General features: G+C 38.2%; 5 protein-coding genes and 1 pseudogene across 14 annotated transcripts; 1 reads left to right on the top strand and 5 right to left on the bottom strand.

Moving 5' to 3' along the window:
* Nucleotides 1–16,687: 16,687 nt before the first annotated feature.
* Nucleotides 16,688–17,928, bottom strand: LOC133716564 (uncharacterized). Its single transcript, XM_062143262.1, has 3 exons — nt 17,638–17,928; nt 17,382–17,536; nt 16,688–17,348 (listed from the first exon to the last, which is right to left on the bottom strand). The coding sequence occupies exons 1-3, from the start codon at nt 17,926–17,928 to the stop codon at nt 16,688–16,690; spliced, it is 1,107 nt and encodes a 368-aa protein (XP_061999246.1).
* Nucleotides 17,929–18,332: 404 nt separating this feature from the next.
* LOC133713592 (uncharacterized) lies at nt 18,333–19,716 on the bottom strand (annotated as a pseudogene).
* Nucleotides 19,717–29,231: 9,515 nt separating this feature from the next.
* On the top strand, nt 29,232–32,679 carry LOC133718840 (disease resistance protein RPM1-like). The gene is made up of 2 exons (XM_062145715.1): nt 29,232–32,243; nt 32,357–32,679. The coding sequence occupies exon 1, from the start codon at nt 29,459–29,461 to the stop codon at nt 32,240–32,242; it is 2,784 nt and encodes a 927-aa protein (XP_062001699.1). The 5' UTR covers nt 29,232–29,458; the 3' UTR covers nt 32,243; nt 32,357–32,679.
* A 293-nt stretch (nt 32,680–32,972) lies between these two features.
* On the bottom strand, nt 32,973–36,589 carry LOC133714843 (RGG repeats nuclear RNA binding protein A-like). The gene is made up of 7 exons (XM_062141102.1): nt 36,158–36,589; nt 35,184–35,571; nt 35,020–35,085; nt 34,760–34,892; nt 34,141–34,296; nt 33,980–34,036; nt 32,973–33,546 (listed from the first exon to the last, which is right to left on the bottom strand). The coding sequence occupies exons 1-7, from the start codon at nt 36,342–36,344 to the stop codon at nt 33,367–33,369; spliced, it is 1,167 nt and encodes a 388-aa protein (XP_061997086.1). The 5' UTR covers nt 36,345–36,589; the 3' UTR covers nt 32,973–33,366.
* A 2,365-nt stretch (nt 36,590–38,954) lies between these two features.
* Nucleotides 38,955–57,352, bottom strand: LOC133714598 (glycine--tRNA ligase, chloroplastic/mitochondrial 2). 2 transcript variants are annotated; one of them, XM_062140744.1, is made up of 36 exons: nt 56,986–57,352; nt 56,835–56,885; nt 56,619–56,686; nt 56,338–56,419; nt 56,156–56,219; nt 55,135–55,190; nt 54,819–54,896; nt 54,660–54,734; nt 54,503–54,573; nt 53,958–54,074; nt 53,735–53,836; nt 52,875–53,001; nt 51,799–51,882; nt 50,866–50,952; nt 49,866–49,967; nt 49,667–49,730; nt 49,480–49,535; nt 48,893–48,964; nt 48,331–48,413; nt 47,387–47,435; nt 46,562–46,624; nt 46,357–46,446; nt 46,201–46,287; nt 44,832–44,903; nt 44,664–44,722; nt 43,793–43,886; nt 43,241–43,459; nt 43,001–43,095; nt 42,527–42,617; nt 42,341–42,445; nt 41,852–41,890; nt 41,288–41,377; nt 41,091–41,192; nt 40,296–40,377; nt 40,107–40,192; nt 38,955–39,662 (listed from the first exon to the last, which is right to left on the bottom strand). In XM_062140744.1, the coding sequence occupies exons 1-36, from the start codon at nt 57,238–57,240 to the stop codon at nt 39,564–39,566; spliced, it is 3,216 nt and encodes a 1,071-aa protein (XP_061996728.1). In that variant the 5' UTR covers nt 57,241–57,352; the 3' UTR covers nt 38,955–39,563. The 2 variants fall into 2 exon arrangements, with proteins under 2 accessions (XP_061996728.1, XP_061996730.1); XM_062140746.1 differs by lacking the exon at nt 56,986–57,352 and having other exon boundaries at nt 56,609–56,686.
* A 2,403-nt stretch (nt 57,353–59,755) lies between these two features.
* Nucleotides 59,756–67,358, bottom strand: LOC133715849 (putative disease resistance RPP13-like protein 1). Of its 9 annotated transcripts, none has more exons than XM_062142521.1 (9): nt 66,347–67,351; nt 62,819–66,231; nt 62,598–62,684; nt 62,362–62,489; nt 61,596–61,879; nt 60,939–61,010; nt 60,609–60,709; nt 60,312–60,457; nt 59,756–60,171 (listed from the first exon to the last, which is right to left on the bottom strand). In XM_062142521.1, the coding sequence occupies exons 1-2, from the start codon at nt 66,850–66,852 to the stop codon at nt 62,853–62,855; spliced, it is 3,885 nt and encodes a 1,294-aa protein (XP_061998505.1). In that variant the 5' UTR covers nt 66,853–67,351; the 3' UTR covers nt 59,756–60,171; nt 60,312–60,457; nt 60,609–60,709; nt 60,939–61,010; nt 61,596–61,879; nt 62,362–62,489; nt 62,598–62,684; nt 62,819–62,852. The 9 variants fall into 9 exon arrangements, with proteins under 9 accessions (XP_061998505.1, XP_061998504.1, XP_061998503.1 ...); XM_062142520.1 differs by having other exon boundaries at nt 60,821–61,010; nt 61,608–61,879; XM_062142519.1 differs by having other exon boundaries at nt 61,608–61,879.
* Nucleotides 67,359–71,197: the final 3,839 nt, after the last annotated feature.

Below are 71,197 nucleotides of genomic sequence, written 5' to 3'. Positions count from 1 at the left end.
GAAAGAAAGAAAGAAAAATGAAATTGTCGTTCCAGTTTTCTTCTTTTGTTGTTCCAGTTTTTGTTTCTCTTTGGTTTGTTAATTTCAATGAAAAGTTTCTTTGTCCAAAAAAAAGAAAAGATGTTATAATAATATTAAACATAAAAGATAATTTTATCTAAGTCAAAAGTCCATTTATCACGCCGCCATGTTAATGGTCAATTTAAACAGTTAATCAAGGAACCACTGCAAGTGGCCTAGTGGTTCTTACTTAATTGGGTGTGCTCCCTGATAAAGTAATCTGAAGTTCGCATCCAAAACCAATTAGCAATAGATGAAGTGGCCCAAACCCTTATTAACCCATAGACAATGTCCCATTTTTCCCATGTGGGATGTATATATTCTCAACACGCCCCCGCACGTGTGGCGAATTTTCAAGCCATACACGTGGACAACTTTGGGTGACGTGGAGCCCGTGTGGCCGTTAGGCATGCACACGTGGGTAACCTGGCTATGATACCATGATAAAGTAATCTGGGGTTCGCATCCAAAACCAATTGGCAATTGATGAAGTGGCCCAAACCCTTATAAACCCATAGGCAATGTCCCATTTTTCCCATGTGGGATGTATATATTCTCAACACTCCCCAACCTAGGTTCGAACCCCGAAGCTGTCAAAGTGGCCAGACACTGTGCTGCAATGCACAGTTGGAGCATTTCACATGCGTCGAAGGGTTTATCTTGGGCCTAGGAAGACTTTGTGTTCCCCTTGACAAAGTCAAAAGAAAAAACAGTTAATCAAGGTGGAGTGGAAATATAATCTAATTATCCATTTATGTCGGTGCAAGTGCACGTCGGTACACTAAACCCTCTAACTTTTGGAGCTCTTATGAAGTCATTATTGGTCTTCTCCGTTAAAGATTGAGTTTAAATGTTTGAAACAAAGCTAATAATTTTTTTTCTTTTTAAGGAGGAAAATTTGAACTTGAAATTGATGTATTTATGGTGACAATTAGCGAGAAACCAAAACTAAGATCACTTAAAAAACAAACAAGACCAACGCACTTTTGGAACTTGCACTTCCCTTTAAAAATCAAAACTAGCATGCATTACAACAAACAAGACCTACCTTGAGAACTACTCCTTGCAATTTCCATGCAATATACTTCCTCTCTTTCGCGCCCTCGATCATGGTTCTCGCGCGCGCGTGTGTATCTAGCTACATCAATCAGGATTCAGGAATCATATTTCAACCATAGATGATTATATTTCAATCAGCTATATACATGTGCGTACATCCTTGTGAGCGAGTACATGTTGAAGGTTTGCATACTTGCTGTATATCGTTTTTTGTTTGAAGTATACAAGTATACTCATTTTATGTACTTTTTAGACTAAAAAAGGGAATACAAGTCTTTCTTTCTAGTTTAGATATTGGTCGTAACTTGTTTTGCAGCCATAAAAGGAAACAAAAAAATATGTATTCTCATGCACGTCAAAATATGAAACAAAAAAAGAAATTGAAACAACTGAGTGACTGACAATGCTTCTAGAGAGAAGATTTATTGACATTCACAAGAAGGCGCTTCCTTTCAGAAAAATACAGATGAAAGCTTAAAATAAATGAGAAAAAAAATTCTTTGAAAATTTCCCACAGAAACTACTCTTATTCTTAATACACCAATAATATTTTTATAAAAAACTTTTGGGAAAGCGCTTTCATTTGCTAAATATGAACGGGAGAGTTAATATGTTTCCCAAATGTTGAAAATCCTTCAAAATGATCCAGCGAGTTAAGGGTTATTAACCCAAAAATGGCAATTAAAGTAGACATTTTAAAAATAAAAAATCAAGAATGTCGTTTGAAAAGAATTTCTTCCCTCTTATATGTCGTGTGCCATATGAAAATATGTAAAACTCTAATTATACACAAACATTTGTGATCTCCATTAGATGCAATGAACTTTGTTTAAAGTTTCACGTCTATTCTTTAGACAAATTAAACGGTGAAATTTACAGTTTTTGAATATCGTAAAAATAAGTTCTTGAGCAACTTTGAGTGAGTTAAATTTCCTTCTGGGCATGCATATTAACATTGAAACAGAAGTAGAAGCTAGTTAATTGGAAAGAATTTCCAAAGAGCAAAAAAGACTTTTTCTAGAAGAAAAAATTAGGAGTATACTCAAACTCCATTTGCATGCCAAATTAAGATCAATGCATAATGAAATGAACCCGATCAGACCAGCTTTGGAAAACACTTTACCTTTGATATACTCCAAATGATTCAGTGAAGGCTTTGGATTCGCAGCATGCACTTGAGTCTGCAGCAAAAACAAGCCTGGTGTAAGAAGTTATGAAGGAGATCTCTGAAAATCTTAGGAAGATCGAAGTAAGTACTCATTTGTCGGTCGATGAGGATTCTCATGCATTGCTAGTTATGTATATAGCTCTTCGCCATGGAGCTATCTCAATCTAATGAATCCATGCACCACGCTAATCAAGCAGAAAGGATCCACTGATATTTCAATGGGCCTACAATATTCCTGCGAGGAAAAGTTGACAATGTATGTGTGTGTGTGTGTGTGTGTATCAAATTACACAAGCACAGAGAAATTTGCATGGTTAGGAAGGATCCATGGTTTTGATGAGTACTACTACTGCCTCTCTTATATATACTACAACTACGTGGTGGTGTGTTATTCTTCTGGAATGTGAAAACTAAGATTTCTCCATGAAGGAAATCTTACGTGCGGTGCTTGTCTATGTTACTTATCCTGATCAAAACACTTTAAATGTCTCGGTGGCTCCTTATCACCTGCCTTGCACAAGTTGGTATTTAAATAACCTAAAATGGTATCTGCCCCTGGTATTCTTACTCAATTTATTCTTCGATTGAATACTGATACTGCTTCTGGTATTATATAGCTTCGTCACTACGTGATAGCAAACAGCTTTTCTTGTGAATGGATCATATTCATTAGAAAAACTCATCGAGTTCTATCGGTATGTGCATTTTCTTTCTCCCAAAGATACGTATATACATGTGCGCGCGCGTACCCTTTTGTATATATATATTTTATGCAAAACCGCTTCCATGTTCTGTATGTTGTATAAAGGCAAAAAGCTGTGGACTTGATTTAACACAATCTATGAACGTTCAAGGTTTTCAAATGCAAGCTAAGCTATAGCTGAATATTCATTGTAGATATAAATGGACAGCTATGTATAGCTTGGAATTGATTGAATCATGGATTCATTGAAGAGAGAAACAAAAGACAATCCCTTAAGATAAGAGATCGGTCTTGTAGGACCTCATTGAAGCTAAGCTAGCTAGGTTCCAACGTACTGGTGCGTTTACTTTTTAAACGTCTGAGTCAAATTTCAACACAATTAGCCTGACTTAGAAACAAATAGATAACAAGTACAACTAATGGTATATATTGCTAACAGCATATATTTGTTTAAAATTAAAACAAGTTGGACCTGGAATCATTCTTGTAAGTTTCTGAGCCTTTTGAGAGTTTTTGGGGATGACATACGGATCACATGCATGTATTTGTTTTTTTTTTTTTGGGGGGGGGGGGGGGGGGGGGGTTTGGGTGTTATTATCAGTATATTTTTCTTTTGGAATTTCTAAATTTTTTACCCAATTACCTGAATGTGCAGGAGTTTTTGTTGGTATTATTGCTTATATCATGAATAGGGACAAAAGAAACAAAAGCTAGCTTTCTGTTTACATTGTATATGTAGGGATGAGATCGAGCACGATAAGCTTATGCATGGCACCAGATTTCCTGTGTTTGCAGATATTGTTATTTTAGTGCAATTGGGCTCTTGCGGCACGAAATTGCGGGTGAGATCTAGGAACCTTTATTTATATAATAAACCAAAAAACAACAATTAAATTAAAGAAGAAATATTACAAGAGAGAAGTCCCAACTGGGCCTTCCTATACAAACATGAGGCAAAAGAGGACAACAAAGGCCAAAATTTGCCCAAATAAAACAAAATAAAAGAAGCACTGATGGTGGAGTCAGTCGATATACGCCCAGCCAAATTCGATCCAGAATCAAGGAGTAGAAGTACAGTACTCAAACCATCTCCATAAAGGAGATCTTCCTCTGCCAACACGTACAGGAACCAGATTAGGAGAGAGATAGAGGAGATCCACAGAGGGATCAAAAGGTTAGACAATAGAGTGTGCAGTCCCTTGATGCACTACCGTATTAAATGGATTTATGCGCCGTAACGGGACGTCCCTAGATCAAATATATAGGCCTATTTATAACAGAGCTCTGAGGATCATATTTACAAATCATGTCAGAAGGAAAAGCAAATAAGTCGTTAGAGGTAACAACAAACAAGGGTAGCAAACGATTTAAGAGGAAAAAGAAGGAGAAATCTAGGCAAGAAGAAACTGGGTGGAGGTGACTAGATCAAAAAGCAAACCCAAAAGGAAGACATAAAACGGAAAGGAAAACAACGTAAAGGGACAAAAAGAGGCACAAAGCCTCAGATCGGAGACTAACTCTGGGCAAAGAGCCCATGGTGGACGGGGATGAACGCCATGTTAGAATATGTTGACTTAACATTATCTGAATCACGTTGAGATAAAACCAATTGATTTAATCCTATGTAAATAACAAGAAGTACATGAATATAACTCTATTTCTGGTTATCTATTGAGGTGTATATCTTTCAATAGAAGTAGGGAACTCATTGGCTAATTAACCTGATTAGCATTAAGTCTTGTGATAAAATTAAGCCTCTCTAAGTAATAGACATTCAGTCGATATTAGACTCCTTATGGGATGAGTCTAACTCGTGGTTTTGGCCACTATATATAGGGAGCAAAGTCCCTGTATTCACCACCAGTTTTAGCATTTTGTTCAGCCCCATTCTGAAGCTTTTGGTGTTGACATACAGAAGGCTTTTGCTCCAGTTTGCTGCTATTCATCCTCGTTCCAGTTGCTTAAGATGTCGAACCTAGGCCAAGCTGTTTCTGCAGGGATCCAGAGCGTCATTGATCCAGGTGGAGTCCTAGTGCCACTAGGAAAGCAATTCTGCAGATTATGTGTGGATGTTGTGCAGCTGGTTTAATTGAAATTGTATATGTGTTATATGATATGATCTTGTGGTTGATGTGTTCAGTTGTTGCATCATGTGGTTTAACAAATGGTATCAGAGCTTAGGAATTTCATAAAACACATATCATGCGTTGCTTGTTTTGATTTTAAAAAAAAAAAACAAAACTATGGAAATTGTTTTCTGAAAAACAAAATATATTTTAATTATTGTAAAACAGGCCTTAAGTGTTTTTTTTAACCCGGTTTTAGTACTAATCCAATTCCTTAAGCAAATAGGCCCAAACCCGAGTCCAGAATTAAAATATTAGTTAAAGAATATTACCGTTAGAACATAACGGTCACTTGTGTTTTAGGGATCGGATTGTGTAGGGCTTACTGAGATTGAATTCTCAGTTCTGAGGATTCAAGACCCTCCTTTAGAAATTTTGGATTAACAGAAGGGTTAAAATTGTTGCTTGTCCTTAATTCTTGCTTCCGCTAAAATAATTGTTGCAGCGCTGTAGCAAAGGCCAAGATATGTTCATTGGGAATCCCAGAACTTGTATTTCAATTTCTACATATGGAAAGGGTTGTCATATGGATTACTGTTTAGCATATGGAAAGGGTTGTCATAATCATATTTGGAATGCTTGATCATGCATATTGAAGGAATCCTGCATATATGGTTGAATGCCTTACTCTAATCGTGTGATATGAAGTTTTGAGTTTGGAAATTGTATGGTTACTATGATGATTTTGATTGAGTATTGTTTGTTTTAAGTATGCTATGGTTTTTAGTTAACAACTAGAAATATGTCTCCCAACATTAAAATCTGCAGGATTGTTATTGTCATAGCATAAATTAATAAGTTCATACAGAAACTGAGCATATGGTTATTAATTCTAGTTTTGTAATTCTTAAAAGATTGTTTTTGATCATTTTGCACAAAGCAGATTTTCATTATCAATTTTCAAAGAATTTAAGCAACTACAAAACTGCAACTTGTGTTTCTGTAGCCGTTTAAGATTGCCTATATAAGAGAAAAGAAACCCTAGGGCGATTAACAATGAAACCCTAAAGCCCACGGGTAAAAATAAAACAAATCCAAAACAAACTAGGAAACCGAAAATTCTGAAAAACAGTAAATTGCATTTTTGAGGCCCTAAACGACCCCGAAAAATCGGACACCGAATGCGAAAGTTGCAATAGTAACTTTGGTTTTCCTCCTTTTGCACGATCGAACTGTTCTTCAATTCGAGCTGCCATTCGTTCTACATCATCATCGATCAACAAAACCTTTGGAACGGGGGAAAAAAAACTCCCATCCTCCACCAAACCTTAAACAAAGAAAATATTTAGTTGCTTATTATTTATTGTCTATAACTGTCATTTTATAAAAGAATATATATGTAATTCAATAATTCAAATGAGATGGAGGTCAAGTGAGAAAATTTGGAGGTCCCAATAGAAAAACTCTATATTGTTATGATATGCTTTCTTTTGCCTGAAAATATTTTACATGTTGTTTTGATACTTTAGGTAGATTGAATTCAAATTCAAAAGTTCAAATTTGGAGTAAGAGCTGCAAAAATTAGGAGATTTAATTTGTTTCCATTTTTTTTTTGAATGGAGGATGTCAGCCCTTTATTAAACTGGGAAAGATTACAGAGTACAAGCATCAGCTGCTACTGCAGCTGAGAGAAAAGAAGGAGTAGAAAAGTAATAACAATCTTGAGAAACAGAACAAGCATGAGTTGCTAGTTGATGAGCAACCATATTACCCATTCTACCAATATGAACCACCCTCAAGAATGAAGGGGATTCCATCAATAGAACCAAATCATCATACAATCTTCCGAGGACAGAGGTGTTACTAGTAGTAGACTTATTCAATTGTCGCTGGACATTCAATGCATCAGTCTCCAAAATTGCAGGAAGATAGGCATGTTCAATTGCAAATACAATTGCTTTTTTGCACGCCAAAAGCTCCCCGTGTTCCGGTGAAAGCAGACCGGTGACTGGACAAGCACCTCCTGCCAGCATAACCCCAAAGCCATCACTAATGACGAACCCGACACCACCTCTTTGAGTAACATGATTGAAGGATCCATCCACATTTATTTTCAACAATCCTACCAGTGGAGCAGACCAGCGCACTACTCTACTTCGTCGAGCCCCAACACTTACTTCTTTCTAGTTATGGAATCTAAACTCTTGTAGCCTTGACATAGAACCAATGATCACATCACCAACCGCCCCCTTCTTCTGGCTCCAAACCCTATCATTCCGCTCCTTCCACACACCATAGAGCAAGAAGATGAGAGTACCAAAATTAAGCAGAGACAACTCCTGTGCATATGAATTCAACCATAAAAACAAACTACTACCTATAATCTGGGGCCCATAGCACACTTGTTTCAAAACAGCATTGGATTGAAGAACCGACTGAGTGAATGTGTAATCCCTGCACAAATGTAAAGTAGACTCATTATGCTCCTCACACACCATACACACTGTCGAATCTAGTTGCACTCTCCGCGATTCTAGTTTAACAAGGGAAGGCAATATATCCAAACAAACTCTCCAAAGATGGATCTTAGCCTTGCTTGGCACATTTGCTTTCCATAGTTTCTTCCAAAAGACACCCCATAAGAAGAGCTAGAGGACTGTAAGTAGCGGAAGAGGAAAGGGAAAAGCGATATGCTGATTTAACTGAATACTTACCATCCTTCGTCAACTTCCAAACCAACCTATCCGCTACCACCCTCCTACTCAGTGGTATAGATGTGATCAACTCCACTTCCGATGCCGGAAAAAGGCGCTGTAGGAGATTCACATTCCACTCCCCTGTGTCCACGATTAAGTCACTGACTCTACTAACCTCATATTGAGCCAAAGCTGAAATTGTAGGTTTCCCAGTAGGTAGCCCCAACACCCAATTATCTGAGAATACACCAATATCTCTACCATCTCCAACCTGCCACCAACAACTCTCTCTTAGCAAATCCCGAGTAGAAAAAAATACTCCGCCATGAATACGAAGGAGAGGCATGAGTAGTAGCCTCCCAAAATGACCCTTATGGATAATACTTTGCCTTATACAATCGAGCAACAAGGGATGAGGGATTGGTAATTATACGCCATGCCTGCTTTGCTAACATGGCCATATTAAAAATAGACAAGCTACGGAAGCCTAAACCCCCTTCTTCCTTCGAATTGCACAAAGCACCCCACGTCTTCCAATGGATCTTCCGTTTGTCTAGCGTGCTCCCCCACCAAAACCTAGCACACATTTGTTCCAAGTCATCACAAAATTTTTTTGTTAATTGGAATACACTCATAGCATAAGTAGGTAAAGCCGAAGCCACAACACAAATAAGAATATCTTTTTCAGCCCCGCTTAACATCTTCCCCTGCCAGTCAGAGAGCTTCTTCGCCAATTTATCCTTGATATATTGAAAAGTAGCCGATTTCTTGCTCCCCACGTAAGTGGGAAGCCCAAGGTATTTGTCATGGACTTCAACTGTCTGCACCCCCATATAACTAGCCACTTCCTCCCTCATCTCAAGTGAGACGTTCTTGCTAAAAGCCACAGAACTTTTGTCAAAGTTGACAAGTTGCCCTGAGGCCCTTCCATATGTCTCTATGACATCCTGAAGCTCATAGCAATTCTCCAAAGAAGCGTGAGCATAAATCATACTATCATCAGTGAATAGTAAATGATTAATAGGAGGAGCATTATCACAAACCTCAATTCCGGGTACCAGACCCAAAGCTTGTTTCTGTTGCAAGAGAGCAGAAAAACCTTCAGCCCCAATAAGGTAGGGAGATAACGGGTCACCTTGACGTAATCCCCTACTCGATGTAACATATCCCCATGGTTTCCCCCTGATCAAAAACAAATATCTCACCGAAGACACACACTGCATCACCATGTTGATCCAATTCTGAGCAAAGCCAAAGCGAGCGATTACCATCCTCAGGAAACTCCACTCCATCCGATCATAGGCCTTGCTTAAATCTAACTTTAGAGCCATAAAACCATCAGCCCCCTCCCTCTTATTGTGCACAAAATGGGCGATTTCATTAGCAACTAGGATATTATCCGTGATCAAACGGCCGGGAACAAAAGCACTTTGAAAAGGTGAAATCACTGAAGGTAGAATAACCTTTAATCTGTTTGCAATCACCTTCGAACAGATTTTGTAAATCACATTACACAATGCTATTGGACGCAAATCAGACATGTGTTCCGGTGTATCCACTTTGGGAATAAGGCATATGTGCGTAAAATTGATTTGACGAAGAAGTTGTCCCGTTTGCAGAAAACTACTTACTGCCTCAAAAACATCTGTTCCAATCGTCTCCCAATAGTGTTGGAAGAATAAAGGAGGCATCCCATCTGGACCCGGGGATTTAGTTGGGTACATTTGAAAAAGTGCAAGACGGACCTCTTCAATTGTATGGGGTGCACAAAGTTGATCATTCATCTCTTCACTCACACTAGGTTGAATAGCTTCTAACGTAGTATGTACTGCATCAAAATCAATCTCCGATGCTTGAAACATTTTTGAAAAATAGGATGTAACCACATTCTCAATCCCAGCATCATCTTCGAACCACTGACCTTCTTCATCGTAAAGACCCTGCAACATATTCTTTTGTTTCCTATTTTGAGCCTTCCGGTGGAAATACCCAGTGTTCCGGTCTCCTTCCTTTAGCCAAGTGACCTTAGATCGTTGCCCCTAGAAGGACTCCTCCTGATATAACAATATTTGAAGCCTATCCATCAACTCTTTCTTTTCCTGAGCCCCAATAGAACTCGGTACATCGAGTAATTCCTCCAACCTAGAACGAATCCCTAGCATCTGGAGTTGGCGTCCTCTAAACACCTGTTTCTGCCACTTGTCGAGATGAATTCGAGTATGTTCTATTTTTTTAGCAACACAAAACATCGGAGTCCCTGTCACATCTGTCCCCAAGCTTCCTTAACTACACCATCACACTCCGGGTGCTGTATCCAAAAAGCCTCAAACTTGAACCGATGATGCCTTGGTCTAGAAGCCAAAGGTGACGTACTTGCCTTCAACAGAATGGGAACATGATCCGAGTCCGATGGAGGCAGATGAAAAAGCTTCGAATAACTAAATAAGTCATACCAAGAGGAAGTACACACCGCCCTATCCAACCTCAATTGTGTCTCCGTGTTCCACCATGTTGCCATTGCCCCATGAAACCCTAGATCCAACAAATCCCCATACCCTAGGGCTTCACGGAAACCTCTCATTTGCCTCTCTGCCCTAAGAGGTTCATCAATTTTCTCCCCATTGTTGAGTATCTCGTTGAAATCTCCAACTACAACCCATGGTAACGAATCCAGATCTGAGAGATCCCTAAGTAGTTGCCACGACCGGTCTCTATCCCGTGTTATGGCATAACCATAAAAGCCAGTCAGTCTCCAAGAAGGATAGCCTGAGTCCCCCACAATCACCGCATCAATATGATGGGCTGATGTCGTTCCAGCCTCAGTTTGATCTCATTGTTCCAAAACAAACATAGACCCCCAGCTTGGCCCTCACTAAGCACCGCCTCCGCATATGCAAAACCTAGCGAGCGGTGCAAACGATCAAAGTCCTCCTGACGACTTATCTTTGTCTCACACAAGAAAACGATATGAGGCCGGTTTTGCGAAATCAGATCTTTCAGAGCTCTTGACGTCGCCTCATTACAGATCCCTCTGCAATTCCAGCTAAGCACATCCAGATCCATGGATGCAGATTTGGCTTTCTAAAAGCTAGAAAGTAAACCCTAGCACGAGAGCAGCTAGGTCAGTTTTTAAAATATAACCGTGATATTTAATTTGTTTCCATTGTTTACCTCAAAAGGTAAAATAGACAAATGAAAATAGTGAAAGGACCGCAATTAAAACAAAAAAGTGAATGGACTGCATCTAATTAGCATTTAAAAAATTGGACTTGGAATGAAAAATCTCTTTGAATAATTGAGCATGGTGACGTAATATGATCGTATGATCCTTTGATCACAAGAATATATCTTCTTCTTTTTTTCCCCTAAAAAATGTCATTCTTCATTGGGTATAAGAAAAAATAACTCTCAAATTCAATTGAGAAAGCAATCCAAACTTAATGTGAAAAATACTGTATCCTATACATAAATCTAACAGAACTCACCAAAATTATCAAAAACAACAATTCATATCATCATGAAGAACATATATACCTCTGAGGTAGAATGTTTGGAATCTCAAAGCAAATTCACCATTACATCATCTACATCTACCTTCATTTGAATCACCATATATGTCATTTGAATTCAGAAATTCAAGACGACAAATACATAATTCTAGTAATAATAATGACACTACAATATATGCAAGAGCTAGAATAAAGAATTGTAGTGAATGTGCTGAAAGTAATATACTTATAGTGGTAGCTTGTGTAAGTTTTCAAATACCAAAGTAAAAAATTTATCCTACTTGACAATTATTAGGTGTAGATTGAAATATAGTAGGTGGGCTTTTTTTATTTAATTTTTGGGTTATTATCACAAATGGTACCTGAACTTATCCTCTATCTTATCGATGGTACTTAAACTTCAATTTTGATCACAACCAGTACCATAACTTTTTGATTTGATTTCAAATGGTACCTATCACTAACTTCCGTTAATGTTCCGTTAAAAACTGACATGTGTAGAGCACATGTTCTATATTCAAGAGTAGTTTGATGAAAATACCCATTTAAATAATTTTATTACTAGATATTTTGATCAATTAATATGTTAATAAAAATTGAAGTTCAATTAAAAATAGAACTTCTGAACTTATCCTCTATTTTATTGATGGTACCTAAACTTCAATCTTGATCACAACCAGTACCTGAATTTTTTTTTTTTTTTAGAGTAATAGTCAACCATTTTATTAATAATAACCATAAGAAAAAATACAACTTATAGATGTAGAAACTACATCAAAAAATAAAATAGCAAGAGAAATACTAGATGCAATAAAGCATCGGATATAAAACCTAGCAAGGGTACGAAGGGATGCAATTAAGCATTTGATGAGGCACCAGACAGAGTCCAGGCTATGTAAAACGGTACCAATAGTATGGTCGACCATACTTCAACGCAAATAAATACGTCGAATAGAGGGTAACCTTCTATCAAGGTAACCGCCGGTAGTGTGACCGACCTTGCCAACTCCACACAAAATAATGCGCTGAATAGAGGGAAATCTTCTACCTAAGTAACCAAAGAAGCAATTCCAACATGCAGATAAATGTAGGGCCCAAAAAGAGTCTCCCGGATCCCAAATGCGAACCCTAACAGCTTCAGGCTCATTCGCCAGCTGCCAAGCCCCAAGAAGGAAGACCCAGCCCAAAGCCTGATTTGACCAACCCAACAGAATAGAGGCCCAGGCCCACCAGGGTCTACTTTGGGCACCCAACGCCTCTCTGGGCACCACCCTTAATCACGCCTCTGACAGCTGCTCCACCGCCCGTCGTCGGAGAAGGCACAACCCGGTCGTGTCATTGCGATTCCACCCGCCTCCACCAGATGTAGCGCAGGTCCAGCCCAAAGCCCATGCTCTGCTCCACTCCGATCGCCGTCGCTGCAACGCACTAGGAAACTGGATCGAAAACGTCGACTTGAGCCGTGCCCGAGATATCCTAGAAAGCAACGTCGCCATTGCATCTCCCCATTGAACAGAGACACGATCAGAAATGGGCTCAAGGGAAGAAATTGCCACAGGCCAAAATCGAGCCACCAACTTCTGCCACAGCGCTACCAGATCTGAACCACTTCCCTCCGATTTCAGTCAAGCTCGGATTGGACGAAGATGACGAACTCTCGGTGCCATCCTAGTCCACGTATACATCGCAGCCGCTTCCATCCTCAGAAAAGAACCGGCATGATCAAATAGAGTCTGAGAGAAAGAGGTCGTCGCCGGTAAGAATACGAACCACGACCTATCAGGCGACATGGTAAGAGCCGTGCGCCAAGGTATCGATACCGAGAACGACGCCGGAATTTTGCTCCATCGTTGATGGAGTAAGGTACAGAGAGGCCAAGAGCGGCGCTCTCCCAACCCTAGCAGAGCGCTAGGTATTTTCATCCCGGACAACTTTTTTCTTTCTTTATCCAGTACCCGAACTTTTTTATTTGATTTCAAATGGTACCTATCACTAACTTCCGTTAATGTTCCGTTAAAAACTGACATGTGCAGAGCACATGACCTATATTCAAGAGTAGTTTGACGAAAATACCCATTTAAATAATTTTATTACTAGATATTTTGATCAATTAATATGTTAATAAAAATAGAAGTTCAATTAAAAATAAAACTTCTGAACTTATCCTCTATCTTATCAATGGTACCTAAACTTCAATTTTAATCACAACCAGTACCCAAACTTTTTGATTTGATTTCAAATGGTGCCTATCACTAACTTCTGTTAATGTTCCGTTAAAAACTGACATGTACAGAGCACATGACCTATATTCAAGAGTAGTTTGACGAAAATACGCATTTAAATAATTTTATTACTAGATATTTTGATCAATTAATATGTTAATAAAACTTTCGTAAGTCTTTTTTTTTTTCTTCCCGTCATTCATATTTTTAATTGAAATAGAAAGCTTTTCTTTTTTATAGTCTCATTTTTTATAGCCACAATATAAGTGAAAACAAGTGATATTACAAAAAGGGCTAAATACTGGTTACTACCCTGAGATTTAGGTCCAAAATCAATTCAGTCCCTGAACTTTTAATTTCATCAAAAACACCCCTGCACTTTTAATTTTGATCTAATAGGTCCAATTCGTTAATATTCTATTATGGGATCAAGTTATAATTGGATTATTTGTTGAAAAACTATTTATTTTTAATAGCCACAATATAAGTGAAAACAAGTGATATTACAAAAAGGGCTAAATACTGGTTACTACCCTGAGATTTAGGTCCAAAATTGACTATGCAGGCCACCTCGACACCACATCATAAAACATAGCTCATATATGAGCCACATTAACAAGTTAAATAACTCAATTGTTGAAAACTAACAAATTGGACCTATTAGATCAAAATTGAAAGTGCAGGGGTGTTTTTGATGAAATTAGAAGTTCAGGGACTGAATTGATTTTGGACCCAAACTATAGGATAGTAATATGTATTTAGCCCTTACAAAAAAAAAAAAAGTAACTTTACAAATTTATCCTTGAAAAATGAGTCACATGTTTGGCACATGTCAGTTTTTAACAGAACATTAACGGAAGTTAGTGGTAGGTACCATTTGAAATGAAATCGAAAAGTTCAGGTACTGGTTGTGATCAAAATTGAAGTTCAGGTACCATCGATAAAATAAAGGATAAGCTCAGGTACTATTTGTGATAATAACCCTTTTTTTTTTTTAACAAACCCAAATAGGGCGACTATTATTCATCTAAAGCCAAAAAGGTTCATTACATATCCTCTCTCTACCATCATGGGGTAGATAAAGAGTTTGTGGTAGTAGCACAGTGATACATAGATTAGGTCCAATCATTTGACGGTTCCATGCTCATAAAAGAAACCTATAGACTATTGACTACTACATAGTAAAGACCAAATTAAAAGGGACTCGTTTAAGAGGAGAAGATGCTAGCTCCAAAAAACTCGGCCGGTTTTGGGTCTAGGTTTTTGCGAATTCCTCCTCGTCCGGCGGCGATCATGGCCGACGTCGTTCCGCCTCGTCCCTAATGGGTTGCTGCCGGACGGGTGTTTGAACACCATATGCCTAAAAAATCTCTTGGGATGTGGTTTGGCTAGATTGTCTGACGATAAGCACCGGATGAAGTCTTGGGAGCGGTGGGCGGCGGTGCAACGCGGGTCGCGCTTCGTCCGAGCACCTCCAAGATTGACGACATGATGGCGGGGTGCTGGATCGGCTGCATCTTGGGAGGCTGGGTTTGAAGCGGCGTGGCTCAGTCGGGCTTCGTCGTGGGTTGTGGTGGTGTGTTCCAGCGTGGGATTGAGGCAGCGAGGTCAGCGTTGGATAGGTGGTGAGCTCTGGCGTTGGATTGAGGTGGCGAGGTCAGGCAGTGGGTTACAGCAGCGAAGTCAGGTGACGGGGTGCTGTGGCCGACGACCAGTGAGGCTGATGATAGACTTTGGGCTTGGGTCAAGCCATTTGTTGGGCCTGAGTTGGATTTTCCCTTGGGTCTTTGGGCTGCTATTTTTAGGCTTGGTTTTTTGACCTAGGCCTTATTTTTCCGTTTAGTCTTTGGTTACAATAATTCCCTATTTTTTTAGAGAGCTATGTCTCTTGGTTTAGTGAGCGTCATCGAGTCTAGTTTTGTGATAATAACCCTTAATTTTTTATTAAAGTGACAAATTCATATTATAGAATACCTACTCTTTCATGAGTCGAACTCACAATCTCTCAATTAAAAAGGGGAGACTAATGTCACTAGGTGGGTTTGCTTTAATACTTTTATTTAATAAGCAAAATTGACCCTGTGGGACTGTCAAAAATAGACACCACTATATGTAATACCACTCTATCTATTGAATGAAGCTCAGAGGGGAGAGGGGAGTAAGCAAAACTTGCTGAGTCTTCAAACCAATAAGCCCTACAATTCCTTGAGGGTATTGATCTCAATAAAAAATTGAAAGTGAAAACCGATACAAAACCTGTCTCGGATCCCAAAAAACTTATACAAAATTCATTGGGATCTCATATGCAGATCCAATAATGACTAGTCCCAATAACCACAACCCTTGCAAACTCTGGGATAAAACAAGAGAGGCCTGAGCCCAGATCCACTTGGCACCCAAAGCAGCTTCATCACCTCTGTCAACCCTCAAGGTCGTATTGGTAAGTTAGTGCCTGCTTTGGACAACAAAGCCAGAGCAAGGAACTCTTTTACCACAACTAATCAAAACCAACGAGCATGTCACAGTGTACGAGAAAAATCCATTCGCACACATTAGTGAAACAACCACTCGCTCGGACGACATAGATATCGGAATAGTACGACCCGCTAAGAGAGAAACCAAATATGCCCAATGCAAAGTCACTGATTACAGCCCTCTAAGGGCATCTCCCACGGTAAGCCATAATCCTATTTATGGCCTACCCAATGCTCCCACCGTAAGCTATATCCCAAATGCCAAGAAAAATATTTGGCCTTCTCAAATATGCTAGGCCAAATTTGGGCTGAGATTTGGTAAGCCAAATTGTGGGCCTCACTGCCTTTTTTTTTTTTGTTTCATTAATAACATGAATTTTACATTTAAGAAAAATCATTTTTCCTATATACATGGGTTATTTATAATGTTACTAAATATTAAAATTACATCATTGTAAATATCTTGTTGAGATCTTCAATATGAGCCCAATATTTGATATGTTTAGAATTTTTAAAATAAATGTGTAACCATTAATTTTTATGATATACTTATTTTCATTTAACTAAATCGACTAGTTTTATTGATAGCCTCGTCAAAACCATACTCGGAAATATATTCTGAGCTGGGAAAAAGAGTACTAGAATGTGAAATACTAAAACATAAACAACAACATAAAGTAAAACAACGAAACTAACAATTATTGAATTACACATTAAAAACTAAAATTAGCTAGTATTCCGGTAGATTAGCATCACTTCCTCCATAACCATCGCTTGTTCCGAATCCACCACTTTCATTGTACTCAGGCACTCCTCCACCGCTACTTCCTCCAGCATGTGGTACTCCTCCATTCCCACCACTTCCTCCGAATCCACTTGAAAATTGTAAAGGACTACCAAAATTTCCAGAAAGAAATGTAGCTTCAGAACCACTTTGAAACTGGTTCAGGTTACTAAAGTTACCATAGCCAAATGTAGTAGGTGGTGATCCTTGTGATTGAGACTCACGAGCTCTTCTTTGCATAACTTCTGCCTTCCTCATCTTCAAGAATTCACGATCTGTTGGATCTGTTACGGAATCCAAATTGGTCAGCATGATTTTATTCTCTTCGCGCTGACGTTGAATATCCAATTTGCTTGACGTGTAATGGTCAAACTTGGAAGCGAAGCTTGATCTCTCCAGCATACTTTTTTCAAGTAACTCTTTTATTGCTTGGTTATCGGCCATGATCTTATCATAATTCTTTTTCTTCTCATCGGTGGCTTTCCTTTTCATCTTTGCCATCCTCGTTCCCATGGGACGATCATGTGAAGCAACTTCATCGTTGATGTACTCTTGCTCATCTTCATCTGCATTTAAATCAACAGAAAACGATGGAGTATCAGATGTCCTTGATGTGCGAGAACCTTATTGAGATCCTTCAGATGACTCCTTCCTTCTACGAGGTTTAGGAACGGTCATGGCAGCATTATCAAGCCATTTCTCAGCATTTTTTAGAATGGGCCACACATGGTCAAATTGAAACTTTTTCTTCTTATAAGTTGAATCATCTAGGAGAGATTCCTTAGCTTTCTTGAACTACAAAGTTATCAAAGAAACAGACAACATGTAAAAAACCGTTAAGATTCAGATAGTCTAAGATCTAATTATACTACAACTTATGGTTATGCGATACTTACAATATAGGACTCTGATGCACCACTTGGATTTTGGTACTCAATTTGTCGAATATGACTACGAAGTTTACTGACCGGTAAGCATAGATCAGAAAATCGACTTTGAAGCGACCCACCAGATCGACTCCTTTCCTCAGACTTGCCTTCATTGTAGATAACAGCAATCCTCTCCCATAGTGCATCCTTTTTCTGGTTAATACCATTAATTGGACATTGAGAAATATCAAGATAAACATGGCACAATTGTAGATCTTCTTCTACGGTAAAATTCAACCCACGCTTAGAAGAAGACATTGAAGTAGTAGAAGAATTGGTGTGTTGTGTATTGTGGGAGAAGTAGTGTATTTATGGTCTTCATGTAGATAAATAGTCATTTTAAATAAATGAATCTAACGGTGTTGATGCATTTACATAATCTAATCCAATGGTTGTTATCGAAGGCAATCGTATCTTATCTTACCATATTGGACAATGTGAAATAATGTTATCTAGTTCATTATTTTGATTCTGTATGAAGTACAATAATTGTCGTCCAATACAAAATTTTGAAATGTGTGCAAAATGAATCATGTAGAATTTGTTTAGAAAGGCAATACAATTATTTATTTCATTACAATTAGAAAATACAATTAAGTAATAAATGTAATACACGAGAACTAAGAGAAACAGACAACATTAAAAGAAAATTAACGCAAAAGAAAACATTAATCAACTACTTCAAGCTTCATCTTTGCCATGACGATCCCATAGATGATCAATCAATGCATCCCGAAGTTCAAAATGAGCAGTCTTGTCTTTGATTTGCCTATTTCGAGCAAGAAACTGATTAAATCGTGCATCTTCATCAACGACCATCTCAACAGTAGGAGCTGGCGCCTGATTAAATTCTCTAATCGGAGCTGTCAAATCACGCTCATCCTCAATGATCATATTGTGCATAATGATGCATGTAGTCATTATATCATGTAAAACACGTTTATCCCAAAAACGTGTTGCACCCTTAACAATTGCCCAACGTGATTGAAGAACTCCAAAAGCACGTTCAACATCTTTCCTACATGATTCTTGCTTTGTGGCAAAAAATTGCTTTTTTCGTCCTTGAGGATCATGAATTGTTTGAACAAGTGTGGACCACTTGGGATATATGCCATCAGCTAAGTAATAACCGACATCATATGCCTTATCCTTAATAAAATAATGACATGGAGGTGATTTACCTGCAGCAAGCTCCGCAAATAAGTAGGATGCTTCCAAAACATTGATGTCATTGTTGGACCCTGGTAAACCAAAATATGCATGCCATATCCAAAGATCATAATCAGCAACTGCTTCTAGAATAATTGTTGGCGATCCACTACGCCCTGCATAAGCACCTGCCCAAGCTGCTGGACAATTTTTCCACCTCCAGTGCATGCAGTCTAAGCTTCCTAACATTCCTGGAAACCCACGTTCTTCACCAATATGAAGGAGTCTTGCAACATCAATAGCTGTTGGTTTTCTGAGATATTGCTCTCCAAATATTTCTACAATAGCCCGACAAAACTTTTTCATGCATCTAATTGCTGTGGACTACCAATTTTTAAGTATTCATCGAGAGAATCAGCTGGTACACCATATGCAAGCATTCGAAAAACAGCTGTGATTTTTACAAAGGATGACAATCCGAGCCTACCAATTCCATCGCGTTGTTGCATAAAGAAATTGTCATGATTTTTGACCGCATTAGCAATCCGATAAAATAAACTTTTACTCATTCGAAAACGTCTGCGAAATTTTAGCTCACCAAATCGGGGGACCTCCGCAAAATAATCTGTAAACAAATTGTGTGCAGCAGCTTCTCGATCACGATAAACAACTATGTGACCAGGAATTGCACCTCTCCGGCATGATTGAGCATCATCTTCTTCGTCGTCGAGATTTTCTGCTAAGAGGAGATTGTTGTTAGCACACATACGAAGTAACAAATCTTGCTCCCGATCAAATGCGGCCAAGACAGAATTGCAATACTCAACGGTTCCATTTGAAGAAAGAGAGGATGATGATATTTGGGATGAATCCATTGTAGTGACTAATTTGAGAGAGAGGTTGAAGAAAGATGAGTGAAAATTGTTGTGATGAAAACAATAATAATGTCCAAGTATTTATAGAAAATTTTTTTGCATCAAATAGAGCCGTTTATAGCCGTTATTGACAACTGTCATTATATCATTGATTGAAAAACTAGCCGTTTTTTTGTCATTTTCAAATTATAGCCGTTTATAGCCGTTACTTACAACTATCATTATATCATTGATTGGAAAAATAGCCGTTTTTTTTGTCATTTTCAAATTATAGCCGTTTATTACCGTTATTTACAACTATCATTATATCATTGATTAGAAAAATAGCCCTTTTTTTTGTCATTATCAAATTAAATTATAGCCGTTAGATGTGATGATATTTGATTTTGGCCTACAGAATTTGGCCTACCGTGGCAGCACTGTTTTTTGTTGGTAGGCTAAAAAAGCATATTAGAGGGAATATTCTGTTTTTGGTAGGCTAAAACCATTTGGCTTTTAGCCTACCGTGGGAGATGCTCTAACCGGATCAAACACCTCCAAACACCCCCCCTCCCCCCAGCCTAAGACAACTAACCAATCATACCCTAAGCACACTGACAAGCCATCACCAACACCGCCAAGCAAACCTGCGTCATCATCTAAAACCACTGCAACATAAACAGACAGGCACACTGCACATCCTTCGCATTGTGGGAGTAGTCAACCATTTTTGACATGAAATTATGACAAAGAATTGGCTATGAATATGAAAATAAATACGAAAATAATTGCAGTCATAAGTGTAGAATTGATGACAGCCATTAATGCAGTATTGATTGTGGTAATGATGATCACCGTAAATAATGTACTGATTGTAGTATGGTAATGATGATCACCGTAAATAATATACTGATTGCATCCATAATTACGATGATAATTACAGCAATAAATGAAATAATCACGACAATCATAAGTGTGGTAATTGTGAGCCCCGGAAAAATTGTCGAGCCAAGTTAAGATCGTTGAGGATTTAATTTACGATCTCGGTAATTAATAAAAGTGCTCGAGATTTTATTTCAGAATTTTTCACAAGGTGAAATCCTTGATAGTAAAGTAAACACCATGATGAGTTCGTGGGAATTTTTGGGAAATTTTTCGGATACCCAAAGTATTTATTATGAATTTCCGAAGTTTGGAAATTATGGAATTCATTTTAGATAAAAAGAAAATGTATTGATACGATCTGAACCATTGACATTAGTACCGCTTGATCTGAGCCATTGAAAATCATTCAAAGGAGACTATATAAGGCCCACATCGGATTTGACTAGGGCTGGCAAATTCTCCCGAGCCAAACCAGCCAACCGAGTCCGTCCCGAACCGAGATGTTTGGTAACCGACAGCTTCGGTAACCGAAGTGGTGGTACGGTATAACCGAACCGAGAGCTTGTAACTGGTACGGTATTGGTATTGATTCTGACAGAAATACAGTATACCGTACCGTACCAAGTATTTAATATAATATTTATTTATTTTAAATATTTATTATATTATCAATCATAGCCGTTGATTTTCTTCAGTTTTAATTCACAACCGTTAGATTACAAGTTTCCAAACCCTAATCCCTTATCCCTCAGTCCCTCTCTCGGTCACTCCCTCAGTCTCTCTCTCTCTCTCTCGAACCCGAGCAAGGGTTTGAGGCTTTGAGCCTCTCAAAGTCTCAATCTCCCTCATGAAGATCAATCGAATCTTTCGAACCATTGCTGCTGGTGAGTATGACCTTCGATTGTTTTCAATTTTAGTGATTAGAAGCTTTGGATTGTTGAGTTGAGGTGTGATTAGAAGCTTTGGATTGTTGAGATTTACCAATTTATTCTGGGTTTTCATGGTTTTCCTTTTGTGCTTGGAAGAACAGGAGGATCGAGGACTAAGTTTGATCTTTGAGGGAGAAGAAGGCAAAGTTTGAATCTGGTAGGTGCAGACTGCAAAGTTTGAATCTGGTAGGTGCAGACTCCATTTCTTTTCTTCTGTTTGGCTTAAAACTAATGAAAAACAAAATTAGATCAATTTACAAGGAATATCATTATATGTTTTGAACTTGTTGCTATTTATGTTGTTTGATGGAGTTGGACGCCTAGTATTGCCACCGAGTTCACAATCTTCTTTTAACCCAGAAGCTCCAATCGTATTTGAAGGCCTTCAATTTTTAGAAATAGTACTGCAATTTCTGGGTTTCAATGAGTTGTGATTAGAATCTTACCACATAGATCTAATATTACCATATGACAAATTAATGTAAGAGAAGGCCACCAAACTTATATTTGTCTGTGGTTGCTTCTCTGTAATGCTAGTTTTTCCTTTTTTATCTGGTAATTTTATTTATACTTTTTCCTTTTTCCTCTTTTGTTCCTTTTCTCAAATCTCTACATCCTTTCTTTGTCTTGATAAATTCTATTTCTTATCAATAAAAAATGTGTCCATTTTATCTAATATGTGTAATTACTGCACACTCAAATGACAAATTATTTAGTTCATTGTTTTTCTTAACAACTGTCAACTGGAGTCTTGCTCTTCTTTGATTCTTTTTTGTTACTTAGACTTTTATTTCTGTACGATAGGAACTTCAAAGTGGGATGTAGCTGAATCTTCCAATTTCATTCTTTCATTCTTCTTGTAGTATTAAACTGATTGTAGCTGATAGTATTCTTACTCTTCTGTTATTTCCATTATTGTTATTTTTTTTCCACTCACTCATTACTGCTACAATTGTTTTTAGAATATCAGTTTTTCGGTTTTCATACTGTTTAGTTAAAATTATCATATTTTAGTTCATTTCATTGTCTGAGACTTGGATGGCTTGAGAATAAAGTATTGTTCCAATTTGTTATCGGTTTAAGTCATCTATTATTGTTCCAATTTTTGTTTCAATTTGTTATCGGTTGAAGTCATCTCTTATTATAAATTTTCAAGTGTTGTTCCTAATCTCAACAATTCAAGGAATCAACTAATCAAGGCCTTATTAAACCTGGAGCAACATAGAAGCATGGCAGTTGGTCGGTTTGGGGCAAGAGGTCAGTTTGTTTGCCAAGTTAGATGATGAAAATGTTATGTATATTTTAGTATATATATGTTATATGCTCTTGTTCATTGATAGTTTGGGATGAAACTGCCTAAATTCAATTTCATTGACTAAATCTGCCAAACTGCCAGCATTAATATTATTATTTTCAACAAGAATTTGCAGAAACTGAATATGAAGTGTGAATTTGCAGAAACTGAATTTGAGGGAGCACAGCAACTCAGCAAGGCAGCAAGCAAATATGAAGTGATGATGAGATGAACTTTGAGTCCTTGAACAATTTGTTTTCAACTATTGCACTTAGTTATTGTATCATTTGATATTTTGATTCATTTGTGTAAAGTGTGAACTGTGAACTATGAATTATTGACTTAAAATTTGTATGAACTATGGAGTGATGAACTCAAGTAGTGAAGTTGATGTATGAGAGTTTTTAGCTTATTTTTCATTTCCAGGTTGTTCATTTCCAGGTTGGGCCTTTAAATTGATGTGAGGATTGCATTTTTTTCATTTGCTGACAGGTTTGGGCTTTTCAAATTTTAGTTGGGCCTTAGCTGAAATCTGGCCCAATCTTAAAGTCGGTACTAGGCCCAACCAACCGAGATCTCGGTATACCGAGAAGTTGGTATACCGACTTTTGTGGCCGGTAATGGTAGGCTATTTTGTGTACCAACTTAGTTTGGTACGGTACGTGGTATTGGGCTTCAAGGTCCGATACCGTACCGAACCCACCCCTAGATTTGACGACCCAGAACTCTCGAGAAGGGTTTAGAACGCTCGACCCGTTTCTCTAGCTCGACGACCTGCGACGACACGACGGCGGACCACCCTCGTTTGAATCCTCTTTCCAGCGCCGATGTGCTTGTGGTCATGGATCGTCCATGCATGAACGAGAAGAGAGAATCGAATCCCGGAATCTTCGAGTCTTCCGGCGGTTCCGACGCGTTTTCCGGCCATCGTCAGGGTTGCATGAGGTACCGAAATTAATCCTCTCGTCGTGCTCTACTTTCCTGTGTAATTAGTTTTTGGCATTGATCGATTTTTGTTGATTTTCATTTCTGGGTTATTCTGGCCATTTCGAGACATTTTCCGGCAACTCCGGTGGCGGTCTGGCTTTCCTGGCATGCGGTAGTTGGCCTACTTCTCGTGCTCTACATGCTTGTTTAAGTAGCCCTTCGATTCGATTTAGTTTTGAGGGTTTGTGTTTTGGGTATTTCTGCCACCGTCGGCACCACTGTCTGTGGTGGTGGTGTCGAGCTTACATAGGTCATTTCAGTTCACTTAGATATGCATAAGTAAGAATTGAGGTTTGGTTGTGTTTAAATTTCAGAATTGGTGGAGTAGTGGAAAGGGAGAGCAAAGGGAGAATCTGTCAAGATTGCCGTGTTCTTCATCAAGGGCTTTGACCTGCCAACTCGGACTCTGCTTTTGATTGTATTTGCTATCAAGGTTAGTTGGGTTCAGTTCGAAGTTCTGAGCACTGCCTTGTATGGTTAGCTTCTAGGATTGATTTCATGCTTACTGCATGTCGTGTTATGAGAATGGTGACTAGGACTTGGTTCATTCTTGAACAACTAGTTATAATATGTGAAATTGAGATATTTAGTTATTATTCTGATCCTGTAAAATGTAGATAATGGACTGTTATACTGATTGAATGAAACCAAGTCAATTGGTGTTGAAAAAGGAAGGAAAGCAATAGTAAGTAGAGAAGAAGGTTATTGGGTGCCCTTAGTAAATTTCGGTCCACTTGATATAATTGATCGATATCGTAATTTCAAGTAAAGTATCCAATAATTGGGACTTTTGTGAAACTAGTCACGATTGGTCAACCTTGGTCAAATCCTGGTCAAACTAGGAAAACTGGTTGGACGACTAAATCGACGAAATTTGGATCTTTATTTCCTTAAGGAAAGTTATTTATATTATTTATGTCAGAATCTAGGACTCCAGTTACCTGAGGAACGGAAGGTTCGTGACTCACAGAGTACGTGACGAAAAGCATTAGAATCCAGGTAAAGGATTCAAGACTCTCCTCGATTAGTGGTTTTATTATATTACGCTTTTTATAAAATGATGCATGTTAAGTCTATGTGGTTGGTTATGTTAAAATGCAATGCGTACTAACCAAACCGTGAAAGATGTGTTGGCTTGAGAGCGTAAGGTGGCACTGACTTCCTTGGGTTCGATCCTCTATTCCTCCGGAGGGTTAGCTACACCGGTCGGACAGTGCACGGTCGTAATGATGACCCGATTCCGTGTGTGTAGCTAGGTAGCGAATGCTCTCGCTATGCTTACCTGGTTATAAATTAATTTGAGGTAAGGTCGTGTAGTGGGTCTATGGGACCGGCCATCAGGTAATATTTGGTGCGCGCGTATTTATTTTAGTAACATGCATCGATTTTCAAGTGGAAAAATATTTTAAAGTTTGTCGTTCTTTAAATGATATGGTTTTAAGTATGTCTTTATAATGTGGCCACAAAACAATACTCTATTGTTTTCAAACCTAGTCGAGATGATTTCCCAATGAGCAGCGAGGACAAAAGCTCACCCCTACAACAGTGTGGATGCAAGTACTGTGCACTGGTGATTGGATTGACGGACAGAGCAGGGTGCGCGGAGACAGCTTTAGTGAATAGTCATATCAGAATCAGGTTCCGAGGCGAGTCTTGAACTTTATCTCCTGAAAGTCAGTATTCTGGAAATTGAATAGTCCTTATTTCATCTTGTATCAACATGTACCAAGTCTTGTCATCCTAGTGTTGAATTAGAACCACTTTAGACGAACGAGTTATTAAATTATTTTAAAAGTTTTCACCTTAAAAAGTATTTCTACATTTCCGCTACGCGTTTTATGGAAAGCTATTTAATAAAAATGCCTTGCGGGTTTTTAGGATGTAAACTGAACATTCGGTTTATGTCTTAGAGACACGCGGAACTGTGACGTGCTCAAATTGATGAGGTGCAGCTTGGGGCGTTACAGTACTCATGACGGTCATAAGTGCGACAATGATGACGACTTACCAACCAAGTAAGCTTCCACCTATAAATAGAGGACTCACCAGCTAGGTAAGAGATCCCATTCTGATTCTTCTTACTACACTCTCAGAAACGTACTGACTTAGGCATCGGAGGGTTTTCTGCAAGTACCCCCTCCTCTTTGAGCCAACGGTCAAACTTTCGAGTCAACCTCAAATGAAGTTTCCAGATAGTTCCCGGTCAGCTCCTGCTCCAATTCGCATTCATTGGTGAGTCAATATCCTATACAGAATTTTTCATCACCAACCCTTGCCAACGAAATTGGTGAGGGCAGCAAGGAGTAGGCCAAAGCCTAAAGATATCTCAATGAGGATATGGAGATGCAGGTGCGTCAATCTCAATAGGACAGCATTCTCAAACTCTAGCAGAGCTTAGCGACACTCATACTCAACCACTTATTTATTGCCAAAAGGCTCTCCTTCTATGACTGCATTATGTTTTCTTGTTTTTAGACTAGTGAGGCAACAACAACATTATGTAGCTAATAAAATTTAAATATATATATTTATATATACAATTATTATATATAAATTTTCAATATATTCCCATTCTAGGGAGGCCCTCTTACTTTAAGAATTTGAGGATTTTTACTATTTTACACTAGTATATGACCTAATTCAATGATTTCAACCGTTGATCCTTTAGATTCTATGCAAGAATTGTGCCTACAAAAAATCAACCAAATCTATAATCATTTAGTCATTCAAAATTGTGTAAACAAATACAGTATGTTAGATAAAATGAAAACGAACATTGTGCTAATCAAATGGTTAACGCTTTCTGATTTAGCTAATTTTTTATTTTTTATTTTTTGAATGAGGGCCAATACGGCTGCCCTTAAGCCTTGATCATTAATGAAACTGCAGAATACATAGGGGGACATGATACCTGAACCCCAAATTACAACAAGCATAGGGAGAACATCCAGAAATAATATCGAGAGTCTCGACATAGAGTATGTATTCTAAATGGCACCAATTAGCGAAGAGTGCATGTATGGCTACTCTATTCGCTTTACAAGGGTGGTGACATACTTGAAAGTAAATGCTTACTTGAAGCCATAATATACTAATAAGATCAGCTTTCCCACTATGTTGCCACCGGAAAGTACATCCGGTGACACTTAGTTTCATCCTGCCACTAGGAGGTTATGACCATTTGGCAAAGCAATGGACCCGCTGCCTAACTAGGGCAAACAAGGCACACAAGGTGTGCAGTCCGGGACCGAGCCCACGTCGCTCTACCATAACAGGGTAGGGACTTATTGCCAGCATAAAGCCACGTCGAATTAAAGTAGTAAAACAACATAAATAAAAGTAAATATACTTAATACTTAAATAAAAACAAGAGACCAGCCCACCAAAGAGGGCCCAGTAGCCTAGGGCAGGCCCAACAACCCACATCTCCAGCAAGCCTATCGTGCAGGTCGGACTCTGTCCATTGGTGCTGCCGGAACTGCATCTCAATCGCCAGCAGATCACGTCGCTTCATCGTTTCTTGGCCGCCCACTAACATCACCGACCGGATCGCCTTGGACGCCGATCTCAGACCAAAATCAGATCCAATACCAGGTCGATCATGACGATCTCCGTCAGCTTTGCTCAACCCCAACGCAGGGGCACCAGCGCCGGTAGTCCACCTTGAAAACCGAGATCGCCCCCACCGAAAACAGAAATCCTTCGCCGCTACTCCCTTGCTCGGATTCTTCGCCTCTGTGTAAGTCGACAAAGAACAAGGAACAAGCGCACTTCTGCTTGCCTTTCCCTCTTCGAATGTGACAAAAGCTTTCCTAGCAACCTACTCCGGCCCCTAACCGATTGTCCCTCGCCAGTAGACCTACAGAACACCCGTCCGACGACGACATCCCATGGACGCGCCGCCGGACGGGGCATTGAAACTTGGTTAGACTCTAGGGTTTTCTCGCTTTCTGCTCCGACTTTGTTGGAGCTAGTTTTGAATGATTTAGCTAATTTTGTGTAAGATTCATATGTGTGCATATAACTAGAGAATGAATGGTTTAGATTATTATTTGTAAAAAAATTTCATTGTTCTGTTAAAAATAATATATACGGATGATCCTCCTTTCGATGACAGAGAGGTAGGATGGACTTCGGACACAAGATCAAAAGGAGAAGTAGAAAGAGCTTATTCGTCAACAAACTTTAGCTATTCGTTGGATCCTTGAAGCAGCTTTCAAACAACGTATAAGCTACAGGATAAGCTTAATTAGAGAAATGTTCATTTGATGAGATACTAGAGAATGAAGGAATCTTGTAGGATTCCCAAGAAATTCTTCGATTTCTTCTGGAAGCAGCTGCTTAGAACTATATGTTAAAAATAAAAACACACACACACATATATATATACAGGCCTTCTATGTTAAGGATCCTTAACTTAGCTTAAGGAACGGATTTCCATATTTTGATCACTTTCGATCGCATATTCACCTCTTAACCGTTCAATTTTTAGATATATATGAGTAGATCAATTTTGCAAATTTTCAGCCAAATTGATGATCGTTAAGGCATCCAAAACTGCAATTTACACTAACGGATTCAGGTTGAACAGATTCGGTTCGTTCGTGTAACTTGTAGTTTTGGATGCCTTAACGATCATCAATTTGACTAAAAATTTGCAGAGATGATTTACTTATATATACCTAAAAACTGAACGGTTAAGATGTGAGTATGTGATCGAAAAGTGGTCAAAATATGAAAGTCCGTTCCTTAAGCTAAGTTAAGACCTCCTTAGCAGAGTGTATATATATATATATATATATATACAGCGGACGATCTACAGCGGACGTCCGCACTTCGTTAAAGTACGGACGTCGACTCTTCTGCGGTGTTTCAGGCGGCGACGGCAGCTTGGGGCTTGCCGGACGGAGTCCGGAGGCATCCCATACTGTTTTGGGCAGCGATCGAGGTTACAGGTTCTGGGCAGCAACCTGACCTACAGTGCTGCAACCTCGTCGCAGGCGACTCCACCCGACTGCAGACTGGTCCGTCCGGCAAGCCCCGCCTCTCCATCGCGCCCCGAGCCGAGCTGCAGCGTGCGGACGTCCTCTTTGGAACGGCTCCGTATATATATATATATATATATATATATATATATATATATATATATATATATATTTGTCCTCCCCCAGCCAAGAAGCGTCGTGAGAGGTAGGAAGGATCAATGCAGATTAAACTAATTCTCGTCACATTCGTGCTAAAGGGTGCAATACCACATATCCGGATATTCCATTGTTATACTAAAACTGTAGCAGTCACATTGATTTCACAGAACAACATCCTTCAATATATTACGTTCATATATGTCTGTGTGTAGATGCTTGGTATATGCTAGAAGCCTAGGAACCAAAGCATAAAGAGTGCGTATATTCCATATAGCTACTCATGATCATGACATTCTGATAGTGACAATTATTAACGACTAAAATATCTGAATTTTTTATGTCAAATAAGAAATTTCTACTCGCTTCATGCATACCTATTATTCATCTTTGGTTTTGGAACCTCATTCTTGTTCGTTCTGCCTCTCTCTTCCATATATTGATTTCCACTCAAATAATAGTTCCTCACTGACTGTCTTGTTGAAATGCTACAATATGCTTCTGATCTAATATGATTGAGGAGTTACTTTCCAAATCAATTTCAGATATATGGCCTTGCCGACGACAGATTTGTTGATTGGAAAAATTGTAGCTATTGTTGAGAATGAAGCATTATCCATATCCAGTGTTCGTGATGAAATCGATGAGATCAAGCAGGAGCTGGTTAGCATGAAATCTTTCCTACAGGATGCTGATGGAAAGAAAGAACACAGCGAAGGAGAGGAAACGTGGGTCGCAAGCGTCAGAGACTTGGCCTATGATGTTGAGGACATAATTGATGAATTCATGTACCACATATATGAGAAGCAAACTGATGGCCCATTTCCAAGGTGGCTCCACAAGATCATTCACATTCCAAGGAGTCTCTGGTATAAACGTCAAATTGCCAACAAGTTGCAGAAAACCACTAAAATGATCAAAGCCATTCCAGAGAGGAATCAGAGATATGCTATTGGTGGTGTAGAAGGAACAACAAGTTCAATTGATGTTGACAAATGGGTGCAGAACCAAGCAGAGTCTTCTCTTTTTATTAAGGAAGATGAACTTGTAGGCATTGAAGGCAACAAGCAAACAATAATGGGATGGCTGATGGATGAAGAGCAACATCAAACCATTGTCTCCGTGGTCGGGATGGGAGGTTCAGGAAAGACAACTCTAGTTGCCAAGACCTTCACCAATGAAAGTGTGAAAAGACATTTTGACTGCTATGCGTGGATTACTGTTTCCAGAACCTATGCCATTGAAGACTTATTTAGATGCTTGATCAAGGAGTTCCACCAATCAAGAAAAGAAAAGGTTCCTGCACCTGCAAAACTGAAGGACATGAGCTACAGAGAATTGCTAGAGAAGCTCGTGAACTACTTGGAGAGTAAAAGGTACCTAGTTGTATTGGATGACGTGTGGGATGTTAAACTTTGGAAAGAAATAAATATATCACTCCCTGATAGACGACTTGGAAGTCGGATCCTTCTTACAACTCGGAAAGAAGACATAGCACATTATTCTTTCGGAGTGGTAAGCCATGTTCATCTTATTAAGCCCTTGGACAACAATGAGGCCTGGGAGCTTTTCAGCAAGAAAGCATTCTCAGCTTATCATAATAGATTTTGTACACCGGAGCTTGAACCGTTAGCTTCAAAACTTGTGGAGAAGTGTAAAGGTTTGCCTCTTGCAATTGTTGCTTTAGGAGGTCTTATGTCTTCCAAAAAGTCAACCACAGAGTGGAGGGATGTCTACAACAGCTTAAATTGGCATCTAACTAACAATCCCTTGTTAGATAATGTGAAGAGCATTTTGTTGCTCAGTTACAATGATTTGCCTTTCCGACTCAAGCAATGTTTCTTGTATTGTTCTCTTTTCCCAGAAGATTATTTGATTCGAAGAAAAAGGCTCTTCAGGTTGTGGATATCTGAAGGACTTGTTCAACATGTCAAAGGGGTCACTCCGCAAGCAGCTACAGAAAACTATCTTATGGAACTCATTGTTCGTAGCATGCTACAAGTTGTAAGGAGGAATGAAACTGGAAGGCCAAAGGCATTTAAGATGCATGATCTTATGCGGGAGCTTGCTCAATCAATGTCAACAAGAGAAAAGTTTTTTGTTGTATATGATGGGAGAGAATCAGTAATGGAAGAAATTGGAGCCCGGCGTTTGTCAATTCAAAGCACTGATGGAACAGAAATCAAATCATGGATAGGTATGTCAAAGCTTCGTACCCTTCTTGTGTTTGTCACTGGCATAATACCATTATCTTTCTCAAACGCATTGCCTTCTGGATTTAAATTATTAAGGGTTCTAGATGTGGAGGATATGCCACTTGATAAACTGCCAAATGATCTAGTGTACTTATTCAACTTGAGATATTTGAATTTGAAAGGAACTGCAATTAGGGAGCTTCCAAAATCCATAGGGTATCTCCAGAACCTTCACTTCTTGGACATTAGGAAAACAAAGATTGAGGCACTTCCAAGAGGATTTTCCAAGTTGCTAAACTTGCGCCACCTAATGATGTATTATAATAATAAGGATTATAATGATTTCAAGATTGTAAGTGGGACAAGAGCAACTTCAAATATCAGCAAGTTGAAGAAATTGCAAGTTTTGTCTAGAGTTCAATCCGAAGGGAATATCATTAGACTACTCGGGAACATGACCCAGCTTACAAGGATTGGCATAACCAACCTAACTGAGAGAGATGAGATGGACCTATGTGACTCAATCCAAAAGATGAAACTCCTTACCAATTTGAGCTTGATGGTAAAGGATGAAGAAGAATTTCTTCGAGCTGATAATGCACTGTTTTCACCTCCTCCTCACCTTAGAAAGCTTTGTTTCATTGGGAAACTGGAAAAAGTACCACATTGGTTTTCTTCACTCCACAGCCTCACATCCATGCATCTGCATTGGCCTAGACTTGAGGAAGATTTATTATCTCACATTGAAGGACTGCCGTTTTTGGGAAGTCTTACACTTGTTAATGCATATGTCGGGAGTGAGTTACGTTTCAGTAGAGGCTTTGTGAAGCTTTCAAATTTGCAATTATTTAAATTCCCCTCATTGAGTAAGATAACAGTGCAAAAGGGGGTGATGCCAAATCTCCAGTTCCTAACACTCAATAGCTGCATGGAATTAAAGAGATTGCCTCATGGTCTTGAACACCTTACTAATCTACAAACATTGAGCTTGGAGTTTCTTTCGAGCCAACTTATACAGTCCATACGAGAAGGAGGTGTGGATCGTCCAAAGGTACAACATATCCTAGAAATCAACCATTTTTTCGACTCTTCAGGTGGGAGGTCTTGCGAAAGCTTGTCTCCAAGGGCTCTTTACTGAGGTAATAAACTTGCTTTTTATATATGTAAATTTTCTGCATTGGAGTTCCAATATTTTTGCCACGTACTAATATTTCGGTAAACTGAACGTTTAATCTTGTTAAATCTTTTGCAGAATAAAGTCCGAGAAGTGTTTTAGGGTGACTGCCATGTTTGCAGTGAATTCAGATGCCCTAGCATAATGTAAATCGCACTCTAAATTCAGATGCCCAACAATTGTGTGATTTGACTTACTATAGGCCTTGCGCGCGGGGGTAACTGTATAGGTGAGCAGTAGCCAGCGAGCGGGAATAACGGTATAGGTGAGCAGTAACAAATGTTGTGGATGCACAATTCATATTACCTGCCATCTGCCCATACCAGGGGAATGATATGTAAATCTGCTACAATTGAGTGGGTGTTTATCATTTATCTTACGAAATATGCTCATCTTGTTTACCTGCTGGCCGCTGCAACCAAATCATCCACATTCAACCGTTGAATCTTGTGCAACAAAGATTTAGAATACAACTAAACTCTAAATCCATCAATTCCATTACCCTAATCTTCTGTCAATAAAATTTTAACGTTTCCCTTTTCTCTAAAGGAAGCCCAGATTAGGTTGGATAGTGGATACCACATCCAAGTTGTTAAAACAGAATCATAGTATGCACACAGGAACAGTAAAGCTAAACTAGATGGTAGCCAAGCAATACTACTACAACGAAAATTGGCATGCAAGTCAGTAACACTAGCACAAAACATTTCCCAAGCAGATGAATATATTTTCTGATATGACTGTTTGCAAACCCAATCTCTGAGGGGGGAAAAGGCAAAACAGGGGCCCATTTAAAAAGAGAAAACTAGTCTAACTAAAACTGATCAAAGGATGTCCGCCTGGTCACAAATAAGTCCCTTCCATATGACCCAAATGTCATAAAAACAAGCATAAAGGGGGGGGGGGGGGGGGAAAGAAAATCAAACTACATGGGAACATATGAACCGACTGAAATTTACAATTTAAGTCATAAATTTTTCTAACAAAAAAATTAAGACAGGAAATCCAATTATTCTAGTCAATTTCCTGCTTCAGATGAAAGAAATGAACCAAATGTCATTGAGACTGTAGGCGTCCCCTTCACAATCTCACTTGCCACCCAAGGTTGGGAAGTGAGAAGGATCTTCAATTGGTGGGGCTTCCACACTGCTTTGGGAGTAGTTGCTGCTAAACCCTCCCCTGGAACCACGACCACGGCCACGGCCACGAGATGGGTAAGAGAACCTTTCTCCTTCTGCTGGCTTCAAGAACTCATTGATGCTGACAGACTGAAACAAATCAAGAAATAGCAGTTCAGAAGCAACCAAGAAAAAAAAAGGGAAAACACCACAAGATGAGAAGATATCAGTCAATAACACAAAGCTTAACAGCATATTACCAATCGGATGAACAGCAATGTCGCAAAAATAAGAGATCCATATTGCAGTGATATTGGTCAAAGAGACAAACAAGCAGGCAGCATAGGATGAAAGCGAGTAGAGTAATACTACGTTTAAAAATTGCACAAACACCATTAATGAAATAGGGAGCAACTGGGTTGCAATTGTACCAAGTAAAATCAAAACATAAAAGCTTGCAAGATGTTCAGAAAGCCCATTTGCAACTACAACACACTCACTTCACAAGACTTCCTAGAAGTCCAGAGAATCAAAACAAACAAATACATAGTGTATCAATTACAGACGTTATTAGCAGTAGTACCTTTTTGGCTTTTTCTTCCTTCTCAGCAGACTCTTTCTTCTTATCCTTGTCAGATCCCTGTAAAGGAAAAATTCAGGTAGCATTTACAAGTAATAGGTTGATGTCAGGTCCACACAATGAACAAGGAGACAGAGACATCTCAAAAGGATCAGCAGACTCACCAATTTAATGAAGATATCATCATTCCCTTTCTTGTTTGAAAGCTGTTGCAGTGATTCAAATTCCTTAGTATCAACCTTTCTTTCTTCAGTCTTAAGTGCCTGCAGGGCCTTCCTTTTCTCTTCAAGCACCTTCTCATACTCTTCAAGTGTCATTTCCTATTCAGGAATGATAACAACAAAAACAACCTGGGTTAAAAAAAAAAGGGGCAAAAAAGCTGTAGTGGTCAGACAGTCACTACGACCTAGCATATTAACATCAGAATGTTAATGTTCATCATCATATGCGCTATACATAGTTGAGATGAATTTTGTAACAGTGCCTTCAAGAAACATCTGCAGCTAAGCAGAGAAGGTAAAACTCTCCAGCAACACAATTCATAGACGGTATAAATACATGCATTCTGATCCCATTAATGAATATGCAATCCAATTCTGAAATTCTCACAATAGTTATCATTTTAACTAGTACCATGATAAATCTATTAATCTGGTGCAGAGTAGTATATCTGTATACCATAGGCTTTTAGTATTTCTAAAATTAAACTATCCAATAACAAAACCAGTAGATAGCAATTTTTGGATATATATTTTATTTTGGCATATGACTTTTATAACTCACCTTCTCCTCAGGTTCCTTTTCTTCAGGTTCATTGGCAGGGGTCTCTTTGCTGTCATCTGCTGCATCTACCTCTCCCACAGGCTTTTCTTCGCCCACACTTTTTTCAGTTGCATTGACTCCGTCTTCAGTCACCCTAAGTATGAAGAGATGATAACCAAACATTAAACACAAACTAACAAAAACTACAGTAAATTTTAAACCAAAGGAAAGGAGGTATAAGAAGAGATTATAAATAAAAAAGGTAATTCAAGAATAGTTACTCAGGAAATTCATCAGTTTGTGATCCCCAGTTTCCACGACCAGAACCTTCACGCTTGAGTTCATTTCTGTGCACAGAATCAGACAGGTTGAAAACATATTAAACTCTAGAAACATATTACGGACATAGCATACTTTAAAATGGACAGCATAAACTAATATTCACCCGCGTCCAGTCCCACTACGACGTTCATGGGTCCTCCGTGGGCGCTCCTCATCACCAACTTCCCCATTCCCAAAACCGCCGCGGCGACCACCATGGTAAGAACCGCGTGGTCCACCATAGCTACGCCTTTCAGTCGTCCTTCCTTCTCCATCTCCCCCATAGCCACGCCTTTCAGATGGCCTTCCATCACCATCCCCACCAGAGAAACGCCTTTTAGGAGGTGCATCCTCAAAAGCACCCTGACCAGCAGGGGCTGATTCACGATTGTACCCACTGTTTTCATTATTGGCTGAATCACGATTGTAGCCACCACCACCGCCACGACCACGCCCAAATCCACGTCCACCCCCACGGCCTCCACGACCAGCTTCATTCTTTGAATCCCTCACTGCACAAGATGAAGCAACCTCTAATTAGTAACAAGAACAAACTTTAAATAAAACTTTAGGTGAACACTGTCTCACAACAAAAGATTCAAAATTGCCATAATAAACACAGGAGAAGGCTTTTCCTGACATATGCCATAATCAACCATATGCCAAAGTAACAAAAGAGTAACAAAAATTAAGACAGTCGTCTATCTTCACGAGCTTCCCAGAAGCTCAAAATGTGGTTTTTAAATGAACAACAAGACAATCACACACAAAACCAATTATATATACTCCTTCCAATTCATGTATTTTGTATTTTTGGAACTCTACACCACTAATCCACACATTTCCCAAAAAACAAACTCCACCCTACATTTTCATTGAAAACCATAACAACAAAAGCCAAATCTCAAAGAAACTAATACACTCATGGCACTGAAAAAAACCTCTTCACACAAATTTTCAACCAAAGTAAGCAAAGAAACAAAAAAGGGAACCCATATATCAGCTCCCAGCATACAAAAGAATCCGAATAACCGCAAGAAACCCAAGAACACAAAGAAACCTAGATACAAAGCAAGAGGGCAGAGATGAAAAGCTCACCAGCCTGAGAAGGAGGGGCAGGCTTGGAAGGCAACTTGGCGGGCTTGGCGTCGAGACCGGGCTTGTTGGGCTGAGCCTGAGCTTTCTTGGGTGCGGCAGCGAGCTTCTGTTGGTGAGCCGCGACCAGCAGCGAAGGGTCCTCGGCATCATCGTCGCCCAACAAATCAAACGGGTTCATGGTCGCCATTTTCTGATTAAACCCACCACAGAAACCCTAATTTCCCCTGAGATTCTTTACTGTCAGAGACGACTCTCTTACCTCACCAAGACCTCCATGACATGTTTTGCGAGTTACTGGATCGAAACGGATCTGAAAGATTGATGCTTTTCGGGGTTTGAGAGATGGGGATGGAGAGAGAGAAAAACCCTAGCCGCAAGAGAGAGAGAGAGAGAGAGAGAGAGAGAGAGAGTGGGGAGTGGAACCTAATCTCAAAAAAGCTGAATTTATTGTTTGGGTTTGTTCGTGTGGTCTCTCCAAATTTATTATTATTAATAATCAATTTATATACTTTACTTTACCTTTTATTTTGGTGAGAATATACTTTAATTTTCAATCTATTTATATACCTTACTCTCAAAAAAAAAATATACCTTTACTTTACCTTTTATTTCAGTTTAAAGGAATATTTTGATTTCGATTTTTATGTAAACATATTCGGTTGTAAATCTTGACTCTTGAGTGGTATGCTTACGCTCCAGAACTAATCATGGATGCACTCACTTGTGATTGTAACCATCGTTATTAAGTTTGCAATACAAATAGTTTTTATGTAAAAAAAAAAAAAAAAAATTATGTAAACATCTTTGATTTATAGATACTAAACATTACACGTAATTTACTTTTTCTTTGACATGATAGAAAAACACGTCACTTAAATAATTTCAACTTCTTTATAACACAACTAGTATAGAGAGAGCATATCCTGGGAATCAATAATTACATCGAAAATATAATAGTAACCTTGAACTCAATAATTGGAGCATCCTGTAGCATTTAACTTATCAAGAATATGGGCCGGTATTCCAAAACCTAAACCTAAACATATGAGATGAATTAGAACGGCCAATCTCCCCCGAGAGTGACGTCCTAGTGAATACAAAAAACTGTACCCAAGAGTCTTGAGGTGATGCATCACACAAGCTAAAAAAGAATGTAGCACCTGAGGCCTCGTTTGGTTCACGGAAATGAAAGTAATTTTTTTGTCTTTCCCATGGGAAGGGAAATGAAATTTCCTAACAACTTTCCATTCCGATGTTTGGTAACGTAAGGAAAGTTATCAGGAAAGTTGTTAAAAATTTGTCAATAATGTAATAAAATAATATGTTGTGAGTAATAAATACAATGAAATAAGAGGGGAAAATGACTCCTTTGAGATTTGGAAGGAACCACTTTCCCCCTTATTTTCCCTTCATTCAAGAAACGATTTCCTTTCCTTTTGCATCCCAAACGCAAGAAAGGAACATGTTTCATTTCCTGATACTTCCTTTCCGCGAACCAAACGTGGCCTGAGAGTCTAATTTAAATACTTGGTCCAAAGACGAAGAGAACTTAGCTCATCAAGAAAATTGAGCCAATGACATATAAGAACCATTTTACTAACTTTATTATTCTCTCTTTTTTTGTCAAAATTTTATTATTTCCTAGGGTTTAGACTTTAGGGGAGAATAATGATCCAATAACTAGCATCAAAGGATTAAGATACCGAAAGAATGATATATAAAATACAAAAAGGACAATGATTGAAAAATTAGCATCAAAAGACCAAAAAAAAGTCATCAAGATAACCAAGTTGAAACTGTTGGATCAGATTAGAGTAGAGGAGCTCCATGTCTAAAAAAATGATCGAAAAATTAGCATCAAAGATTGAGAAACCGGGATGCTTCCTCCATTGATATCTAATACACCATGCACAAGAGATATTATTTTTTAGCCAAGAGAAGACAATGTCGCTCATAAGGATGCTTGTTTTATAGTCTACGAACGAGAATCACCTTAAACTTTTCTGTAACCTCTAATTCCTTGAACATCAATGTCATGTTGGTCGATATATTCCTTTTTTATTTTTCTTTCGCATGAATAAACCTAAACTATATATAAGATAATTTTGGTAGGGGTTTTTGTGCGCATTGGTGGAAAGGTCTAGAGCTTATCTAGAATGAACAAGTTGCAACAACGTGACATCTCAGTCTTTCATGTCAGTGGCTCAAATTTGCATTATTGGCCACGATTGGCAAATTTTTAGTCTATAGACTATAGTGGAGGTGAATTAGTGAATAACGTTGTAGTCGTCATTGTCGTTTTCTTTCTCCCTCTCTATTATATGGATAAGTTGTCATTTTCTTAATTATATGACCACGTGAACCAACTATGCTCCACTCCTAACACATTTTTCAGAAGAACTTGAAATCCAATGGAAATTCAACTTTAGGATAAAATTTTGTAAAAAGAAAATTATTCTGCACCGCAGGGAGTGTATCCCGACCTAATCTAATCCCAACTTAATTTCCAACTCCTCTGCACCACTTCGATTAACCAAAATACTAAACAAATTTGCTTATAGTGAACGAAAAAAAAGGAAACCTTTCCAATTTAGACCATGTCCGCTTCATACAGTCCCACAGCTACTTACTGTCATCGACAGTCTGACTGACAAGAAAGCTACACTGCATCATATCACTTCACTTGAAAGAAATCCATATTTGGAAAGTAGTGGATTTTAAGTTACATGGATTTGCATTCAAAGAAATTATAGTCTATTGTTGGGAATTTAAATTGAACAAAAGCATAAACATCCTCTTAGCATGTATAAAGTGCTTCAGTCTATCTAGATCCGAGGAAAATCAATACTTTTAAGTCTGGTTTGATGTGTTTTTCACATAGACCCAGAGATCACGGGTAACTAACAGAGGTTTTCCTGGTTAGGACTAGGAGAATTATTTCCAATTTTTGACAACTTTGTTGTAATAACATACTTTTCAAACCGCTGAATGATAAAATCATAAAATATTGTAAATACAATTACACCCTATTCTGAGTATTCTCTCCTTTTCTCTCTGTACTATACTATGTAGGTAACTCCCAGAACTTTCTTCCCCTCTGTTTCTAAAACACAAGTCAGTAACTTACATAACTTGAGTTACTAGTTCTTACGTAAAGGAGAGTTTGTTGTCCACAACTGCAAAAATGGACTTGCATGACAACCACCCACTCTTTAATTTCTTGATCCTAACATAACAAGCTAGTAAGCTGTAGTACCTTTTCTTGGTTCTTCCTCCACATATTTCTCTATTGCAAAAATTGATATTCCTTTACTATGAAGAACTAAGCAAGAACTGGGGTGGGGGTTCTGATTTGTAAGTTACTTTTTCCTTTGGGCAAAAAAAAAAAAAAGTTGTAACGGACGATTCAAAATCCGGGCAACATTGATAGGTCTGCTACTCCTCTTGGAAGGTCAGCAATATTCTTCAGCAAAGCAAGTCTGTTCTTTCGAATTCTTTCATCTTCCTGCACATGCATAAGAGAAAAATTGGCATTCCGTTTTCCCTCAACTCCATTGGTGAATAATTAGCAGTTAACTAATATCAAATGTAGGCTCATATGTTGTGACAGCCCAAGCCTCTAAGGAGTCTAAACTCCAGTCTTAACCCATACAAAAGTGATTGACAACAGAAGACTTGTTCTGTTGCTCTATGCGACTGAGCAAGGGCCCTTTATGCAAGCATAATTTTGTTAGGGAATTCTTTTCAGGTTTAATTATATGGTCCTTGAGGTTCAAATTATTCTCTTTCAGAAATTAAGTACACCATTATGACGGAGAGTTGAATGACAGACTCAACAGAACTACAATATATCATCATTGTGAAACAGAGTATTTGGCAACTACTGTTCTTACTATTTTAGATGCTAGCTGTGAAGATAAAAGTGATAAAATAAGCAAAGGAACCATACCACCATAACAAACACATGATTAAAGAAATCGTCAAGTGGTTGTACTAGCTGTGCTGATATTTTGACAAACTCGTCAACCTCAATACCTTGAAGACAAAAACATATTCAGGGTTGGTTAGTTAATATGCTGTCAAAGTCAAAATCATCTGTAAAACTCATTTGAAAACTATTGGAGATAGGAAAAAGTACCATGGCATATTTTGTTTTTAACCGACAAGAATGAAATCCATAGAGCTCTCTCTTCGTCTGTCTCAAAGGCTGCCTCATCCACCTATTTTTTTTTTTTTTAATCCATTGCAACTATATAAGCTTCGGAGGAATTCACATAAATATGAAAATGTGCCATTGAATTGGTTTTAATAAATTCAAAGCCTTCCAAGCAAGACAAAAGCATGCAATAAAGAAATACCACAATTTGGTGTACTATATTTACACCAAATGATATGGTAATTGATGTGGCAGCAAACATTTGATAATGTTAAAATACCAATGAATTTAACCAATATTTAACTACCACATCATGTGGTCTAATAGTGGTTCACCAACCAGAAAACACTATGATGTAAGGACATGGATATGGATACTGATACAACACATAAATTATGGTAAATAAGTGAAATTATATTTCAACAATCATACCTGTTGAAATAAGTTAAACAAGTTAAAACAGCATATATATGGCAGGATAAAACAGTTAAAATAATTCCTTGTGTGTGTGTGTACCTTTGATAAATAAGTTCAATAATATTGCAACAATCATTTCTGTTGATTCCACACAAAATAAAAGAATCAATATTCCGAACAAAGTGAAACACCCCAAGACCCCAATTCATGTTCAAGTTTCAAGCTGAAACTGCAAACTCCTATCCTTTCAGGGTCATCAAATGAAAAGAATGAGACAAAAACTATGTTCACCATGTTGAAACCTTGGGCTCCTTGCAGACCACCTTAAAAGACAGAAATATTAAAAGAGAAAAAGAGTACCTCAATATGAGGGTCCACATCCTTTCCTCGGACAATTCTCGTAGGACGAGAATATGCTTCAAGAACCTTTGGCAAAAGCTCGCCTTTCGACAAGGCTTCCATCTACAATTAATAAAAAAGAGACATGATCTCAAACTGTTGACATACTGTCATACTGCTTCAGAGCAGGATCAGCAGAGGTAAATAAAGCAACTTACTTTAGAAGCAGTCCTTGCTGCTAGACAAGGTAAGTTTGCACGCTCTGCAAGGACTGATCGAACCACTTCTGAACTTATTCCCTTATCAACCTGTAAACAGAATGTATCTGAGGATACTATATGAAACCCACAATCCCAATCTATGAATAAAAACCAAAAGGCCAAAAAATTTCTATTTCTGTTCAACAAGTTAAGAATAGTGGCAGATCTTCACAGCTACCCAATGCCAAAAAAAACCCTGAAGATATCCATGAGAACCATGACAAAAGTTCAAAGTTTTTGCACACTGGGGTTTGGGAGTTACTAACCCTAAGCTTCCTATCCTAGACGTACAAGCAAGCAAATAGTGTCATCAATTCAAAATAAATGAATAAACTACTGGAAAGAAAAATAAGGAAATAACACGTTTTTCGGATGAACAAACTAACAGCTCTCAATATCCTTCCTCTCTATAACTAAAACCCTCGTATACATAATACTCAGAAAAAAAATAAATAGAACAAAATAGTCGGAAACACAACAAAGAGTGGTCACATGATAAACTCCAATAAATGTTATACATACCAGATATTGTTCTAATCTCCGAGTAATGAATTGATGTGCCTAGACAAGGAAAAATACGCATCATATAAGTGGAATGTACAATAACAACAACAAAGAAAAAGAGAGGCAGTGTAGGCACAAATAAGTGGAAAGTGCAGTTTTGGGTTTTGCACACAGCAAGAGAAATTTAAAAAAAAAAGAAAAAAAAAAGAAAAGAGGAGATTATATTATTATTGGAAGTATGATGAATGAAAAAAAAATGAGTAAAAGAAAGGTACCACCAACTCAAACGTATAATTAGTTTTAGATGGCAAGTTTAATCATAAGAACCCTCTCTGCATCATCGGGTAGGTTATAACACAAGGGGACCTCTCTTCATAATGGCTTCTTTTTAAAATTTCATGTGAATATAATATTTTGATTGAAGTGGTGAATAAGGTCAAAAAAAAAAAAAATATGAGGCATTAATGCACTATATATAGAATCTAGAAAAGGGACTTGTTTTCATACATCTTTTACAGTAGGGGCATCTACTTTCATGGGTTGCACATCTGCTGCAAGTTCCAAAGCTTGTTGTAAATCCAGATACTTATCTTTTTCCACCAACACCTGGACCTGGAGGGAACAAATTTCAATTATTTAAGCTTAGCTAGCAGTGCCTGAGCCTCAAAGTGTCACAATCATCACAGAACTTACAAGACCATAAGAGATTCGTCGCAGGCCAAATGGGTCATTAGTAGAACTGGGCTGACAACCAGCAGCAAATAAACCGACAAGGCTATCTAATCTGGAAGAAACATCACATTTTAGAATTTTGCAATAAGTAGAGTAAGACATGCAAGCTTATGCAAAATAACCTGAAAGGATAGGTGGGATAAAACATTGCAAAGGCAAAATATTTCAGGCATAAATGAGGGAGGAAAACAATAATAATCTGTATTTGGGTTTTGTTTTGAAAATTTTCTCGAGAAATCAGCTAGTCATCATGTTTCAGGTGGGAGGGGGATGTATCTCACGACTTTCACCCCTTCAATATTTCTTCTCCAGATATTTTCAAAACACCAGAAAGAAATGGAATTGTGAAACAATGCCAAATATACACTGCTTTTAAATGTCCCCACAGTTATAGTTATAATCCCAGCCAAAACTAATAATGGTTATCAGTATCACCTGTCGGCTACTGACAGAACTATGCCTGCATCAGTTTTAGGAAGTATATCTCCAGAAAATCTAGGAAGTGTAATCTCAAATAAAGCCTCTGCAACCTGCCATACCGAGCAAAAGTAGAGAAAAGAGAATGGTTAATTCTGAGGAAGAACTCAAGTTGAGTTTACTATCATCCAAAGTCCTACAAGAGACTGAGTATAGGCACACACGGAACAAAAATAACTACCCAGAGTGGAAACAAACCTGCTCTGAATGGCCATCTCTTAGAGCATAATGACGAGCCATTACTCCTGAAAGAGACGTAAATTCTGTGACAACTGCTGTAGCAAGATCTGACATAGCAAGGGATGCAGCATGCTGGACAATTTTATTCGTACTGTCATCCATTCCAAGGGCCAAAGTCAGTTTGTCAACCATTTTCTCAAGACGCAGCACCTTCTCCAGCATTGTTCCTAACTTCTCCTATATCGTTTCACATGTCAAAATAAAAGAGCTACCAAGAGATTCAACAAATTAACTCATTTTTCTACATTGCGCTAACAGTAAAGTTGGGAACTGTCTTATTCTTAGTTCAAAGACGTATACAAGGTAAAATAATCACTTCTTAAACAATACAAAGAATAATGCTAACTAGACAACAGATTCTTTGTACCATACTTAAACCACATGGTGTGGCAGTTGATGTGGCATTTACATCAGACAATGCTAGGGACACCACATAGATCAACTGCCATATCATGTTTAAATGTGGGAAATTGTGGTCTGTTCACCATTGAGTTCAATAAAAGGACTTACATGGAAAAGAATCCCTCTCAGTTGACTTCTAAATTCTGAAAACCTTTTCCGTGTATCCATCTCATAGAAAAATTTAGCATCTTCATAGCGAGCTCTGCATGAATAATGAAATGCTCACTCAACTTTTCAAGCTTAGTAAAAGAATCATAGAACTTGAATTCAATAGGGAACCTGGAGTCTAGCCAGAAATCCCCTCCTATTGCAAGGTAATGTGGCCACATAATACTTTAATACAGGAAAGGAGGAAATAGAAGTGACGATTCAGCACTCTCTCAAACACATAGGATTCTCTACCAGAATACCTTTTCACATTTCTGTTCTTTTTCCAGACAGCTTACCAGTAGCCCAATAGATTTACCGAAAAAGAACAGTTCATTCTTAGGTTTAAGAATAGAAGAAAGGAAATCGCATTCTGGATTTTGAAATGTTCCACAATACCTTTGCATATGATTTTAGTAATTTTTTGTTTTGGTTTAGCTAACAAATTATCTTGTAGGCTATTGAACTTTTACTGAGTTTTAAAATAAAGAATGGTTTTCCAATAGAACTTTAATTCGGTCTATCAATGAGAAAGTGATCTACACTTGAAGGGGTATTTCAACGAAAACAAATACTGAAAATTCTTGTTCCTCCTCCTTTTTTTCTGTTGGGAACAGAGGTACACGATCCCAGATCCAAATCAATAAACATTTGAAGCCAGGAAAGCTTCCCTGGAATACCGAAAATTCTTGTTGATTGAATAAAGTTTTTCAATTTACCTTTCTGTTTTTTTGTACATTTACTTTTCACTGCTAATAGGGAAAAAAAAACACCATGCAAATCCAGCAGACAACGACCCAAGATCGTAAAATTAGCAAGGTCCATGCTTTACCTCAATACAGCTTCATTTCCTTTTCTAACCACCATCTCGTCAATTGCCCCATTTGCCACCTAAAAGACAAACCCCCCATGTCACCAACGAAATTATAAATACCAGCCAAAGAAATCAACAAATTACGTAACAATTCACAACACATATATGACTGAAAGCATGTCTCACAGCAATGAAGTAAGGCAACAGCCCTCCATTCTCATCCCTCACAGAAAAGTACTTCTGATGCTTCTGCATAACCTGCAGGATCGCTTATAACAGTTAACAGAATCAAAATATTTACAAAGACAAAAGCAAAAATCTATACAACCATTGTGCACAGACAAATTAAACTTTACATCACTGTCGCTATTTAGATATTGGAAAAATATCAACTGTGTTATTCAATCAAGCCAAAGAATTGCAGAAGAACTTAGACATGTTTCCACAGCCAAGTATTTAATTAAACCAGAACCTTGAGGCTAGCATTCATTTCTAGCCAATTCTACCTTTGCTTGGAAAGACTTCTCAATGACAAGCATCCTAATGAAAAATTCCCCATCGTTTGCAAAGCTTCACATACAGTTTTGAGCAATTAAACTGGGTTATGCTCCAAGCTAAAATATGTAAGGGCAAGTGCAGATATTCATTGTTCTTGTCCAACAACAAAACTTTGGGCATCAACATGTGGTGTCCAGAGTTACTCAGCTGTGACAACCTTAGACGACACTATTGTTTATTAAAATTGGTGACGTAGTAAAGCATGATGTTACTAATGGAGTACTTGCCAGTTAAAGAATATTTCAACCTTTGATTAACAGGCAACAAAAGAGCAATATAGTCTGGAAGGCCAAAAGACACAAAGGACTGACAAATGAGAAGAAGACTGATTAAGTTAGAAAGTGGTCAAAAATATTAGCTGTTAAATAAACATATATATATATATATATATATATATATATATATATATATATATATATATATATATATATATATATAGCTCAATCCTGAGATAGTCACACAAAAGAGAAGTGCCGATTCCTTCTCACATGAGAGTGGAATGAGCAATGTCTTCTAAAAAAACATGCTACTACTCAGTTCTACCAATTTACGTGATAAGGCTGATCCTGTATTCCTTTTAGTCCACTCTCAACACAAGCAAGCTAGAGCCAAACCATTTCATGAATTTTTGTCTTATATAGTAAAGCCAACTAAACACTATATGACTGTACTTTTCTTCCCCAAACTACACCAGAACAAACAACTACATAAAACTTGTTTCTGGAATCAAACAGCCTGTGGGGGATATTGCTAACTATAATAAAACACACAATCTCTATACCAAATTATGCACAACAGTGTTTACCAAAAGATGCCAGAAAAGGACTTCTCCTTCCCCTTTTATTATGATTATTATTATTTTAATATTTTTATAAGAGAAGATTAGTAATACATCTGAAACAAACAAAAATCAAATACATCAAGATGCAGAATGCATGCATGCAGCTATCAGGTGAAAAGACACTAACAAATACTCCATAGAATTTAAACAGCTCACCATAGTCAGAAGATCACTAGGAAGCTCTAAGAAGGACCTTTTAAACTCCCCAAGGACTGGAACAGGTGCCTCAACAAGATTTACAACCTACAATTTATGTTGGCAGATTTAGATAACATGCTTACCTCTACCAACCAAAGACAACCATTTACCAACCTCATTAAGCAAGCCCTCTGGAATAAATGCTTGTCCATTTACACTTCTGGCTAATGTATTAGAACACTCCATTACTTTTTTCTTACGTTCCTGTAAGTAAAGTACAAGCTCCCACTATTAATACTCTGTCTAATCCAGTAATCCCTATGTGCATGAGACAGAGCTCTTCCAGACAAGAAAAAGGTGCAAAGTTAATATATGATACCTCCATTTCAATATTGATCCCCGCATTCCTCATTACACCAGCATAAGATTCCGCAGTTTCAACCTGTGAAACTTTCTGGAGTTATAAGTACATAAACTCTATCCTCTTAGACATAGAAAATATTAAGCAGAGTAACACATTAGCATTTGCAAGCCCAAAGGTAGAATTTCAGATTCACGTTGTTTATACATTACTATAATACAATGCCCTTAGAGCAATACCAAGAACAATGTGCAATGCTGAGAGACAATGAACCACAAGAATATATAGAGCATCATCAGCCAGGAAACCGAACAGGAAAAGAAATTCACTGTTGATTGCCACGGATTGGCCTATCTTAAATGATGGCCTACGAATGAAAAGGTTAGCTAAAGTGAAAAGCTTAATAATGTTTTTGCAAAGGCCCAAGAGATGTGTGTGTGGTGGGGGGTGTTAAGCTTCCAAAAACATTCAAAATAATGAAATTTTAGGGAATATAAGAAAAATCGGGAGAATTAGAGAGCAAAAGAAAAGGAAAAACGAAGAGATATCACATATGAGCTCTTCTTATGCATCCCAAAGTAAGTCATTTTCATGAAATTGTGTCATTTGTTTGTTCCTCTTACAAGGATTTTAGCGCCATAATAATTTGGACGAATAAACTATACCCCAAACTAAAATACCCTGTTAGATCAATCTTTCTAAAGGTGGAGAAAAGATTGTGATCAAAATTTATATGCATGTGTCATACTAACGCAAATCAGACAACAATCAACTTTGAGAATAAAGACAATGAAGATGATGATGAAAATGGGACATGATAGATATTCTAAGTTCACCATATACCGTGACAGTAGCGGAAGGAGTGTTACGAAGACCATAAGACAGGTTTCCACTGCATCCAGAAAAGTTTAAAAAGAAAAAATAAAAAAAAACCCAATAAGTAAAGTGCTGTTATATAAAGAAAAATCACAATGGTACAAATATGAGAAATTCACATTTGCCAACTATTTTATCAGTAAAATGAATATACTAACATAAGAAAACAATACACTGATTTACATTAAACAGGATTTACGTTGAACAAAATATACTCTCCTGACAGGAGACGCATCAAAATAAAGTGCTATACCGCACAGAATTATGCCATCAGTTTACAATGACATGAAATTATATTAAATTCCCATTTGGGACCCAGCTTGACAGTTGCGAGACCACACTAAAACTTCAGGCTGGCACTCTGTCATCTCCACATTTTTTAAGGGCTGACTACGATTAGACATCCATCCCCATACAAGCTTAACAGTTCAGCACGACTTTGGGGCAACCAAAACACGTACACAAGAATAGTTCAATATAATACTATCCTACTTGCCTAACAGCCCGTGTCAGTGGCTGTAAAGTATTATCTGAGATCAAAAGCACGTGTTTTATTAGTCCTTCAGCTAAACATGGAAGGACAAGGTCAAGAAATAGAATGTTCATTCAAGTTATGACAGGAAGTGCAGTTGACAAGAACATTGTTAATCATGTCAGTACCAGGCTACTACCACGAGGAGTGAGTAGAATTTTAGAAGCAGAAATAATGTCAATGGGTAAAGAACAGCAAAGGAGTTCAGGACTCCCATTCCCTATAGCTATAGGATAGTTCAAGCCTTGTGCTAAATTTCTTAGTTCAACTTCATAATTTCTTAGCTATAAGATAATATCCACCTTTTATGAATGCATTTCATGTGATACTGTTGCAAAATAATGTAATCCAAAACGAGTCCAGCCATCAGCCTGATTACCTTAAAACTTGAGCAAAAGTAAAGGGCACAACTACATCTCCATGGAGTGCTAAAATCCAACGAATAGGTCTGCTAAACAAAACCTAGATAATAACAAGAAGCACACAAATAACACATCAGCTAAAGGGAACTCCCATACATATTAGCATGCTCCTCTTATAAGTGCTGATATCAGAAATTGAAGATTTAAATAAGAATAATGCTTAACAGACCACATTTTCTTGTACCACATTTAAACCACATGATGTGCCATTTAAAGAGCGGTCTAACATCATGTGGTCTGTTTAGCACTGTGCAATGATTAAATCCCACATCAACTGGCACATCATGTGGTTAAAATGTGGTAAAAAATGTACGCTGATATAAAATGTTTCTTAATGCTGGAAGAGAGCTCTTTGGAAAAGGAGAATGCCCAGAAAAAAGCCACTTTGATAGTACAATAGATAAATAAATGAACACATAACGATATCGGTGGCAAAGAAGCATGGTGGTCAGGCTAGTTTTCCGTCTCATCCAGACCAATATCAAGAGTCCACATCAATTCAGCACAAATTTAGCATACCTGAGAGTTCCAGCGCATTGATTTTGGAAATGATATTCTAGCAATCGCATTGGGCAAATCCTCAGACAACACCTAATGAAAAGAAAATAGAAAATAATTCTGTAAGAACTGTGTACAAAATTTTCTATATGCAGGGAACAATATGAGCACAGTGAACTAAAGGTCCACCGCACAGAGGCGAATCCAGTCTTTAACTCAAATTCGTAAGACTAATATACAAGAGAAAGATACGCAAAAATGCTTGGAACTATGCTTTAGCATGATTCCTATGCAAATAAAAACCAGTTATATCCAGTTCAACATAAATGACAGAAAAATGACCAACTCTGGCTGCTTTTTATTTCATCTTTGTCATCAGATGCAAATAGTTTATAGAATCAAGGTACAAATGATATAAATATATAGATAATCAATTTCGATTCTGACTTAAATAAGCAACAAACAGAACATGGGCATTGTTGAGTTCATCTAGTACAACACAAGTACAAATTATCACTGAAATTACAAAACAAAAACAAAAAGTACATGAAATTTGAAATCTAAGTTCGGCAATACTGCTAGTAAAAGGAAAAGATGAGAAGTCCAACCTCCAAAGCAAGTCGAGCAGACTCTATGACACGAGCATAAATATATTCTGTTTTCCCTGCAAAGTAGATAACAAAGTCCTAGTGAAGAATGGACATCTAGAATGTAGTTACAAAAATTAATTTGTCAGTTATATAACAGCTTGAAAACATATGTAGGTATTTCATGCGTTCATCTACCAATACTCACCATCAGTCTTTCGATATAATGAGTTCAATGGTACAGAGTATCTCCGGCAGAAACCCTCGGCAGCCTGACATGAAATAACATGTTCAATATTTACAAATCTATTATCATATAACACTTCATGAGTATAGAGAATTCCAATGTGCCATTAGCATGCACGAGCAATGACATTAGTAAATAAATAAGATAAAAAGAGTATCACCTTTGTAGGATTTCCTTGATCATCAAATGATTTTGAAACAGGAGGCCCTCGAACCTCAACCTCATTCTCCATTTGTTTAGTGCAGAGATTCTCAACACAAACCTGGAAGTGTGGAAGTAAATACCAATGTGAGAACATAATCATCGGAAGTATAAGTACAAGAATTCCCTAACACCAATGTGCTTAATTTGGTTCCAACTCTTAAGGTTGTAGTAATAATTTTTACATCTACCATGTGAAGCTTGCATTACAACAAATTTATAAACACAATACTTATTCTGAATGGTTATGAAATGTATTTATGAATAGAAGGAGCAACCCTAGAGAGTAAGATAAAAATCACCATTAACAAAAGAAGAAACAACCTAGAAAGAAAAAAGGCAGCTCCTGAGCTTTAAATAGCTCAAACTTTCAAACAGCAAAAGGAAGAAAGAGCACCAAGCAGAAGGGGTGGCCAACCAAAAAACTGTGAAGTACAGTATCTTAAACTAACAGGACCTTGATCATGCAGTGGAGGTTGAACGAGAACACATGCACATGAAATCATGATCAAACATTCTGAGTTCAAGAAACCATGAGCTCTCTACATTCTAAAGATTGTTTCAAGTTTGACTAACTTGAATTCAAGATGCTCACTTGGCTTTGCCAGTTAGCTTGTTGGCATCATGAGTAATAATAAGACGAGTTTAAAACTCAATGAGCTCGAGAAAGACTAAATCAAGGATTTGAGTTTGAATATGAAGATGTAAGGAGATAAAGAATTTGTTAGTTTCACAATCCTATAGCAATCAACTTTACACAGATCCTGAACATCATCAATTCTTAATACTATTTAAATATTAAACAATACATGATAATGTTCAAGATTCAGCCAACCATATTGACATACAAATAAATAAATAAATAAATATAAAAAAATAATCATCATTAAAATGAAAAATGCTTGAGAAGAATAAAATCTAGAAATGCCAGTGCATAGGGAAATAATATATAATGATACCACAAGTCTGCGAGGTGTGCCAAAAGCTTGCACTTCACCATGGCCCAGTCTTTGCTTTGCTAGTAACTGCACTATTAGATCTTTCAGCTGCAATGATCAGATGAGCACAGTAAGAGAAATCCCTAATATGGAAAAGCACATAAATTGTAAAATGCCAGAGAGAGAGAGAGAGCTCTCATTCTGTGTGTGTGTGTGTGTGTGTGTGAGAGAGAGAGAGAGAGAGAGAGAGAGAGAAAGAGAGAGAGAGAGACAGAGAATTGAAACAGATTATTATTATTATTTGACAACCTACTTTTGTGAAAAGAAACAGCTTTTATTGATGAAAAGAATGATACAGTACAAGAAAGTGGACCTCCAAAACAAGAAAAGCAGCATAAAATGAAAAAAAATACATCAACAGCAACTAGGATTCACACAACCCGCCCTAAGAAAACAAGAGCCCTAGATACTACTGTGATCCATTCTAGCAGAATGTAGGAGACACTAATTCTTTGATGACTTAATTCCTGATTTATATAAAGAATACAAGAGAATTAAACAAAATCATTGGGCTGCAACAGCAGGACAAAACCTTTGAGTGTAATAAATATGAATTATGAATAATGCACAAGTTTGAAAAGGTAAATAAAGTTTCACAACTCACAAGGGAAAAGAAAATAACAATATTTAGTCAACTATACATCAAAACCAAATCACAAAACAAAGGAAATAATGTACAAGTGTTACATTAAATTGAGCGAACTAGAAAAGATAAGATCTATAGACAAATTAACAGATATTTTTGTTATGAAAAAGCCTAAGACCCAACTCACCTCCTCAATTTCAAGTTTTCAACCAACTATTTTAACAGGGCATATAAAATTACCCACTGAATATAAATAGAATGAAATGCATGTAGAAAGAAAATTTGCTTCATATGAAAGATAATTATACTTGCTGGCTTGCATCAACTATGTCTTGAGGAGGCATCTCTTCAATTCCAATTTCGAGAACAAATGACCTTGCAGTATCATGCACCTGGGATGTAAGTCAGCAAACAAAAAGAGGTCAATAATTAGAAATATCTTTTCTGTTAGATAAGTGAATTGAAATACTCCTTGAATAGGTGAATACACAACAATTTCTAAAAGTTCAATCCAACCAGATCTCCAGTCACTAAAGATATATCAAATTAATACCAGGCCAACTTAGGAGAGGAATTAAATTCATGCTGCACAGTTTGGAAGCAGCAAGTTAAAGACATGATGCAACTACAAAACTTCCAGGATAAAAAGTCGAACTGGAAATAACAAAAGAGTTAATAAAACAACCTGTCTCCATCTTTATGCATGTGTGTTTGCAAGTAATATTTGCTAAGTTAAGGAGCCCATTAATGTATATATGAACATATGTATAATCTAGGATGTCTTATGGAGAGATTATATATTCGTAGACACGGATCTCTTATGGGATAGGGTCACTTTTGGGCATCTTTGTGGGCCTCTGTTCCTATGAACTTAGAGACTGGCCTTTCGTTCTGTTGAATGTGAACTGGGAAGCACCAATTTCCTAGGCTCCTATGCAGCTTTTATCTGGGTTGTGTTTCTGTTTGGGGATTTTTCTTGTGCAAATATTATTCTGTTATGTGTTGATTGTTTATTTCTTTTTTCTATTCTTGTTTCGTCTTGATCGAGCTCGGTGTTCACTGAGTTTGTACTATTTCTCTCTCTATCTGATGTTTCTTTAGCTAGAATTGTTATATGCATGTCAAAGCATCAAAGGCTCCTGGTGTACTTAAGATCTCAATGGTTAATCATTAAGAGAGCCATAAGTATCAACTAAAAAGAAATCCGAAAATTTTGGTGCCATATAATGGCAATATTAGACAAGTAAATTTGGGAACCACTCAATTATGAAACATAAAAGAGAAACCTTAGAAAGTGCATGTTGAGCCTTCATGGCTTTACAATAAAATAAGATTATAGGAGACTATACAGCTATAACGTCACGATTTTCATATAAGAACTAACCTTCTTGACCGCTGCCTCCACAAGCTCTTTAGGACATACAAGATTAGCAGTTTCAGAAACAACACCCAATGGATAACCAAGGGACTCCCTGGTCTTTAACCAAAGTTGTGCACACTGACGAGCTAAACTGATAAAAATAATATTGACAAAAATTAGTAATAACCATACAGCCAAAACTAGAGAGTGAAAATTTTATATATTGGTGTGTGCCAAAGGGTTTATTCTTGTTCCAGCATTAACCATTCCATAGAACATAAATCATAGGGTTGGGTAGTTAGATGAATATCTCTGTGCTGTACATTCTATTTGTCCCCCTAGACTTCATTCCTTAAGTAATGACTGTGAGTATAATATTCTCTCTGCCGGACTAATAAAGTCTGAGGACATAAGATATCAAGCATTTGGTTCTTGGCAAGTTCACCCCTATATTTCCATAATGTTAGAACTTCGGTTCAAAGCTTATACATTAAGAACCTAAGAGAACCACCCACAGAAAGGGTTCATTTATGAACTATGATGAGCCTACAAGGCAGAAAAAAAAAAAAAAAACAAAACAAAACATAGTTATGACAAAATATTACACTGCTTGTGGACAGCTTGCAGGATGTGTGCAATCACAGATGATTTGCAAAAATATGGGACTGCAAAAAGATATGTCCCATGATCCACAAATTACTGAGCAAAGAGAAAAGTGACTTCTGTATTTTTATTATATCTTATTTTTCTCAATTTCCTCCCTAATAATTCAGAACAGAAATAAATTCCCTGCATTTTTCTTTCTTAGCAAGCAAACTTACTTTGAATGTACATGTACCAAGGTATCAGCCAAATTTGTTTGCTATGGGGGAAAGTAGTCTTACCTACGCATCCGACCAAAGTAACGAGCACGCTCTGTTACCCCAACAAAGCCTCTAGAGTCTAATATATTGAAAGCATGTGATGTTTTCAGAAGTTGATCATACCTAGCAAGTTAACAGGAGACTGGTTAAAGAATAATGATCAAAAAGGGTGTTCATAGTTAACAATTACACTAAGGAGAAAAGGATGGTTATCAATAATAAGAGAAATAAAAAGTTGGCATACGCAGGTATTGCTAGGCCTGAAGCAAGCAAGGAACGAGCTTCCTCCTCAGAAAGATCAAACTGTTTTTGAATATGATTTACACCAGCATGCTCTAGATAGTATGCACTCATTTCCTTCCTGAAATGAAATTGTATTCAATATTACTGAAATTATACATGAAACATGTTTGATAACAGTCACTGACAGCACAGACATACAAAGGGAGAATGGAGTTGAAAAAAAGAAAAATGCATGAAGGGATAGGAGGATGTAACAGAAATATAGGAGAAATCAGGGAACATCTAATCAGCTCAGTATGCCAGTCAAGCTCCTTTCTTCTCGAATACAAAATTAAATTGGAAAAGAAAAAATGAGAAAGTTAAACCCCCGCAGACACAATGACCACAGATCAAGGAATGGCAACACAATTACTGAAGCTGTAAGTTAAAATGCTGACCAGTATACATCTTTTCTTTGGATTAACTGTTCTAAACAATTTACTGAATCTCCGAATTAAAACTACCGAACAGGAAAAAAAAAATCAGTAGTTTAAGTAGTTTCCTCACTCATTCTCCAAGAATAGCTCCCCATATGTAATTCCATCAGCATATTGAATTTTCTTAAAATGATCAACTCCCTGCCAGTTAGTCAGGAAAATTTAAGGGGATAGAAGGGAAAGAAAATAGAATAGAAAAATTAAAAAAATAAGTTATCTACACTAACCTGAAGCAACATGAGGATTCGCTCAAGACCATAGGTGATTTCAACAGATACTGGTGACAATTGAAGACTTCCAGCCTAGAGAGAGAGAGAGAGAACAAAACTCAAGCTATGTCTCCAAAATAAAAAGTATCAAACTCAAATCAATGTAGAGGAAGGAACCTGCTGAAAGTAGGTAAACTGTGTAATTTCCATCCCATCCATCCAGATTTCCCAACCCAAACCCCAAGCTCCAAGCACCTAAAAGAATTTAGTAAAAGCAAATTACATCACATCAGCTAAATGGTATATTTTATCCTCAAATGTGTTCCTAATGAAAGCAGTACATATATTTTACTTTTATGTTCATAACTGATCAATTGGAAGGAAATCTAATTAACCAACAAGTTAAATCGGATCTCACTCAGACGTTCAAACAGAAACTGCATAAAACTAACATGGAAAGATTGTTTGTGACCAGCTAATGACAGAATACTACCGGACTCTCCCAGTTGTCCTCCACAAATCGTATATCATGAGAACGAACATCAATACCTGTAAAGGATACAAACATCAAATGCTAATCGCAGAGTAGATCGGTTCAAATCAGACAGGAAACAAATGCTATAAATTCATTTAATCATGATCCTTGTATCTGTTCGCTTTTACTATTTTCCTTTTGAAATGGAGGAATATTATTAATTCTAATGAAAATGAATTGCATCTCATGGCGCATGAGTTCTCTCTATTTTATGTTCCTTATTATACACAGAATAGCTAGAGAGGTGCCTTGAGGAGTTTGAACCCCAGACCACATGGGAGCAAATCATGAGCCTCACCTTATACTGAAACCTCACTGATGGGTTCTCTTTCTTATTTTGATCACGATAAAGATCAGATTCAATTCTTGTTGGATTTATGACTGGTAATTCCATTTTTTTTTCCTTCCCTTTCCGCGGTAAGTAGAATAGGAGGGGAGTCTAAATGGGCAATTCAAGTTTAAAAAGAGTGTACATTGGGCAGTCCTCCCTGTAGACTCCCTTAAATGAGGAACCCTCTCAGCAGATAAAAGACTATGTTTGCTCTTATATCAGTTTCACATACCCAGCACTTGCCATCCAACCAAAAGAGACGGTGCAGCCTACCCTGCTTACAAGCACAGAACCCACCCCATTTCAAGGTAATATGGACTGTTACATTAGAGGCTCTTAACCTAGTTTATAGAAAACCAAGTAATGATTCTCATTTATTCTCCCATCATTAGGGAAAAATGAAGCTTCAATTTATGGAAAGAGGTACTAAACAATGCTTGATATAAAACACACGCAAAATTTAAGTAATTAGGTATATAGATATGTGCGATAATACTTAAGTGATGCTTAGCACTATTGGAGGCCACTTGCAATAAGTTGAACAGACTGTCAATACATGAACAATTTTTAACTAGATGAGTGTGTGCATGATGCATATACATGTAAAGATCTGTTTGTATAACTAAGGAAACAGTGTGAATTGAATACCTAAAGCTGATAAGCTGCGGATAAAAAGGTCTTGTGAGTTTCCAGGATCAGGCTTCAATATAACCTGAGATAGATAAAATGAAAATGAAATGTCCATTAGAACTGGTTGTAGAAAAGATTTGTTCCAAAACGATACAGCCATATGCATTTCAAAATTACATAACTGCAAAATTAAACTAAACCTGAAATTGAGTGTGTCTCTGGAGCCTATTTGGGTTTTCCCCGTAACGACTATCATCTGGTCGGATACTAGGCTCCGCATACCTATCACGAAAAAGTCCCATCGGCAGTTACAACAAAGAGCCTCAAAAGACCAGATGATCGGTGTATGTGACATCCATTTTAAGTAAACATACGAATAACTAACAGTAGAACAGAATGACGGTCTCCGATAAACCTCTGCTTCAGATATCAATATGTAATCGAGTGACTCTAGTAAACTTACAAACTTACGCATACTTACGCTACATTCCACGGTTCTGGACCAAGCACCCTCAGGAAAGTCAAGGGATTCATAGTCCCAGCTCCAACCTAATCAACATCCAAAGCCACAGTAAGCCACTAATAAAGCACGAAACACATGCTAAACATCCAAAGAAGCACAACAATTAAAAGGGTACATAGTTTAATACAATCTCATTACAACTGAAAAAAACAAAAGCACAACACTAAGCATTACCTCTGTGTTGCTGCATTGCATAATGGCGCATCCAACTGAAGCCCAATATTCCTACACCACACAAAACACATTAGCATGCATACATTGCTACATACATACATACACACACACACACACACACAGTGGAGTGAGTTTGGGTTGAGGAGTGGACCTGGAGGCGTTGAATGGCTTGTTGGAAAGTGAGGGCTGAAGCTTTGCTGGGCTCAATAAGTGGGTCAGTAGAGGACTGGTGAGGAACGGCAGAGGTGGTGCTGATAGCAGAGACGGCGGTTTTGGTGAAGTGGCGGTGGTAGTAATTGAGAGGGTTGCGGAGGCGGGAAGTAGAGGCGGCGCGGCGGAGGAGGTAGAGGCGGGAAGCGTGAGGCTTGAGAGCGGAGATGACTAGCGGGAGAGCGAGGATTGCCATGGCTGGCTGGGCCCGCTCTGAGTTTTGAGGCTCGTAATTACAGAGAGAGCCTTACCCAGTTTTGGGTTTATCAGGAGATGACTGGCATGAACTGAAGACGGGGTTTAACCTTTTTTCTTTTCTTTTTTCTTCGGGTGTAAACAATTGTGCTTTCACTAATCCTCATCGAATCAATTCTTTTCCCCTTTGTTTTTTTTTTTTTTAATGTGGTATCGATAAAACGGTAATACGTGAGAGATAAATATTACGCAATGACTCACCATGTATTTGGGTTACGTTAAAATTGAGTCAGTGTTTAAGCAATTTGAGAAGCATAAGAAAAGTATATGTCTTGCACTAAAGTTTAAGTAACCAAATTACTTTTTTTTTTTTTTTTGAGTAAATGAAGATTTCATTGATAATCGCAGGCCAGAACGGCACTTACAAATTTCCCAGAAATGGGAATCAAGCATCATTCACTTGAGACATCGAAGCTCGCTTAAACAAGGAGCCTAGCAAACTACAACATTACCCTACATTAACCAAATAACTTTGATATTACTAGGACTAAAGTGATTGTTGCTGATACATCTATTAACAAAACCATATACACTACAACTAGAAGACAAATAGCAAGTTAGAAGAAGGAGGAGGAAACATATAATAGAACTGCCGGTTTGGGCTATTTCTAAGTATGCTTCTTGCAAGTTGAAGACTTGACAGTAATCCCTCCCTCACATACTATACTAGACTCTTGTTTGCTGAGTTAGGTAAGAGGAAATGAGATAATGATTCATTGATTCCTCTCCGGCATCCTAAAGTTTTCCTAGAATAGAAATTTCCGTTGCTGGGATGCTGCATATAAATAACAGAGAACAAAAGCTCGGGGCCTGCTTTTATTTACTCTAGCTTATCCACAGAGCATGTCTAATATTCCCGGAGTATGTGAGTTTACAAGCATATACATAATCAATATTTGGATAACAATGACAGTGAAGCACTAAGAATAAGTTATTCTAATCATTGTAGAGATACAGCCGTATCAATTTCTGCATCCCGACCTCTCCCTTTTGATTAGCCTGATCAAAATTCCAACCATCTCAAGAAACAGCTCACGCTTTTGAGTGATGGTGATGTTCGCAAGTACCACTCCCAGCATTAACCCACTTCTAAATCCCACTAATGCAAATTTCCAATCAAATTCAACTCCATCTATGCTTAAGGGTGGCAGTGGCATTTTCACATTTCTTTGGCATTAATGGTTCTCCACACAATCCCAGGTTCCCTCAAATGAAGTCCTCTCGAACGTATTAAATTGGCGACCTTGCGGTATGGAACCTGTGAGATTGTTGTCAGAGACGTTGACATATGCGAGGGATGTAAGCTGCTTTAGTTGCTGAGAAATTTCTCCGGAAAGCCTGTTATTTGAAAGGTGTAATGCTTAATGTCAACTTTCACAAGGATGATGGGGTGGTACCAGTGAGAATGTCGTTGGAAACATTAAGAAAGCAAAGTCCTTTCAAGTTCCCAATGAATTCAGGAATCTTCCCTTCAAATTTGTTGCATGATATATCAATGACCCAATTGTGAGGGATGATCAATAAGTTTCTGAATACCTAAATACTTCTTTCTGGGAGTGTTATTTACTCTGTTTTCAGCCAACAATTCTCTTCAGGCTTTTCCAAATTTCGATTTAATTCTATTTGCAATTATCAAAGACAAAAAAGAAAAGTAAACGCCATGCCTGTGCATTTATTTCTTATGTGAAAGGTATCATCTGTCTAATTGCAATCATCAAAGACGAGAAAATATAGAAAACTCAACCCACTCCTTGCTCTCTAATCCATCGAATCAGCTATTGAAAACTTTATAAATGGTAGGTAAGCACTGCGTACCAGGTTATCTGAGACCAAAACAACTCTTTCTCTCTGCCTTCAGTTTATGCATCTCACACCACACCAAGTCGTCTTCTTAGCATTTGCAATAATCAAAAATGAAAAATCAAACTTGATGCTCTAAGCAACTTGGGAAATTTCATGGAATTTTGAAATAAAGAAAACTTCAAACCAATTTTGTAAATAGGAGCTTACCCTCAAAACTTTTACCCCTCTTCAATATCCACTTAGCTCTCTGTAATCTCTAACGGATGATTTGGTTCTCTCCTGCTTTACAAATTCAAGCTCAGTTGCATATCTCTGCAACCTCACCAAACAGCACAGAGTATTCTTGGCCTCATTTGCAATAGCTAAAATAGCTTACCAATGAATTAAACAACCTCACCAAAACATACAGACTCCGAATTAAAACAACCAGTTTTAAACAACGTTGACAGGTAAGGAATGCTGAAACGGAGTGGTTTTTACTTCTGGCAATCAAAATAAATAGACCAAAGGTTAAAACTGGTTTTGAAGGCTTCACTTTATGTTCCTCATAATCATCTTTAAATAGCCCAAAGGAACACACCTTAAATAACTTTCCCACAAGTTTATGTCCAATTGTATTTTACTTATCTTTTTGAAAAAGAAACACCCCAAAAGTCTTGAAAGCATGGGAATGTTCTATATATCTGTATAACTACAAAAGTTTCTACGAAAGGGGCAGAAAAAACAAATATCTCAATTCATTTATACAAAAACAATAAAGTTTGATACTCTGCCACTTTTCTAGTGTAGGCAGAACCAGTTGCTGCTGAATTCATGTATCTAGTAGTCTAGTACCATACTAATGTCTAGTATCTTCCGGTGTAGATAGAGGTAATACATACTGCAAACTGCAAAACGCCTCTTTGTACTATTTCTATGTCTGCTCCTTGAAAAGTTTGCCCGGCTATCTGAGGGCCTATAAGTATATAAATGAAGTAACAACAACGTAGACACCTCCCGTGGGCCTCCAGAATGTCCTAAAGGGTCAGTGAGTTGATAGTCTGCCAAAGAATTTCCTTGCTGTGACATGCTGCATATAAAGAACAGAGAAAGCTCAAAACAATTGGCATTGTTCAATTTCAGATAATATTGAAGTGCCACAACCTTTAAGGTCATTCTTCAATTTCAGATGATATGCAAAATGACTTCAAATTTAAGGTAGTAAAGCACCCTTAGTTGCAGGCTGGCAGCATTGTATAACTCCGGAGAGCCCAGGAAAAAAACTCTAGCAGCTTTGATCAGAAGAGGATCCACAGCTTGTCAGTCATCCCTCCTTCAAGGTATAGAAATTCCAGCAAGGAAGTTACCTCTCACAGCTGTAAAGTCCAATGGGAACTAGAATACTGTTATTCATTTAATTTTAAGACCATGTCTGATTTTCTTTGACATGAATTTATCAGCAGTCCAAATAAAAATGCCCGTAACAGTACTTATCAATTGACTGATATGGAAAGGAAAGAATCTTACAGGTCAGTAAGTGAAGTATCATTCAAGGCGCAACATTGTTTGATCATGTGTTATCGTTTGCCACGCGAAACCAAGTTTCTTTGCTGATTAATGTAACGCTCCTGATATAACAGAGAACAGCCACAACCTTTAAGGTAATTAATTCTTCATTTTCCAATTCAATACAGAAGTAATACAAAAATATGGAAGCAAAGCACCACAATTAAAAATACCTTCAGGCAGAACTGCATTTAGTTGCCTTATGAGAGAGATTTAGATAATTGCGATCACAATTAGGACTATCAGGCCATTGCACATCATAAATATTTTGGGTATGTGAGCTTAACTAACCTTTCTGGTCTCTGAGAAGGTGTGTTCCAGGAGGCCCAAAAATTAACCTCAAAATATTTTCGAACTGAGATGCTGCATGTAAAAACAGGGTACACATATTACATTAGCCAGCTTTTAAGGGCCTAAGGATCAACTGCATTACAATGTGGTAAACAAAACATAAATTCTCCCTCTATATGACAATCTGTTCAACAATTGACTGACATGAAAAAGTCAGTCAAAAGCAGCCTCATTGTGTTTTAACACTTGCTCATAATTTTAAGAGTATTACGGGATCAAGGAAGCTACTACATCTTAACATTACGTGAAAGTTTAAACTGCATAGGAGATTTAGGTAGGTTATGAGGATTCCAATATCACTATTGAATGTTTATCACTACTGATCATGGATCCAAGCACACAATTTATAGGGTTCCAATTTTCATCATATAGTTTTATAAAGGACTACAAGGAAAAGGCAGTAGATTTATATTGAAGAAGAAATACCTGACACATTATTGGATGATTATGATTAAAGGAAACGAGACCACTCAAGACATTGTGACTACAACATATCTTTTCACATTGATAGTATGTTATGGAGGTACAGAAGAAAAGCACACGCACTAATGATGTGTAAGAAGAAAGAGAGGTGAGGTGGCAAGAAATCGAGCTCACAGTAATACATACTCTTCAAAGTTTCAAGCGAGTTGAGATGTCAAAACCACTTGACAATGTCCATTTTCTTAAGATTAAGAAGTAGAGCCTGAGATAAGTGAGAGTACTGAATAAATTCCTCTTCTCTGGAAATGAATCTAGCAATTCTTCACACCATCAGTGCCAAAGTCAAGTTGAGGTGAGTCCTTGGAGATCCTTCTTCACATAGTTGTAAACTTGTAACATCTAGGGAGCTGATATCGCACTGGCAACATAAACACATCCACATCACTACTAGCTTGACCCTGAAGCAAGACAATCCAAAAGTTGAAGTAGACTGATTAATATAGATATTAATGATTGATTAAACTTTATCTGTATACTCAATTTCTCAATTTATTATATAATTCCACATTGTGTCTACAGCTTATAATCTTTCAATGAAAAAATTGGGGACACACTAGTGTGGACTTGAGCTCAAACATTTTTTAGAAAATCAATTCACGCTGGGATTCTTTGTTACGATGGAAAAGATTATGATGCATAGAATTTTTGTAGTAGCTGTGGAAGTTATGGTAGATTAGTTAGCTTGAGTAAAGTTTTTGTGGTATCTAACATACCTCGTATTATTATGTTTTGTGTGGCAGGTCTTAATCAAGTTGTGAGGACTGAATTGAAACAGCAACTTTAAAAGCTTTCTAGAAAGTCTTTGATGAAAGACCAAGTCAGTTCAACTAAAACAAACTGAATAGAGATCAGAAACAGAGGCGGATTGCAAGTATTGTACCTGACTCAAAATTGGCTCTCATCTCTCTGTGATTTCATTCTGCTCGGTAACTCTAAATATACTCTTATGTTTGTGTGATTGAGTGGAGGAGATAAAGAACAATCTTCAAGTTCAGATAAGAAGAGAATCTGTACAAAAATGGAAGCAGTAAATCAGAAATTGGCTACTAGAGTTAAGAGGTGAGTAAAGCTAAATCAACTGATGGTTCTCCAGCACTAAGACATGGCAATCTTAACCTTGGCCTATCTCTGTCTTAACACATGGTTCTCCAGCAAGTCCAAGAGTTGAGACCCTCAAAAAAATTTTGCTCATTTTGTAAGATGCTGCATATGAAGAAACAGGCGCAGAAAGAGGACTCATTACCCAGCTTTTCAAAGTATCAATTGACAACGACATATATATATATTATCTCTACTATGTCAAGAGCAAAGACCAGAAATTGGGAAGTGCGACGTACCGTAGGAAATGGCATGTCGTAGTCAATCCGATTTTCACGACCCATCGATCATTATGAAGGGGATGTGAGCAATCTTGGGCCAATCTTCGCCACTCACTCTTTGGCACCGTTTCTCAAGCAAAGGACACCGATGGATTTCTAGACGAGAAAGAGAAGAGGGTAACCCACTTTCTGGCAAGCACCGGAGCGAACGGCAATTCCCAAACACCAATTGTTGAAGAGAGTTGAGATGGCCAAACCACTTGGCGCCGTCGATGGTCTCGCCATTCAGATTCCAGATCTCGAGATGAGTGAGAGTGCTGGGCAACGCCCCCTCGTCAGCAAACCAATCTTCTACCCACCGAAAGTCAAGTCTCAATTTTTCAAGAGAGGTGAGTCTCCGGAGACCCTTGTTCAGATTTTGCAAACTCTTTGCATCCACTCTACAGCCCATGATGACAAGTGATTTTAACTTTGACGGGAATCCCCCTTCCGGAAAACATTCCAATCCTCGGCAACCTTCTACCGACAAAGACACAAGAGATGGGAGAAGGGAGTGCATTTGTTTCGGCCATGCAGTGAAGTCCCAACATGCGTTTATCTCTAGACTGGTCAAGTTGTGTGCATGCAACACCCCATCGAGAAAAGTTCTATAAGAGTCTTGTAATCGCAACTTATTCACGGATAAGAGTCTAGAGTCTAGTGATAAATAAGTCCAACTCAAGTCGACCTCTTTCAGCATCGGGAAACTGTCAAACGCTAATATCCCAGTAAGATCTGGACACGATAATATAACAAGCTCCACAAGATTAGGAAAAACTCCACCTTCATTATCGTCACCTCCAACACAACACTCTTCTTTATTTTTTCTTTCGGTTACAACATAACACCATTCTTGCCACCTCCACATTCTGTGGAATTTTAAAAACCGTAGACATCTAAATGGTTTTTTCACACTAGTACTAGTATTGCCGTCACCATAATAGAATTCAGAACCTATGGACACCACTTTAACTAACCCAGAAATATGAAGCTCTCTGAGGTAAGGTAGCTGTCCCAATGGTGGCAATGAGGTACAATTCGCACAATTAACAAGTTCAAGATAAACAAGATGACAGGATTCGGAAGAATAATATTCTGACCAACCTGGAAACATTTTGCCTCCATAATCTTTAATTGTAAGCCTTTTCAGTTTCAGGTGAGGTTGGAGCTTCTCAAGCACTTCTCTTTCCTCTACCATATCGCCTTTTTCACTTGTATATTTCCAATTCAAATTTAATTCGGTAACAAACTCCTTGTCCCTCACAATGTTGGCTACCAAAGCGCTGCCATCCACAACATTCTCAAGCCCTGAAATACAAAGTGTCCCGCGCAAATTTTGAAGCTTCTTTAGCTCTAAAGCATTATGGCCTTCGGTATATTTGTCCAGCACAAACTCGGTTAGTATCTGCAGGTCCTTGAAATTGGCCATATGTGGTGGCATCTTTTCTATCTTTGTATCTTTAATATCCAGATGCCTCAAGCTGATCAATCGTCCCAACTTGGTTGGCAGTTCCACAAGATTTCGACACTCCCGCAACAATAATGCTTGCAAATTATACAAAGTACAAATACTATCAGGTAACTTTCTAATGGGAGTTCCAGACATGTCCAAGTGCCTTAGATGTTTCAAGTTGTCAATCGAATCAGGCAATTTCATAATTTTATACAATGATAAATTCAACATTCTTAAACATTGTAGTTTTGGCAATACCTCATGTAGTACTTTTTGGAATTTGTCTCCAAGGGATGTCTCCAGATAGAATGCATATTGAGGTACAGGTAGAAAAGTGCGCAAATATTTAGCTTCATGTATAGCCTCAAGTTTGGCAAACCTATCACCGTGTTTCTCCATATATGAGAAATGACGAGTCTCCCTCAAAATGTTGGGTGATTCACTATTCTCCCACCTAACAGAAAATTCTCCAGATACAAAATGTGCTAAATCCTTGATAAGGTCATGCATGATGAAGTGTTCGGAACTTGATGAATGTTGGAAAAATGACCTTGAGATTAGATCATTGAAGTACTCTTCCCCAACTTGTTCTACCATTTTCTTCTTTTGGGGTTGCAAGAAACCTTGGGCATTCCACAATAAAAGCAGTTCTGATTTTTGAAGTCGATAATTCTTGGGAAATATCGAACAGTAGCTAAAACAACGCTTGAGATGTAGAGGCAAATCCAAATAGCTCAACCAAAGAGATGGTAGAATGTCATCACTCTCCTCCTGCGTCAATTCCCAGATGTCACTATCCAATATGCTTTCCCATTCCTCAGGAGATAGTTTAGAACATAAGAGACCCCCAAGTGACTTAATAGCCAAGGGAAGACCGTTGCACTTTTGAACAATTTGTCTACCGATTTCTTCAAGACGTGAGCGTGCACCAACGTCTGCATTTTTGAAGGCATGTTTTTCAAATAACGACCAGCTATCTTGCTCAGACATTGGCATGAGATGGTGAGCTTCAAGCCTACTCATCTTACGTGCAACATCTTCATCACGTGTTGTGACAATGATCTTGCTTCCATGTGCTCCAGACTGAAAGGGACGCCTTAAGCATTCCCACTGCTTATTATTCTCGTTCCAGATGTCATCAAGAACAAAGAAGAACCTTTTCCCCATCAAAGTTGCCTGCAACATTGATTGAAGCGTATCTAGGTTTTTGATTTGGCAATCTTTAGAGGTTAGGGACTCATAAATGTGTTGCGAGATCGTAAGAACATCAAATTCTTTTGAAACACAAACCCATGCTTGGAGGCCAAAATGTCGTTTGACTCTAACATCGTTGTATAGAAACTGGGCAAGGGTGGTTTTGCCAATCCCACCCATACCCACAATAGGAATCACACCTATTTTATTGCCAGTCTCATCATCTGATAGCAATAATTTAATAAATCTTTCTTTCTCCTCATCTCTTCCATACACAGAGTCTTCTATCAAAGAAGTTGACGGTATTGTTTGTGATACCCTGTGTCCAGCACTTGCTTCCATACCCCAGACATCTCTTCTCTGCTCCATAATGAAGTCTAGTCTTTCAAGAACTTCGTCTACCTTGGGGTATATTAAAGCTGAGTCAAAAGCATGAGATGGAGGAGTAGAGCTATGCTCTTGTTCCTTACTCGTGCTACTCCCATATTCGCGTTCTATCTTTTGCCTCAGCGCTTCTGTTTTGATCTCCTGCAACAGGTCCTCAGCATCATAGACAGATTCTTTAAGCTCATTGAGCCATGCCTTCACAGTTGGGTTGTTCAGTTGCTTCCCCTCGGCATCATCGAGGTAAGGGTTAATAAACAACAACTTCTTCTGTAACACCCCCTGGACATCGGTCAGGGGCACACGACCTAGCTTGTCTTGAATCTCTGTAACAATATTTTGGATGAACTTTGACTCGTGCCTACAAATTGCAATCAAAACAAAAATATATCATACAAGCTAGCAAGCTATGAGTTCTATCAATTTCAAAGAAATAGAATTACTCAAGGCTTTAGTTATGATCTGAATTTACATACCCCTCTTGTAAATTCATTCCTGCTACATCTGCAACTTCTCTAAGTGCTGCCCGCCATCCGTTCAACTTCTCAGAGGATTGAGTTTCCTGGTGTTCAGTAAATGCTTTTGCAACACTTGCTGTCTGGTTCCTCAGATGGGATGGATCAACGTGGTAGAAGACTGGTAAAACGAAATGATTGAAGTTCCTCTTGCGTTCAAGGATGATGACAAGCTCGTCCAGGCACCATTTGGAAGAGGCGTAGTCTTTCGAGAACACAATGACAGAACTTCGTGACTCTCGAATGGCTTTCTCAAGCTCTTCCTTGATATTTTCACCTCTTTTGAGTTCAGGGTCATCCCGAAAAGTTCGAAATCGGGCGTTGAGAAGGGCCGTGTGGAGGTGATCAGTGAAGTTCTTTCGGGTGTCTTCACCTCTGAAGCTGAGGAACACGTCATAAGCAAATCCAGAAGGAGAAGAAGTATATCTGGAAGGGGAGGCCTTGTGGTGACCTCGGAACAGAGCCATGGATGAACCAACAAAATTCTGCTCAGGGTAATCTCAAAATTTTGGTGGTTTCTCAGTTGAGTGGGAATTGGGTTCCAAACAAGTGATATTGAAAGGGGGACGGATGAATATTGAAAGGGGGACGTAGGATAATGTTCAATAATCAACAAACAAGTGGGATCGATTTAATATTTGATGTCAGTTTCGGGGTTGTAATATTCGCGTCTCCTGCGAATAACACGGACGAAGGTAATTGCCTGATTGTTCCATATATATTATCCATTCGGAGTGACCTGTAATCATTAATGGTTTAGTGTTTCTTCTGGTGTCGTTAGTTGACCAGTTGTGCGATCATGTGTCGCTGGAAGTGTATGCTGCAAGTTCTTGAGTTTACCACTCCTTCTGGTTTGTTTTTCTTTCTGGCTATTATATGTGTTGTTGCAGTTCTATATTCATTGTGGACGTTGAGTATTATTTTATCAAGTGTTGAATGTAATCTGAAGAGTGATGGCAAGCTGTTTTGCAGTTACAATGTCAAAGTGAAAGTTTAGATATTTGAATTTCGGCTCTCGTTAGTCGTTATATCGGTCGTTATATAAATCATTACTGAATTCTCACAAGGGATGCGAAAGGAATTTGTAAGTGTGGCATTTCAGGTGTGAAAAAGTTTATTGAGCAAGAACTTGTGGAAGAATCATTAGTCATGTCTTAATCCGGCACATGCGTATTGCTATTATGGTAAAAACCAGAATCTTTATGGATTGAACTTAATTAAATTGCTTCATGATTTTGATTTGTTACTGTCAAATATCCTACTGATCGATTATTTCTCGTTTCAACAAAGACCAACCTGTTACTGTCCCCATTGGTGTGTCATCTGATACCGAAGGGATAGAGTATACACAATGTTGTGTGCAGTGTGAAATTGTTTTTCAGTGAGATTGTATATGCAAGGTGGTTTATTATCGTATCCTATATGAGTTAAATCACCCACACCCTTCTCCGGTCCCTAATATTTTTCAAGGGATCCAGCTCCTCTAAAGTGAGAGGGTTGTGAAATTATTTAAATTTCATAAAATCTACACCCTTTGAGTCATCTAATGATCAAAGAAATTGCCACATCAGCTAAGAGGATTTTTATTGCTTTTCCTCTCAAACAGACGTTTATTCCATCAGACAAAAAAAAAAAAAAAAAAAGTTCCACGACAAAACTTCATTCTTTTGTCCTTCTTCCTTCAATGTCCCCCCCTTGTATTCGTCGGTTTCATTTATGAAGGCTTGAGGGCAGCCGCACCGGCCCTTGTTCAAAAAAAAAAAAAAAAAAAAAAAAAGAGTACATGTGGGCAACAAAGGAGATTAGAATAAGTTGCTCCATCTTTTTCGGAGCTGAGTAAACCAAAACCCTAGGATTTTTGGTGGCAGGGCGACGGCAACTGGGTTTCCTTGCCTGTCAGGGGGGTCTTCCGGCGTCGTTCGTATCTGGTGTGCGACACTCGCGTGTGTAGCAGAGGGGAGTATTCTCGGATTTGGGATCGGGGATGACCGACATCTCTGCACGAGAAGTGGGTGTGAGGCGGCGACGGATCTGGTTTATGGTTGTTGGCGGTGCACCTTTGTCGGCATCTCTTCGAAGGCACTTCTGGTTTTTGCAGCAGATCGGGCTTGTTTAGCCTGCGAGGCTATCTTCCAGGTCGGACCTAGGTCCCTCAAGGTGGCGGGGATGGTTGAAGATAGAGGTCGTCCGCCGGAATGGCAGTGGCGGCTTGCTTGCTTGGTGTGGTAGCAGTGCCTCCGGCAAGCTTCCTAGGGTTCCGGTGATCGACGGTCTGAGTTGCAGATTGAGGGCAGTGGGTGAGGGCTGGGCTTCTGGTTCAGTCCATTCTCCCTCCTCTCTCTTGTTTGGGCCAGCAGTTGGGCCGGGGCTCTTGTTGGGCTTGTTGTGGGCTGGACTTCTATATGACTCTAATTTGAGGTTATTCACTGCTTTGAACAGCGGAAGGGTACACCAAGATGGTCTTAGGCCCCAAGCCATTCAGGGTAGATGCGGAGAATTAGGGTTGTATTTTGGAATAAACATAGTTGTTAGTTGTTTTTTCTTTGTAGTTTCCTTTTGGTTAGTAGCTTTGTAGTTTCTTTTTGGATTTTAGTTTTCGCATTCCCTTATGGGTATTAGTCTGACTATTTGTGTAGTCAGTTGAGCAGTGATTGTAATGGGTGATCTTCGGATCCCCTAAATTGACCTTGTACGGTCGTTATGATCTTTTCGATCATTGGAATATATTCCATTTCCCTCAAAAAAAAAATAGAAATCATTGCTGCAAATCCTCCAAATTGCATAGAGCAGAACGAAATTACAAGAAAAAGAAAACATTAATCTATAATCTATTAGCCTGTTGATGTATTGAATTATTGATATGAGAAAGTCTAAAGGAAAGCTCAAATCGAATCGAAATTACAGGAAAGAGCCATACATATATATATGTGGACAACATAGCCATTGAGATTCAAATATGAGAAGATTTAGTCGTTTAATTTTGTTTCAATTAAAGAAAGGAGAACAGAATTAGAAAGAAGATACAGAATTTGGTTTCAATTCATGAAAGCAGGATTAATTTCTTTTGTTTTGGTTAATAGACCAGAATCCTGCGACTGGTGATCGGAGATTGAAATCTAGTGACTGGAGTCCAGCGTCCAGTTTTATTAGCCTCCAATTAAATTTATTGAGTTTTATTGAGGGGTAATAAAAGTCTTTGACGACCACTTTGGGGACCTCTTGCAACCTCCGGACCGATGACCGAAGTCCCGCCTCCGGTTTTATTGCCCATCAATAAAAATATATTGGGTTTTATTAGGGGGGGGGGGGGGGGTAATAAAAGTCTCTGGCGACCTCCCCGGTAACCAATAAGATCTTTGACCACTTCTTTGAGGATCTCTAGCGATCAGTTACTTGTGATCGGAGTCCTGCGACCGGTGACCAAAGTCCAGCATCTGATTTATTGCCCCCCAATAAACTTTTTATTGCCCTCTAATAAACTTTTTATTGGGTTTTATTGTGGGTAAGAAAAGTCTCTGGCGACCTCTTTGGGAATCCCCGGACCGATGACAGGAGTCTGGTTTTATTGTCCCCCAATAATACTCAATAAACTGTTTATTGCCCTCCAATAAAAATTTATTGAGTTTTATTGGGGAGTAATAAAAGTCTCCAGCGACCTCTTTGGGAATCCCCGGACCGATGACAGGAGTCCGGTTTTATTGTCCCCCAATACTACTCAATAAACTGTTTATTGCCCTCCAATAAAAATATATTGAGTTTTATTGGGGAGTAATAAAAGTCTCCAGCGACCTCTTTGGGAACCTAGACGGTGAGAAGCAGCGACTATGCCGACGAGTTTCTGCAATTTCCGGCCACCGCTTGGGCCGCATTCGACAAGGTATTTAGCAGCTGGCTAGGTAGATCATGTCGACACCCTCAGTTCATCACCAACCCAGTTTCGACAGTGAGCTAGGGAAGCTGAGTTTGGGTTGGTTCAAGGGATTTCCTATTTCGAAGTATGGATGCAGGTACTGTGCACTGGTAACGAGACAATAGCGGACGGAGCTGGGTGTGCAGAACAAATTCGGTAAATTACCTTTCAATTCCTTGAACTTCGTATTCCGAGACTTGTGAACAGTCAACTGTGTGCCAAATCGAGTCACACTCTTGTTTTTTGAAGTTCGTACCATCTGTGTGAACACTAATTCCAAGCTTTAGATGAATGAAACGAATTTTCACCTCAAAAGTATTTGAAGCTTCCACTGTGTTTTTACAAAAAGTTTTCAAACAAAATGCCTAGCTGTTCTCTAGAATGTAAATCGAGCGTTCGGTTTATGTTTTAAAGACTCGTGGCACTGTGACGTGCTTAAGCTGGTGAGGTGCAGCTTGGGGCGTTACAGAAAGTGGTATCCGGCGAAGCCTTCAATTTAATTATTCGGAAGCCAATTTTTTTTTTTTTATACTTTTAAATTGGGTAAATTGGCTCACAAATCTTTTAGGAGTAAAAACTCCAAATGGTACCTGAACTATTGTGAAAGGTATTTTTTGGTACCTATAAATTTTTTTTACTCCAAATGGTACATGAAGTATTGTGCCGCTATCAAATATAGTACCTCCGTTAACTTTTACGTTAAAATTGCCTACGTGGCATGTACTTTTTTGGAAAACAAAAACTCCAAATGGTACCCAAACTATTGCACAATGTATTTTTTGGTGCCTATATATATATATATCTATTGAGGGTCAATAGATATAGTCTCTGATTATTAATTGATTCCTCAATAGATATAGTCTCTGATTATTAATTGATTGTTTGGTTTGGTTTGGTTACTG

Source organism: Rosa rugosa, chromosome 6 (genome assembly GCF_958449725.1).
Source record: "Rosa rugosa chromosome 6, drRosRugo1.1, whole genome shotgun sequence".
Taxonomy (NCBI): domain Eukaryota; kingdom Viridiplantae; phylum Streptophyta; class Magnoliopsida; order Rosales; family Rosaceae; genus Rosa; species Rosa rugosa.
The sequence above is the reverse complement of the archived record's forward strand: the minus strand, read 5'-3'. Positions and strand labels throughout refer to the sequence as shown.

What these genes read in the sequence shown, in the direction of transcription:
- LOC133716564 (XM_062143262.1), bottom strand. Translation starts at nt 17,928, where the DNA reads ATGTCTTCTTCTAAGCGTGGGTTGAATTTTACCGTAGAAGAAGATCTA. An exon ending in GTGCATCAGAGTCCTATATT is followed by an intron (nt 17,537 to 17,637) that starts GTAAGTATCGCA and finishes ATAACTTTGTAG; the next exon opens with TTCAAGAAAGCTAAGGAATC. An exon ending in CGTAGAAGGAAGGAGTCATC is followed by an intron (nt 17,349 to 17,381) that starts TGAAGGATCTCA and finishes TCGCACATCAAG; the next exon opens with GACATCTGATACTCCATCGT.
- LOC133718840 (XM_062145715.1), top strand. Translation starts at nt 29,459, where the DNA reads ATGGCCTTGCCGACGACAGATTTGTTGATTGGAAAAATTGTAGCTATT.
- LOC133714843 (XM_062141102.1), bottom strand. Translation starts at nt 36,344, where the DNA reads ATGGCGACCATGAACCCGTTTGATTTGTTGGGCGACGATGATGCCGAG. An exon ending in TGCCCCTCCTTCTCAGGCTG is followed by an intron (nt 35,572 to 36,157) that starts GTGAGCTTTTCA and finishes CATCTTGTGCAG; the next exon opens with TGAGGGATTCAAAGAATGAA. An exon ending in ATGATATCTTCATTAAATTG is followed by an intron (nt 34,037 to 34,140) that starts GTGAGTCTGCTG and finishes TTTCCTTTACAG; the next exon opens with GGATCTGACAAGGATAAGAA.
- LOC133714598 (XM_062140744.1), bottom strand. Translation starts at nt 57,240, where the DNA reads ATGGCAATCCTCGCTCTCCCGCTAGTCATCTCCGCTCTCAAGCCTCAC. An exon ending in CCGCAGCTTATCAGCTTTAG is followed by an intron (nt 55,191 to 56,155) that starts GTATTCAATTCA and finishes TATCCTTTACAG; the next exon opens with GTATTGATGTTCGTTCTCAT. An exon ending in GGAAATGAAGCTGTATTGAG is followed by an intron (nt 43,887 to 44,663) that starts GTAAAGCATGGA and finishes TTATTCATGCAG; the next exon opens with AGCTCGCTATGAAGATGCTA.
- LOC133715849 (XM_062142522.1), bottom strand. Translation starts at nt 66,852, where the DNA reads ATGGCTCTGTTCCGAGGTCACCACAAGGCCTCCCCTTCCAGATATACT. An exon ending in GGAATGAATTTACAAGAGGG is followed by an intron (nt 66,232 to 66,346) that starts GTATGTAAATTC and finishes TGCAATTTGTAG; the next exon opens with GCACGAGTCAAAGTTCATCC.